Genomic DNA, 72,089 nt, shown 5'->3' on the forward strand with positions numbered 1-72,089 from the left:
TAAGGCCTATACTGCTACTGTCAATACTACACTCGTCAAAGAAGAGATAGTAGAAAACCATAAACCTGTGCTATCCTCTTTTGGTTAACATCTGCGTATGGAAATTATATCACAACTCATACGTTATATATTAAACGTGTCATAGCTTTCCTTTCCTCTTTCATCTACCCGGTACTTTACTTCTGATGAGCAATTCATCGGGTCTTTCTAGAAAAGCAGAGGACGCATACCCTAACGCTGCTCCTGGTCCATGTTCCAGTTTTAATGGAGTCCGAGATGCTCATTATATGTATTTATTTGGTTACTTTATGTTTTTTGTTGTGTTGTCTTTTTTTCATGTCATGTCTATGTTCCTGGATTACATTCTGTTTTATTCTGCTAGAATCTCGGTTCCCTTAATTACTCTTTCAAATTTATCTCCATCATTATGATTGACTTTTATGAATCCAGCTTTACAAAAAAGGTAATCATTGGTTTAAAAAGGAACAAGTTCATATTTGTAGCTTTCTCATACCACAAAGCAATCTGCTTCATACATCCACAACTTTATACAAACAAGTATATAGAGAAGTAAAACATAAGCTATTAGTCTTTGTAAGAATCATGCATATCATCCATTCTGTGATATGTGATACCCCCCAAATATGCCACACATTTTTATTTTTGTTATTAAGTTTCTTTATATGTCTATATGATGAAATGAATAACTACATTTTGTATGCATTCCAAACTGTCAGTTCGTAAGAGATAATCATATTGATAATCCAGCAGTTTCTATTGTATTTTAGTGTTATTTACAGAGTTATCTCCCTTAATTTTGAATTCTATATTACATTCTTTATAACTTTCATCTCCTAAGAACAAGGGTCATATAAAAATCCACATGTTTATTTCTGTTATACTGTCACTATAACATTTTAAACAAAATATAAAAATTAAAAATATGTAGGCTTTCCAACCATGAATCGCATTTTGCATCACTCTTGTCTGGGATGCTACCTTTACTTGATGGAACAGCAGGATTTCAAGTAACATAAGTCCAAACACTGATACTAAGATATGTTCTGAAAAATTATCAAGGATCAATATTATTTAAACTAATCACCAGTGTTTCTCATACCTCATGACCCTTACAACTAATGACAAATCTCGGACATCATTACATCACATCTCAAAGCCACTTCTGACATCACTCATCAACTAGATCTAACCAATCAGATCACTTGCTAGGAAAAACATTATACAATTTTATGTCACACCTAGCAGTAAAATTAAATCATAGATGGAATGACCCTAATTGAGTCACATGACCAATGCATGTTCATGCTATACCTGTACATATAGTAAAACCAATAAATCAAAAATATATTAAAGTTAGCTGAAGATCACTTCAATGGTTTAATCGGACAATGCATTGTACACATGTGAAAATCAATTTGTGAATTGATATAGCAATAACATTATAATTGCTTGTACTAATAAACAAAACCAACACTATCACAATTGTTATAGTGATAATAAATATTTTTTTTTTTTACTTCAACAACACTAAGCTGATTTCCAAATGTTTCCACTGTATCCATCATCCCACTTTATCTCTTAGTATGGAAAGGTTACCCAATACACAAGTAGTGAATTGTTTAAGTTGAAAAGTTGGATTGTATTATTATAGTCTGTCCTTGAAGTATCTCTCTCTCTCTCTCTCTCTCTCTCTCTCACACACACACACACACACATATATATATATAGGTCTGAAAAATTCCCAACGATGTTAGACCTGTCAAATTTGCGATGCAAATGTTTGGTCGTTCCCTCTGCGGGACTCGAACTCATACCGCTGTGACATCTATGGCAACACCGCCTGCACAAAGTCCAGCGCCCTAGATCACTCGGCCAGCTAGGCTATAAAATATAGCTTTCGCTGGCGGGGTCATTCCTCCTCGAAGGATTAATTTAGGGCTGTAACTTAGTACACGGTATATGGTAGTATGGAACAGTTCATTTAGGTGTTATTATGTAGGATAGAGGATCAAAGTAATGATGCCTGTCACACAAGTCAATATTATAAAAACGTCTCAGAATGTGACGACTCTATTCGCTACACTGCTCCATCGGAACTGTCAAATTTGCGATGCAATTTTTTGGTCATTCCCCCGCGGGACTCGAACACGTACCGCTGTGACATCTATGGCAACACCGCTTGCACAAAGTCCAGCGCCCTAGACCACTCGGTCATCTAGGCTATAAAATATAGCTTTCGCTGGCCGGTAACCAATATTAATATAATTAAAAAAAAATAAGGTAAACTATTTTCCATTTAAAACGTTTTAAATAGTTTTTTTATATATTTATATCTGTATATCTATAAATGAAACTGTTGCTCAATTATACATACTGTATTTCAATTAACTGTTTTTTTAATTGAACATTTGACAATTTTGAAAGTGTTGTAGAAGAGAATGAGTATGGATCAAAATAAATTATGACAAATATAATAAAATAAACATGAAATTTCATTGATATAAAAAGCTGCATTTCTTGTAATTTTTCACTGCTACATTTAGTGTACGTGTTTGTGTTCAGAATATAATATTTTAAAAGCATTTGATTGCCGTGTAAAACTGTTGAGTTACCTCTCTTTCACCTATTTCAAATTTGTATTTTCATATAAGTTATTCTATTTGATGTCAATATTACGGTCGTCTACTTAATAAACCTATTTTAATTAGCCGTTTGAGTATTTAATGTTTTTGGTCGGCCTTTCGGATTTAAGTTGTTTAGAATCTAATCACTGACAGAGAATGTCAGTTCCATCAGTGCAAATTATTGTCCTTTTTAAATAGGTGATAACAATTTATTATATAGATAACAAGATAACACTTATTTAACGAATGTTCCCAGTGTATTTTTTTTTCGATAATTCACATTGTGAAATAAATTCTGTAATTTCACTCTCGCGCTTTCTCCCGCCACAACGTCACAACACAGATATCAATCCGCCGTTCACAAAATTTTCAATTTATGTTGAAAATAACAATGAATAATGCGAAAACCTATATAAAAATAGGATAATCAGTTGGTAATCGTGAATAACCCAAAATATGATCACTCGTGCCAAGACCGCATTAAGATTTAACTCGTTAAATCTAGGCGTTCTTCGGCACTCGCGATCATATTTTGGTTATTCACTATCTCCAATTAATTATCCTATATTCATTTACATGAATACACACTCAAAATGACAGAATCAGACCATAACATGTAATCACAGCAAGCACAGTATTTCGTTTGTTTTTTTTTCTCATATTAGGTTCCACTATAATCAACAAAAAATGTAGGCACATGCAATGCAGCATGAGCATTACTTAGTGAACAGAAAACGTTGGTTATTCATATATGTTTGAAATAAAATTACCATCAATATATATTAATATCTATTAACATGTGTGCTTGTGTGTGTGTGTGTGTGTGTGTGTGTGATACACAGCATATGCAATTGTCCAATATTGATTGACCTCGAAACTGTGGTTGGGACGAAAATATAAAGGACGACTATAACAACAAAGTGATATCCTCATAGTGTACACATTATGTGTACTTTCAATCCTCTTTTGTTATTTAAGATTGGGATGATTTAACATTCGCTTCGCGACATATCACTTCCGGGCGAGGAATGTTCTCATCATTCTGAACCCCGCTAACTTGTACATGCATGTTCACTTGTCTATTAGCTCTCCATTATCGCTGTTTATCGATATTCATCTTTTTTTTTTTAACAGAGATCATTATTTAGGCGATAAATGATTATTTCTTTCATTTTCAATAATTATTTTATGCTCATCTTAAAAATTCAATTTGAAAAAAAAATGTGTTTTTCTTTATTCTTGCAACAAATAAAGACACGCCTAAATAATAAAACGAATGTTTGGAAATAAGAGATTTGTCGGCATATCTAATACATTATAAAAAAAAACATTAAGTACATTAAGTTATAAGTACGTGAACCGTTGCAATAAATATAAAATTCGAGTTACATCTATTGAATTTTCATTTGTTCCATATTTGCAGATACATTACTTTAAAGCGCAATATTTCTGTATGTATATAATATTTTAATGATTCTAGATTGAAAATATGACAAACTTAATGTTCGTACTTATCAGTGTTGATTTTACATTTAAAATTGCCCTTTTACTATGAAACTGTCTGGAATAAAATTTCCATGCGGTATGCAAATCGACTCAGCAAAGCATGATGTTCATACGTTTTTCAATAAACATTTCTCGATCAATATTTTTTTTATTGAAAATCTACAATGGATCGCCGCTTTTTATTGACAGAAAAGGGCATGGTTTACTTTCAAAATAAAACCTCCCTATGATAACCGGGAGTAAATCTGTAAATTTGAGGAAGCGTCAGTAAATTTTAGGGATAATTAAAATCAAGCCGACTGCTATGTGGCTTCAAGATTAACAATTTTGAGATAGTTAAGTTAGTAAATGTAAGTAATCATAACCAGAGAGCAAACAGATCAACGTTTAAAGGTAAAACGAACTTTAAGACGATCGTTGGTCACCCTTCTGCAAACTTCGACCTCCGTCAAGTTCCACCACTATCATCCGTTTGCAGATGTTCAAACGTTTTTAATATATGACAGGGGTAGTTTTATTAGGTATAATGTCATTCTTAGAATGTTGCTTTCCCAGCTACAAATTTCATAATTGAATGTTATTGAATGTCGTTCCTTTCAAAGCGCCCAACTTGATTCTTCTAATTCACTACAGGAAATTCCTCTCAGCTTTTTGTCGACACGGCATACGGCTGTGAATTAGATCGATTTATGGCCGTGATTTAGCAGTCCTTTCCTCTTTCTTGTATTAGTTTTATCAATTTCTGGTATATTTTTGATAAAAAAGAGAATTTGAAAATGTCTGCACACAAAAAATTTTGCTTTTTTGTACTATTCCTTAGGTAACAGCTTTGTTCATGCATGCCATAAAAATATCTTGATTTAGTAAAATATCACGATCCTACTTAAAATTCATATTTTTGTTTTCTGTTAAATTGATTCTGAAACATGAATGCTGTATGATCTAAATTGCATTCTGTACCAAATTGTGTTTTGACCACGAATCCTCTCCATAGTTTAACTACATGGAAATTGCAAAACGCTCGTTCCGCCGTTCTTTGAAACCGGCAGAATTATAGTAAATTATTTTCCATTTAAAACGTTTTAAATACGGTTTCTTTACCATCACACGGAACACTTTTACACTTGGAACAGAAACATAGACCTTAACATTTATAATTAAATTTAATTAATATCACAGATATATGACAGAATGTAAAAAAAATATACATGTAAACAATGATGATTCCTGAACGATAATCAGTGACTGGACCTACTCCAGCAATGCTAGAGGTTGTCTGACAAGCTATTTTCTGACCTGGTGCCATACTAACTTCTACCATCTGACATGTTGAAAGTCACCGCAAATGTGAATAAGCTAAACATGTGTTTTAAAATATAAATATATTAAGTCTTTTATTTACATAAAAGAAGTTTGACCTACCGGAAATTAAGCGATAAAAATCCTAAATATTTGTCAAATACCTCGGAAATATTTATAATGAAGACAGTTTTCAAAATGACCTGCCATTTTGAACTAGGTCACTTATTTTAAGGAATACAATATATTTTTGACAAAACGAACTTAAAGTTGGAAAAGGCAATTCGTTGGTTAATTTGATGTGTTTGTTTTGCATATTTTAAAATCCGTAATTTTATTAACCGGAATTACACAGTCAAAAAGCTTAAAGCCAAATATGAAGTTCATTTAACTGCTTTTACAAAGGACCGTGATCCACGTGCCGTGATCGACGAAAATTTTAACATGAACACCGAGCGAGTGATTGTGGAATGATGATCACGACGAGCTTTCTATATATAATTAAAAATTCAATGTAAATTTTGAAATCATGATTTTTTTTCCTAATCGGATTTGCTAATTTACATTAGTCATACAGTTTCATTTATTAATCGCAGACTTCCTGTTCTAAATTACCTCACACAAAATAGAAAGATTTAGTGTCAGGAACTGTTCAGGGGTATGACAAGTTAGAACAGCTTTTCGTATTTTCTTTGTCACGACCTAGGACAGTTTCTGTCAGGATCTGTCAGGGAATAGGGCAAAATGTGTCTTGGCCCAGGACAGCCTTTGCCAGACCCTGTTAGGATCTGTCAGGATTTCTGTTCTATCTGCTGTCGTAGAACAGAAATCCTGGCAGAATTTAAGAGAGGTTAGAAGTGATCGCAACTGAACATATATTCGATAACTATTCAAATTCTGATTTTATTTTTCATTTCCGACATTTCATAAGAGTACAAATGTAGGTCTGTCTGCCTAATGCCAGGGAATCCGAAGTACGAACACTAAGTTATACCGGTCTACCTTATTGGTGATAAGAAGTGTAATGAAGCGTCAAGAAGTGACCAAAAACTATCAAAATGTCTGGAAAAAGCGAGAAAAAAAAAAAGGAAAAATTGCGACAAGACATATTTTTAGATATATTCATAAATTCAACTTCGTTCTGTTACAGGTTACACCAGCCTCATATTATTTTAAAATCAAAAAAGATTTAATATCGCACTCTATTGAATTCTAATAAAAAAAATCTGAAATTTACATAAACCGACAATCCGTCATTTTACACAACAAAAACACGATAATACCTATCATTTTCGTGTATTGTTTATATTACCCACGATTGATTATTATTCGTCCACATTTTTGTTATTACCTGTATTATATCGTTCATGAGAGACCACAAATGGCAGCCAAGGGCGTTAACAAACCCCTCACTCCGTCATGTATTATAAATACCATATATATATGAGAGCGGACAGGGTCTAACAGTATTGAGTATATTTGTTGGCACGATAACGACAACTAAACCAAGTATAGAAATAAGTCAGCTGTCACTCGTATCGTACAAATGATTGGCTAACACTGTGTTACGAAAGATTTTTCGGATTTTAGTGGTTTATATCCACAAAGACAGTCGAATTATCTACTCGAAGCAACGTTGTCCTAGTTTTATAATGCACGAAATGAAGGGTGTAACGGATATACGGAAAGTGCTATCGTTTCTCAACTGTATTGCAATAGTGTTATTTGAATATGCGTGTGTGTTAACAGATAAGACATGTATTTTGTATTTCCGAAGCATCAGTAAACTTATTAGAAACAAAAAAAGTTACCTCTAGAATTACCTTGCTTATTAATTTCTATCAGGTTTTTTTAAGAAACAGGAAGTGGATAAAACATAGTATGAACTTACCTAGCACTTGGACAGTGTAAGGATTTAAGATGTTCAGACTTACAATACTATTTTGTAAATATAAGGTCTTACATGTAAATATAAGGTCTTACATGTATGTATAAAGTCAAGATTCAATTGAAGTTCACTGCCAATGTACACTTTCTTGTGCCTTGTACTTATATTATTGAACGTTTCCAAACTTGAATACTTCACTTTACCTATTTTTTACATCTACATGTGCTTCATTAATTAATTTCATGGTGTATGTTGAGCTTTTTCGAAGACATACTGCTGACCGAATTTCTAACAGATTTGGTTTATTAAAAAAACAAAAACAAAAGCAAAAAACAAAACAAAACAAAAAAAACAAAGAAACAAAAACAAAAAAAAAAACAAAAAAAAAACAACTGAATGAAAAAAATTAACTATCAAGTTTGCATTTACCTTAGTCTTACATCATTGAGCTATATTGGTAGACTCGTCAACCTTATTCAATTGATTATTTACATATTGTTAACTTGAGAACTTAAAAAGCCAATAGAATCGTTTTTTTATCTTATTTACACATATTCATTTAGTACCAAGGCCAGGTTGACCAATTTAAATCTTTTAACAGCAAAAGTTCACAAATTGAATTAAAAATATTTTCGCATTGTAATCTAAGGAGTTAATTTTCGGCTTGATATACTGTGTGCATTAACAAAAACTATTTGTTTAGTAGTTTACGTATAGCAACAAAGAGGTCATGCAAAAATGGGAAATTAAATGGTATTAAATTTCAAAAGATCACTTTTGATAGAGAGATTTTGTTAATGTCATGGGTTATCGCTTTTACGGTTTTTGATAATTTTACACTTCTATGGGGGGCGAAAGGATGACGCTGCACGAAATGGTGAGATTCTGGAACGCGGTCGTGACCTAGCTGTAGTGTGGGCTGGGAATATCAATTATCAATATCGTGAAACTAGGACAAAAAGTGGCATTCAGAAAAAAAAAAAGAAATGATGAAATGCATGTAAACCGCTGTTGTAAAACAATGATACATGTATACATGCATGTACATTTATGATAGATTGAAAAAAAAAACAAGTATGAATACTATTCGAAATTGAAGCGATGACACCTGTTTCGATTAAATTTTAATCTTTGTTCTTGTTTTCGGTTTGGTTATTGTTTGTTTGTTTATCTGTTGATCTGTAACTCAAATTTTACAGATCGATAAACCACCCTATTTTAGTAGTACTATCGTTGTTCTGCGGAAGCGTATTGAAGAGATAACAATTGATTTTAAAGGTTATTACAAAAATTGCAGAAAGTTACGTTTCAACCCATTTTCATTCAATTTGTACATTTGTGCATGTACATGTGTATGCATAACTTTCCTTATGGACGCGGGTCATTTGTGCATGCAAAACATATAATACGGAATCGTTGGTGCATCAATTAATTTAATTAAGACTACAAATCTATCAATTGTTTGCGATTGTCATGGTGTTGCCAGACAATATCACCAAAAGTGCATACAATTGTGAAATAAACATTGCATTTAATGAGAACGGATTTTGCTTCATTCAACGAAAATTACTTTTCGAACAAAAGTTATATCATTTAAATATTTGAATAATTCCTACTGCGGGCAGGCCAGGAACTAATCGTGATTAAGGAAATACTTTATTTGCATTAATGCTATGTCTCAAAAATAAATTCGTAGAGGTCTATGAGCAACCGTTTCGCACGTTTATTATTATTGTTATTACTATTATTATTATTATTATTATTATTATCATTTTTAATTATTAATTATTATTATTATTATTATTATTATTATTATTATTATTAATTATTATTATTATTATTATTATTATTTGCCGATTCATGAAGTCGTCATATTTTAAATACTGACGTTCAAATCTACAACAAAATATACAATACGAGGTATACTCTATACACTGTTATTGATAAAACTTACTTATTAGTGATAGGTGAATTTCATATTCTCATTTAAATAGAAATCCTTTGTTATATCTTTTAAAATTACAAAATAGTTAATGTACATTAACAAAGTGTGTATCATATACATTATGTTTGAAAATAGAGATGGTTTATAGCTTTGAATCAATACAATATTTATGTTTGTAAAAAAAAGTTAAGTTTTGAATTAAAAACTTTGTTAATGCTTTTAATTGGTACATTTGCTGTACAAAGTTGATATCCTACCAGTATTGAAAATGAAGAAAAACTTCAAAAAGAAAAGAGTCTTATATCTGAATGTAAGGGGGAGTGCGTATCCAATTGCAATTTGCTATTGGGGTACGCCCTCTTTACTAAATATGAGTGGGTGCTAAACTAATCTGTTGTTAAATTTGATCTAAAACAAATTAAATAGTCACAGGTTACATTATCAAATCGCTTAACAACATTTTTAAAGGGACTTTCTTTTTTAAAGCCTAATTTCACGCTGTATCATTTTTTTTGCGTGATGGAATAGATTAACACGAACAATACCAGAATATTTAAAAGTGAAGTCTTTATTCCTTCTTCTAACAAACCGGGTGTATTGTAGAAGTGGATTTAGGGGTGTTAGTTATATCCGAAAAAAACAAATTAAACTAGGTAGTCGTGCTTGCAGAAGTGGTTGCGAAAAAAAACTGGAAATTTTGAGGTTAGTGTTTCGATTCAAACCTAAGTGGTTATTAGAAACGTAAAGTCTTACTTTGCTTTGATAAAAAGACATCTTCTTGTGTCTTTTTTTCTTAAATTTTAATTGTTATAGAAGTACATATTAATAAGATAAATACTTGATAAAGTCATAAAAAAAATACAGACTACTAAGTTTTTTTTTTGTTTTTTTTTTCTGTTTGTTTGTTTGTTTGTTTGTTTGTTTGTTTTGTTTTTGTTTTTGATTGTTTTTGTTTTTGTTTTTGTTTTTGTGTTTGTTTTGTTTTGTTTAATTTTTTTTATTCCGGATAACTATTTTGGTTGAATAACAAAGACATGGTGTTCGTTTTGGATAGACATACAATCGGAAAGTACATGTGCTCATTGAATAAAGCAATTTGATTTAACATTTTCGGAACATACTGAAAACAGTGCAAGTTAATTTGTAAACTGTCTTGCTGTGAATTTCATCCCTTTAAAAAATTTGACGAGTTGACATCTTTTCCATTATGTCACTTCTGTGTTTTTTATACAATGTAGGTTGTAACCATGTCAACGGCAGCCACCATCCGGGTCTTTGTTAATATATTGCTTCTTGGTAAGTCAGTAGGTTTTTTCTTTAGTTTTATTTCTATGTACCATGATTTGATGATCTATGTCCGTGGATGTTTAACACGGTCATTGTTTTTATTCTCAATAAAACAAGAAGTAAAGCAATATGCTCATTCCCTTTTTAAACTGCGAAATTTTAAAACGTTCTTTTTACATCTCAAATGAAAATCAAGGAAATAAATATCATGCAAAAAAATATGTTATCCTGCGATAACAAAGATTAGTGAAATGTATATTTTAAATGTCCAAACTAATATACGGTTAACAAATGTACTTCAAAACTGAAACATCCTAATAATTTGGTATGATAACCAATGAGAAAGCATTCCACAAAATGCTACTAAATGAATAATTAAACTTCTGCTGTCACCAAACGGTCTACAATGATGGAAAAAAAACATACCAAAAAGAAAACTGTAAAAGGCCCCAGAATAAATGATGTGAACTTTCTCATAAAAGTCGAGAATCTATAGAATAAACGTATCTAAATATACATGTATTAGACAAAAATAAAACCTACATGTATTAAATCAATTCTTACTTTTCATTTGAAACAAATACCATTTCGATATGCTGTATACATGTTTCAAGGAGTAACATCTCATCGGCAGCAAAATCCTAAAAAAAATGTATATAAGGAGTTCTCAAAACCAAAATTATCGACAGAAGTCAAATCCATCACTAAGCGGTTCTACTATGTGCAAAAAAGTTTGATTTGAAAGTCGCAGCGAAATATGTATGCATGTGCATATATTACATGTACATGTATGCATTGATTTAACATTATGCTGTAAGCGTTACAGTTATCTAAACTTGTTTTTTCTCATATTAGTATATACACGCTCTCTTAGAATTGAAGAAGTAATACAATGTTTTTTATTACAGGATACATTTCAGGAGAATACAAGCGAGTGTGTTACTATACTAGCTGGGCCCAATACAGACCTGCGCCTTTTAAATACTTCCCGAAAGATATCGACCCTTTTCTCTGTACCCATATCATATACGCATTTGGAAAAGTTGTAGGCTTAGAGATAAAACCTTATGAGTGGAATGATGAAGGCACCTCAGGTACATTGTATCTCTTGCTAGTTCATATAGAAATACAGTGAATTATGTCGTCTCCGAACCTCTTTTTGGACTTTTTTCAATTACCTCGATGATTCAGGTTTGTCGTTCACTGCCTTATGTTTTATACACATACTACCTGTAATTTAGGGTTGTATACTGGATTACCACACGAAGGAAGAATATCGCCCGAGACGTAGTCGAGGGCTATATTCTTTCCTGAGTATGGTGATCCCGGCAGTATGTGTTATATTATACTGAATATCTTTTTAACCAGTATACCACCCTTCTATCGCTGGGTTTCTTTGGCGTCCTTGTTTGCTATAAGTTCATTAATTGCATCTTCATTAATATCGGCAAAAGCCATTGTAACTGTCGTCTGGTGTTCTTGTTTTGGGCGAAATGTACAGTAATACCGGACAGCGGAACAGTAAGGACAAGATACATTTCCGGTCGGAGCGGGTGGTATACTCGAAGGAAGGGCGGCATACTCAAAGGGAAGGTGATATACTGAAAAACCACTTATATTTTTATTCAATCAGAATTATAGAATTTAATATGAATTATAATATATGTTCATATCCCACTATCTGCAAGACTAGACTCTGCTTTTCTAGAAACATCCGCAGAATTGCTTATGAAATGTCACGTTCGAGGTAGACGAAGGAAAGGAAACATATGACATGGCAAACTAATTAAATTTAGTTCTCATCATGCACATTTCTAAGTTTTGTCTGCTTTCTATATACAGTGTAAATAAATACATTTGTAGTTAATTATACTCATAGCTTACCGCAAAGTCGATTGTGTTCTATATATTCCTTCGCTTCCGACGGCATTTACCTACTATGATATGTTCCCGACGCGAAGAAAATAGTTCTTATATGTACATGTATGATATGTTTTGTTCATCACCAACATGAACATTATTCTTCTTTCAGGAATGTTTCAGAAAACAATGGACCACAAACGTCAGAATCCAAATCTTAAAGTACTACTTGCAATAGGCGGTTGGACTCATGGTTCTGAACCATTTACAAAAATGGTAAAAACTGATGGCGACATCGACCAATTCGTTAAAAATTCAATTGAATATCTGAGGGGAAAAGGTTTTGATGGACTTGATTTGGACTGGGAGTATCCTGCAAACAGGGGGAGCCCGCCAGGCGACAAGAAGAGATTTACAGAACTAGTAAAAGTGAGTATACAAATATAAAAGGTGTCTACAGCCATTTAGGATTTGTGGTCGAAATTAAAAAATAAAATGATGCAAAAGTCGAAACAACAGATTAAGTACATGCACGGTTAACTTCAGAGTATTTCTTACATGAGTGAAATAACGATTTTGTTTATCCAATCTATGTAAACTCGAATCTAAATATAGTGGACCATTTACAAACTTTTTATTGAATGACATGTTATATTTGGGGGTTAGGGCTGCAATCAGTGTTAAGCAATATTGTCTTAATGCGAGCGTTATGGAATAATGCTTTTGATTTGAAGTAATTACCATCTTATACATATGCATGTACGTGCTACTTCATTATACATGTACGTGTAGGTACAACGACAATAGCGCATACTTTAAGTGTACAAGTATTTGCATTGTGAATTGACTCGCTTATGATCAGTTCAAGTCTATCTTTGTTAGTGTGGTATGTATTATATGTGATCTACATGTCTGCCCTTCTGTTAGGCCTCCCATACTCCAGCAAGTAGTACGACAGTTTTATAATAATGTAAAGGATTATAGATGCACATTTTGTACATGTTTAGGATTTCGATGGATGCTTGTATTGTACTAGACGACCTTTTTTCCAAAGAACGTTACTTTTCAAGTCTTATCGATCTTTTTTATCATTTTATTATTTATTTATTATTAACATGGGACGGGTGTAACATGTTACAGGACGAAGTTGAAATATAGATATTTTTAAAACATCTTGATGGTTCTTGTCATTTGTTGACGCTTCTTGGCACTTTGTCGATAATTAATGTTGATTGATTGATTGTTGGGGTTAAACGCCCGAGCAGTAAGATAATTAATGAGACCGGATTTATTTCAATGTTCGTACTTCGGACTTTCTGGATAAAGCCTTTAGTCAAAAAGGCCCACGTTTATCATGTCGGAAATTAAACGAAAAAAGAGGTGTCTGAATTTAAATATATATTGAAAACCACATTAAACACTTTTTAAATACCGAACTTCCTGTCAGATTGAAATCAGTCTCCAGATCAGTGCTTTTAAACTATGACTTTTTTTTAACATGAAATACTGATATGAGGACCTCGTCCTCTATCATTATTGAATGTGTATGTGTGTTATTTTATTGTTCTTTGTTTTGTTTGTTTTGTTTGTTTGTTTGTGTGTTTTTGTTTTTGTTTTTTTGTTTTGGCTGGGAGTTTATGCTCCGTTATTCAAATAAGAGGATACAAAAATGATGCATCATTGAACACAACTGTTCGTTTATTATATACTTCAAATTTACTTCTTTTAGAGGCTCCGTGAAGGATTTGAAAAAGAAGCTGGGACCTCTGGCAATGAGAGATTGTTATTGACTGCTGCTGTTGCTGCAGGAAAGAGTACTGTTGACACAGCATATGAGATAGCTGATATTGCAAGGTTGTATATCTACAGAAAAACCTTTTAAACCAAACCATTTTGGTTCAGTTTATACAGGTGTTCGGTATACCAAGGTTGAAAATACATTTACATTGACATAAAGGGACTTTTTATAGTAAGTGTTTATTTTGGACTTTTTTGTCAGGTTCGGTAATGACTGTTTCAGCTGTATGTTCATACTGAAAGATAAGTGTCATTAAGGCCTTGTTCAGATCCAATACCATATAATATTTCAGTTAAACCTGTTCTAAATACAAATAATCCGAACACTTATCTGAACCAGACATTTTTTAATATTGTTTTTTAACATTTGCAAACGTACGTATAGTTTAACCGGGCCAATTGTAATGCTAAATAGATATTCGGTTTAGAAAGGTTTCACTATATATTCTGAGTACATTTACATGCATCTCGAAATATACAAAGAAAATTAAATATATTTGTAATTTGATGCGGAAAACCGACTTATTTTACAAAAAAGGTCAGACGAAGAAGGTACTTGTACGTGTAATCTGTCGGACCTGCTCGGTTTCAGTGGGGTTCGTGCCGTTTGGTATTTTTTTACCACTTGTTTATGCAAAGTGTGTTATTTCAACCATCTCCGCAAAACTAGTATAATTATGGTGAGTAAGAAATACATTTTAAGAGTTCGACAGTTGCTGCAAAGAAATACTTCAAAATTATCCCTTTCTGCTTCTGAGTTATACATATAAACATTGTATATTTTCTATCTTGCTTCAAATTGTACAACTTAATTAAAATCATAGGGGCGTTAAGGGTGTACGTATGCAGCGCCGTTGAGTGCGAATCGAGCATCGGGTTGCCCCTTGTTGTACTATCCTCTAGTCATTGAAAAACTCACAAATCCCATTTTTTTTTTATTTCTTGAAAACAGGGATCTAGACTTTATCAACCTTATGGCCTACGATTTGCATGGGTCATGGGAGGATTTTACAGGTCATCAGAGCCCTTTATATGCCAGGAGTGACGAAGTTGGAAATCAACAATTTCTTAATCAGGTACCTTGTGTGAACTGTTTGTTTCATTATTAGGAATATCATGGGGAATGCGAGTCGGAACTACTCTGCATTTTTCGTTATACTCTGAAAAAGTATATACAGGCTATATCACTCAGATCATTTTATTTCATTAATATATGAAATAACGGAGAAATTAAAGCTATCCTCAGTATCATATATATTCCAATCGGAATTTTTATCTTAAACTTGAGAATTATACCTTCCAAATGGAAAGTATAATTACTTCCCATTGGAAATTAAAAAAAAACCCTTGCGAAAAATTATTTTCCCATTGGAAAAAATTCTCCAATTGGATTTATTTTCTCTAATTGGAAGTAGTTTTCGCCAATTGGAAAAAATGAATTTCCAATGGGAAAACTGGTTTCCCAATTGGAAAGTAGAAATTCCAATTGGAAATTAAGTTTTCCAATTAGAATAACTTTTCCCATTTTTTTTTTCAAAATTAAAAAAAATATGTTTACTATCTTCATAATGAAAACATTATATTATATTTGTTTTTTTCCAATTTAATTCCGTATAGTTTGGTGTATAATATAATATGTTTACTCTAAAAATACCGATTAGGGGATTTTCAAAAATTTGAATTGCAAATTTAAATTAGAATGAGTTATTAGTACTTTGCTGATTTTTTTCGCTCCCGTTTTTTTTTTTTTTTTCAATCTGACTACCTGTTTTTATTAATTTATTGCCTTCTTTGCGTCTCCCATATTATTTTGTAAGTGCAGTGGAAATAACCAAATAGTTTACTGTTTGCTGTTTTATACAAATTTGACAGCTCTGTCATACTTGTACTAAACTTCACCTTGTATGTAACATGAAAATTAAAAAAAAAACATCAGAGAGACTTTTATAAAGAATTAGTAGAAAGAAAAACGTGCTTAAATTAATAAGCACAGCTAATTTGAAAGCTGGGTGACTTGTTGTGAGTAATACATTATAAAATTTATTTCAGGACTGGGCAGCACGATATTGGATAGATAATGGAACCCCCAAGGAGAAGCTGATCTTGGGAATTGGAACGTATGGGCGGTCGTATAAGTTAACTAGCCAATCAAACCATGAGCTCGGTGCTCCAGCTTCTGGTGCTGGTTCTTCTGGAAAGTATACTAATGCTGCTGGTTTCCTGGCATATTACGAGGTAAAGACTAATGAATAACAGAAAAGTAAATAAACGGCAGGAGCGATTTAATTCAACTTACACATGTACAAGTATTGTTTATGGACATGCACATGTAAACACATGTGGGCAACAAATAAATGAATAAATATACCATTTGGTGTTTACTGCGGTGTGATCGTGGAGCATTTCCAAAATACTATTCCGCATGGAAAATTCTTTTATCATACCCAAGCCCATCGATCCTCGCTGAAGTAGTTCTCGTGCATACCCATCGACATTTCCTGTTGTCAACTCGAAAGAGTTTATTGGCAATGTTAAAATATGATCGAAGGTAAGTACTGTCAAGGTATATTTTGTAAAATCTATGAAACCCTGAGGTATGGGTAGTTGTCTGAAAACACCTTGTACACATGTGGGACTCGTACGCATAACGGTGTTGATATTTTGATTACAAGACCAGTTCCTAAACCAATTGGCCATTATGTCCACAAACGATTGGTATTTTAGGTATACCCATGACTCAAACGATTACTGTTTACATGCTTATTTTGATTCAACGCTAAATTTGAAAAATTAAGGAAAAGCTCGAGAGTTTTCCGTTTAAAAACATTGTTTACTTGTACAGGTCAAAGTGACCACGTAGAATGAGCAACCAATCAATTCAATTAGATAAATACGACAATACGTCAATTTTATTCCAATGTTATTATAAGTAGTTACATGTACAAGTGTTTGAATAGTTTTTGGTCATTTGGTCACGGAGACCTGATATATTTGTACGTCAAAACTCTAGTCATCTTGACCTGCTTAGTATGGGCCTTGCATGTAACAAACATATACGTATACATGTAAATGTTCAGATTTAGACATTATTTCTGGTTCCTCTACCTTTATATATTCATCATATTAAACATTCGCAGATATGTGCCAATGGTTGGACCACAGTATGGAGTGATGAACATAAAGTTCCATATGCCTACTACGGTGACCAATGGGTTGGATATGACAATGTAAAGAGCGTTGAAATTAAGGTAATGGTATTGTTGGAAACTAGCAAAGGGTACGATACAATAAAATGAATATATGAAAAGTACCAACAAAATTCCAAACTGGTAAAATCTAGGCAGTTGTCAAAAGGAAAAGTCTAAAAGGAGAGTTCGGTATAAAAAAAAATGGCAATGACAGGATAAAAACCGGAAAGTTGGAAACCACCGCTATTGTCCTGACTTGGTACAGGCATTTCAGAATGAAAGATGTGTTAAACCAGGTTTTGTAGCGCGCTAAACCATCCCCTTTCCATTACGGTTCAACAAAGGTACATGAATGAACGTGATTCAAATTATATAAAATACTCTCAACATTTGATACATGTAATACTACTTTTTATGCGTATTTGAACGAGAGAAAATCAAAGTACCAAAACAAAAGAGAAATTGAAACAGAAGCTTCCAACAATAGCATAGTAATATACACGTTGGGTACAAATGTACATGTACCACGCTTTGGTAGTTTCTATAGAAACTGCCAAAACGTTCTGTATAACACGTATCACACACTCAGTATGTATAATACACTCCTTGCAACATTAACGTTTCCCATTTTAGCGTTCGTGCAGGGATTATCGAGCGTTTACACATCGTTTTGCGTTCGAACAAATGCACGATAAAATTGTTCATTTATTTCTGTGCATTCATATTTCCTTTATTCAACTGTTATTTATATATTTTTTATATATTCTCGATTTTTTTCTTTCTTCTTCAAAATTTCCTGAGAGTGTTCGTTTATCTTCCGTTTGAACGCACGATAGAAATCTTTGAAGCGTTTGGTGAGCGTCTAGCGTATAGGTATTGTGTGTGGGGGAAACCTTCACGTCTCAAGAAGTATAACTGTGCATTTGAGTTTTTTTTGTACCGTGCTGAAATATACAGGCTTGTGCATTTGTAAGTGTAAGTGTAAGTACACATGTACTTTCTGTACCGTTCTGAAATTACAAGTTAGTACACTCGTCTGAGTACTACATGTATCTATACCGTACGGAAATGTACAAGTACATGTAAGTACACTCATATAAGTACTTTCTGTGTCGTATTGAAATACATAGGTAAGTACATTCATGTAAGTACTTTTTGTGTCGTACTGAAATATGTAGGTAAGTACATTCGTGTGAGTACTTTCTGAACGTACTGAATTGTACAAGTAAATTCACTCATATATGCACATTCTGTGACGTACTGAAATATACAGGCAAGTACATTCATGTAATTACTTTTTGTCCCGTACTGAAATACGTGTATACACATTTAGGCTGGGTACCCATTTTAGTATTTCAACAATTTAAATACAGAACCTTACTTTTTTCTTTATCGTGAAGGCACAATACATCGTCGACAATGGATTGGGCGGTGCCATGTTCTGGGCTCTTGATCTCGACGATTTTAATAACCAAGCATGCAGTGAAGGTCCATATCCTTTACTCTCTGCGGTTAAGAGGGTTCTGACAACAGCAAGTCCCCCGACAAATGCTCCAACGGTTGTACCTACAGGTAAGATTACAACGCGGTTTTATGTTGAGTTAGACACAATGTGTTTTAATGAATATTTTAAGCGTTGATTTGGTCAAAATATGACTCAGTATAACAACATTAGCGTTTACGTCGACGTAAATTGTTTGCCTCAGTTCAATTTTAACCGTTCATGGTCATTAAAGTCATCATTTCAGCCAGCGGTGTACATTTTGTATATTCGTACATTTTGTACAGCTACATGTTCAGTTATGTACATACACAAATCAAGAAGTTTTACAATGTAACTAGATGCCGTGGGTAAAAAATGAAATAAAATATCAGTCGTCGAGATTGATATGAGTCAATTTATATCTGAAAGAGGACAAAGACATACATATTTACAATTTAACCATAAATTCTTGAAACGGCACTTGATAAAAGGGCAAAATCTATGCCGCTCTTTTGCAACCATAATTACATTTGCTATTACAGGAATTCATCCAATCAACACATTTTATTACCCGTTTTTGTAATGAAAAGAGAGGGATTTGCAAGACTTTTTCTCCCCAATATTACATGTAGTATACATGCTTGAGACTTTTTTCTCAAAAGTTACATGTACATGTATGTCTGTCTTGCGTTTAATTTAAAACATTTCTTAAATCATATTCTAACATATATGTACAAGTGCTATATTCGTAATGACTGACTTAATACATGTATGTAACATTAGTTTGAACCAAAAAAATATTCTTACATGTACAAGTACTTCTAGGAGTAGTGGTGTTTTTCAGATACATCCTCTGATTACAAGATTGTCTGCTACTTCACAAGCTGGGCTCATTACAGAAAGCCGCCAGTTACGTATGAAACAACCAACATAGATCCATTTTTATGTACTCATATAATATATGCGTTTTCCAAAGTTGATGACACGGATATTGTCGAAATAGATCCGAGTGACGAAGGTAAAATACCCTATGAGAATCGAGCAAATCGAAACAAAAACTTATTTAGTATGTCAAAACTTATATGCGGATCCATTGGTGAAACGGAAGCTAATTTGTTTTTTTGCCAATTCTTAAAATTGTGATAATGGTATCATAGACCAACTAACTCGTATATAGATCGCCTGATTAGAAATAAAAGTTGTTGTTGTGTGGATTCAACCCTACAGTCTCCCCTTGTTCAAATGCTGACCCCTGTTTCTGATGATTATTGTAATCTTTTAGGCGGGATATAATTGTAAACTGTTACTGTTTGGCGTTGCCATCGATCTGTCTTTGATGTGTTTAATATTTTATCAGTGCATTTCATTAAAATTATTGCTCATTTCACGAAAATATTATTTTGATATTTTTTTTTTTGTATTATGTAAAAAGTAATGGTAGAATTTCGATGGTACAGCTACAGTAACAAGATCCTGAACAGCGTCTGACGTTCGAAATTCACTCACTCTAGACGCCATAGCTAGCCCTCTCAGAAAATGCAAGAATCTTGCAAAGTCGGGAAAAAAGTAAATGATTTTACGCTACGTTATCCGATTGTCAAACGACGTATGATTTGAATTACTCCCGAGAATTTCGAAAGGCCTGCCTGCAGCGGTTAGTAAGAGAGTAAAGTCTGCCGCTACTCGTAGCTTGGTAAAGTAAAATGTACACAGCAAGATCTGTTCGATTGCTTGATGTTTCCATATTGGAATGCATGCGTTATCTGTCAAAAGAAGTTAAACTACAATTAATCAATCAATTCATATTGTTTTCAGAAATGTATGCACAAATAATTGGGTTAAAGAAACAGAATCCATCACTAAACGTCTTGCTGTCAATTGGAGGAGGAAGACTTGGGTCCGCACTTTTCACCAAATTGGTTTCTAGTGATTCAAACATAGAAGTATTTGCTCATAACGCAATCAATTATCTACGTGCCAGAGGATTCGACGGTCTTGACTTGGATTGGGAATATCCAGCTAAACGTGGGAGTCCTCGGAGGGACAAGCAGAGATTCACAAAATGGATTCAGGTACAATTTATATAATTGTGTGCGTGGATTAATCTTTACTTGAATTTTTTTTCTTACGCACAATTGCTACTTGTACTATACTAACAATAGCATTGTCAATGCATTGGGCTCAGTTATGTATAAATTTACAAGTTATTTAATTTTTCCATCTGCAGTTTTCATTTACATGTACGTTCTGGTATCGTTAAGGAAATGCAAATATAATTCATTCAGACTGCGTATATTATTCGTTTTGCAGTCGTCCTTATTCATTGTTTTTCGTTTAGATCGTTGCTATTTATTCCGATGTTAAGCACTTGCACCTGTAGAAATGTGCAAACTAAACCGCCATTGTCAATTTCATTCAACACATTTAGTAAAAGTCATTGGATAATGCATGTAATTCTTATTACTAGAAAATGAAGAAGATGAGTCTCATCTGAGGTTTCTGGGTGTTTGTGTTTGTTTGTGTATACTACATGTATACTGCTACATATATGTAGTTAAGATTAGCATACCACACGATAATTGTGACAAAATTTATATTTAAATGAGTCTAGGCTACACAAACTTAAAATCTTGTCCACAGAAGGGACTTAAATTATAGTCAAGTGTATCAGTTTTGTGACCATTGTTGAAAAAGATAACGTTTTTCTTTAAAAAAAAAAAAAAGGTATTGAAAGAAAAATTTGTAGAGGAGGCTGCACAAACCGGTAATAAACAACTAATATTGACAGCTGCAGTCGGGGCTGGTATGTGGACTGCAAGAAGATCTTACGAGATAGGAGAAATATCAAAGTTTGTATTAGTCAGTTTCATAATCGAGTATGTATCACAATTTATGTTTCTTTGACTCAAGTTTTGAAAATACATCTTCCAGTTAAAATCCAGCAAATTTGTAGCGGGTGGTCCAGAAGTTATCATCTTTTGCAAAGAAATGACAAAAAACTAACCCATTGTTTTCCAAGAAGAGGGTAAAGAAGAAAAGGGGGTTCCAAATCATAAGGTTCCTTTAAAATCTTCCACCATGCATTTTGTTTTGAAGTCATTCATTTGCATACGTAGGAGGATCTCATAATTTGTAAAATGTATATATGGACAAAAATAATATGATTGTGAACAGGAAAAAACATTAAAACATTGTATGATTTCTTTTTTTATGATAAATGTACATGTACCAATGAGCACATAATTTGAACAAATGAAAACAAATGCGTACGATCTGAACCTACGTCGAGCTGATTGGCAAAGTAATATGCTAAAGCATTTTACATAAGAAGATATAGTTGTTCTTTACATGTATTTCATTTATTTTGTTTTATTTATCTATTTATAACCTTTTTTGTTGTTTTTTTAAATAACACATACAATAACAATATCATTACATCCATAAAATGCGAGGAATTCTTGAGGGTTTGTGTGGGTCCGGTAGTGGTGGATCCAAAATATTAGGTTAGAGGGGTTACGATTTGAACTGTTTGTTTTGTTTTATAGATACCTTGATTTCATCAATTTGATGTCATACAGTATGCATGGACAATGGGAAAGCTTTATTGGTCATCACAGTCCACTATTTCCCCGAAGTAATGAGATCGGCAACCAAAGAACAATTAATGCTGTACGTTTAACGTATATAAGACATATGGAACCCGTAAAACTATGAAGTTCTTGTCGAGAGAGGCGCTATTGGCGGACATGTCACTTATCTTAAGATGTGTGTCGATTTTTTGGGACGACTTGTCTGTTGGTCTAGTTATCCAATATTTTAATCTTCATATTGTACAGATCACTTCTGATAGTCTGAATCAGACCATCAGTTTATCTAAAGACATGAGCTAAACTCGTATAAATTGTTATTATTTTATTCAGACCTTGTCACATTGGTTATGGTATGAACAGATTACATGTACACTTGGTACACAATATAATTCATTTGAAGTGCTGAAGACGTGGTTTCTGAATGTCTTTGTTTTGTATACTCTGTCATGTTGTGTTAAGCGTTTAATTTTCCCCTCACTCTTGTTTTTATCAAACATTCATATTATCTACATGTATTTTTTTCTTCTTTCTAGAACTGGTCTGTTAATCATTGGATCGAGAACGGTACGCCGCCAGAAAAATTAATTCTCGGCGTTGGTACCTACGGAAAATCATTTACTCTTAGGGATGCAAACAACTACATGATGGGAGCTCCGAATTCAGGTGCTGGATTACCTGGTCCATACGTGAAAGTAAAAGGACTTCTTTCTTTTTATGAGGTTTGTATTATTGGCTACTACGCGTTTTCTAATCTGATTACGAATAAAACTAAAATATTTACTCGTTCATTTGAATAGCCAAATGTAAAATGTATACTCCATAAATTCAGGAACTATCTTATGTATTTTAGCTTTAATTTGTAGAGCTAAATGCAAAAATTTGCGATCATGTTGACCACAACTACAAAAATGTACACGTAATTGTATAGTCTGAAATACCTTTTGTGATATTGCATTGCGATCAAAACACACGTTGTTTTCAAAAATTTAGTATCGCGCAATAATTTCTCAACAAGTTAACTATACTTTTTTTTCTACTTAGATTCTACATGTAATGCCATGTAAAACCAATTTATTTTTTTTTATAAACAAATGAATGCCAATTGATGCTTGTACTTAAATGTAGCCGTATATGCATTGTAAATCGCAATATAAATGTGCTGTGACATACTTTTAAATTGTTGCATCGTCATTGATGATTATTTTTAGTTTTAAATATGTCTTATATGTGCTTAATATTTTGGAACTTGAACTTCGTATGTACATGCAACTGGATCTTAAATTGCTTATGAGATGTTACTTATATAAACACGTTTTCAGCACAGCGACATCTGCAATGTTTTTAAGTCTGGTTTGGTTTTGTATTTACATGTAAAATTTGATCTTATACCTACCAATAAATAATTATCGAGTGTGCTTTAATTTACCTTTGTGCCAATTACCGTATATCATACAGATCTGTGAAAAAATAGAGAAAGATGGATGGACAGAGGCATGGCAAGACGAACATAAAGTTCCTTATGCTTATAAAAACGACCAATGGGTCGGCTTTGATAACGAAAGAAGTGTAGAAATTAAGGTATGTAAAAGGGTATTGATGTTAAACTATATGCTTATGGATTGTCCTGCAAGTTGGTCCTATTTGAAGGTAATTTATGATTTTCTGGTTGCTAAGACGTTTATTACTTACATCGACAACCCGTCATACTGTCAAGTGAGGAAAATGGCCGTAAAAACCAGATCGATAATGGATGCACGTGATTTACGATGTCTGGATTCGTTAACAAAAAAAAAAAATCAAATATGTCTGCAAAAATGACAATCATAAAATTAAAGCTGCATTAGCTGTCATTTTCGTAAATTTTTGGTTCTGTTGTAATATGCCTTAACTTTGAATTATATCCACTTAATTGTACTTTTCCTGTATAATTTAGTTTGATATCCACAAATAATATGCATTAAATACACGAAATAAGTGTCTATATATATTTATTGTCTTGCAAGACAAAAAAATCGACCTAGATGAATTCGTACATGTGTGCATGTGACTTCTGGTGCCCTTAATCCGCGCATGTGCTGTAAGGGTCGCCTTTTTAATAACAAATCTGATTGCAAAGCGAAATGGGTTATTCAACGGCAAAGAAGACCGATGGACTCAAGCCGTAAAAGAAAAAAAAAATCGAATATAGCGCAAGGATCTTTTTGAAATTTACGTATTGTGATATACTGTGGCACAAATATGCTCATTGTCTATTTGAAAACTAATCAAGAAATAGATGAAATGAAATGAAAACAAGACACGTGCTATCAGTGTATCTGTTATTGTTATTTTTTACCAAGGTTAAAGTATTTTTAACCCAGGTGAATCTTCTGTCCGAAGTCTTTGGAAGTAATGGCGAAAAATAATTAGATCGGAGCTACATGTGTCGATCTTCTCTGATTAAAAAAACGTTGTTTTCACAATATTCTGTAGGTATTATTGACATGTACTGCTTCAATTGCGTAACTACTTATTTCATTGAATCAGCATAATTCAGTAGAATCAAAACTGAAAAAAATTGGCAGCTAATGCAGCGTTAAGCAAAATATACACCTTGATGCGTAATTGATTTTTATAATTTGAAATATTGTTTTTGGACATGACTTAATTATGGATCGGATTAGTGTTCGGTAATTATGTTGTTTCTGATTTTAGAAAAAGCATTATGCTTCATATATGTATTTGAACAGCTGAGTGGACACATTTTATTTCGATTGTTCTCAATTTGCGATCTAAAGATTCACAACTCATTATTTGTCCCCTCCCAAACCATTATATATGGATTTTTGATATTTTGATATTGGTATAAACAGATTATGGAGCATTTCCTGAATGAAATAATAGACCCTTACTCCGAACCAGTTAATCACGAAACTTCATTCACGACCCATTTGCAAATCTTCAAACCCGATATTGATATGTGTAATATTTGTGAGCATTTCTTTCGTTTGACAGCACGATGGGGCGGTCAAGTTGGCCCTAGGAGCATAATTAAGGAATGTTACTGGTATCTGAATATAGTATCCTGTATAAAGAACTTTGGTTTGATTTACGCAGAATAAACCTCGGAGTGATTTATGTTACAATGTATTTGTAAATTGAACCTAAGTCTTATACAAGTTAATGAATTTAAATATTAGTTACATGTACAACTTTATAATTTAATATTTTGGCAAAAACTATGATAGATTTATATTAATTTATTCCAATACACACGCCTTTTTTTTTCAGACCGGATTATTTCATTGAAAAAAAAAGTAGTCTGGTTAAAAGGGGCGTGGTTCAAAGTTCATGACCTTGTTTATTGATCAAGTGATGGAAAAGTTTGTATCCAAGATAAAATAAAAACGACGGCATCTTTTCTAACAGTAAAAATGGTCATATTAAATTATTTATAGAATGATCATAACAATCATAACAATCGAGTTGGCCTCATGAGCACTAAACATTTTACAGGCAAAATTTATAGAAGAAAAGAAATTAGGTGGTGCCATGTTCTGGGCGTTAGACCTTGATGACTTCACTGGAATGTGTGGATTAGGAAAATATCCTCTCATTACAAAGGTTAAGGATGTACTAAGAAAACCAGCAGTTCCAATTGGTCCTGATAATGCGGGCCCTTCTGTTGGTGGTAAGTTGTTATATTTTAGTATTCTAAACAATTGCTAACACTTTTATCAATGTTCTTACATCATTCGTATTGTCTTTGAGCTTGTAATCAAATTAGGCGCAACAGAACTCGCTTTCGTGTTATGACTATGAGGTAACTTTAATGTTGACTCTGTATATAGAATTGAGATTTGTATCTAGCCGATCGATCGCATCAGAGAAACTTTATTAGTAAGGAGATAAATGTGATGTATTCGAATATTAGCGTCATATCGTGATTGACATCTCATTCAATTTGTTAATTTCTAAATATAATACATGTATTTCTATTATAATACAATGAAAAACTGCATCTGAATATCGGTTGAAAAGAAATAAAATAAAAATCTTGAAAATAATGTCTAAGCATGCTTAAAAAAGGAGGGATATTTTGATTACAATTGCTTTATGAAATTCAAGATGTTTTTGAATATATCCTGCGCTATGACGAAAGCTGCATTTGAATATCAAATACACATATTAATAAGGAAACATCAGTCAACAAAAGTTATACAAAAAAACGTATGGACTGATCATGTGCAAATTAGATCGAGGATAGTCCAATGTTTTTTTTTCAATTATTTAAGCAATACTTTTAGTTACATCTGGTATTTTTTTTCAGATTTCCGGAAAGTCTGCTACGTTAGTAACAAAGCTCAATATATAAGTCAAAATATTTTCAAGGTGGACGACATTGATGGAGGTCTTTGTACCCATATCGTATACAAATCTGCAAAGATTGAAAATCGAAATATTTTTCCGACAGAAATAAATGACCTTGGAGATTCAGGTAAGATAACCTTATACAGAAGAAAACAATGGATAGAAATCTTACATTGAATATTTCGTTTGTAATTTTTTAATGAACTTTAGAAATATGCTTAATATTCTTCATATTTCTATTTTAAGTAAATAGCTGCTACAGTGAAATCCAACTAAACCGAACCTTTTTTGGTTGTAGAAAATGTTAAATTCAGGGAAGATGTCTGTTCATGAAGGTTTATAATCCATTTAAAATGATAGGAAGGAGCTAACAATAGTGTCTGCTTTGGACAGATTTTTCGGTTAACCCAGGGTTCAATTTAGACAGGTTTCACTGTACCCAGCAGGGGTACAAATTAGGAAATACAAGCCGGTAGCCCAGGCCATATTTTTGTTTTATAATTTCTGAAATTTAGCGACTTGGCGATTGTTAATGTTTATCCCTGCCCAAATAAGAAATACATGTAGTTATTTTCTGCTACTTTTCCAGTTTTCATTAAGCTTTTTCACTTGCAACTACAATGTACATGTAATATGATTAGAATCTTTTAATTTTGTCTGTATTTTTTTTATTAAATTAATGTTGGAATACGCATTACATCTTTGTTTTCCACTCAGGACTGTATTCACAACTTCGAGACCTTCGTAAGCGGAACCCAGGACTGAAGGTCCTTCTTGGTGTCGAAGAGAATGTTGTAGGATCATACATTCTTGACCAGATGCTTATATCTACAGAAGATATGGAAGAACTCGGAGTAAACATATTACTATATGTCAGAAAACATGGATTTGATGGTGTAGATATCATGTTGTCTCCGGGTTCATTTTCGAGAGAGATGCTGACTAATTTTATTAAGGTAACTAATTGTGATATTTAACATGAAACATGCTTAAGGTGTGTTGCAATGCGATTCTATGATTTTGCGTTATTTAACATAAAACATGCTTAACGTGTCATCAACTGGCAACGATTTTCACTTGTATGTGATATTGACTCCTTTCAATTGTATCAATTGCATGCATTTTAATCATAGTTGAGATATACTCAAAACTTAAATAATTTTTAGCGAACTTAAAATCTAGTTCAACATATCAAGGTTTAATTCTGATGCAATTGAATGATTGATTGATTGCTCGGACGTTAAACCCCAACAATCAATCAATCTTTCAATTGCATCAGAATTAAACCTTGATATGTTGAACTAGATTTTAAGTTCGCTAAAAATTATTTAAGTTTTGAGTATATCTCAACTATGATTAAAACAAGGACTTATCAATGACGTAAGATACTTAATTCCACTACTGAATGAGAAAACAAACGTAATTTTAACTTGTGTATTATGACGAAATCCTATTTAAGACAAGACATTTGTATATGTACGCACTTCGAACAGAACAAACAAATGAACAAATCATTCTATAAGTCACAAAATAAAATCCCAAAATAAAAATAAACACACAACTAAAACTTGTTCATGTCAAATAACACACGAGAAGATATATTGCTATCCCAATAAACTCGTAAAGTAAATAAAAAACAAAATAAAAACAAAACAAAACAAAACAAAACAAAGCAAAACAATGGAATTAAGTTTGCCCAAAAAAACTCAAATTAAAAAAATTCTATTATTGTTTTTGTTTTTAGTTCTTTCATGACCTTGTAACGTTAGAGGCAGATGCAAGAAGCCAAGAAAAACTAATTATATCTATACGTGTTTCCCCATTTGAATCAGATATCAGAGCCAGCTATGACGTACCAACCATGTCAAAGTAATTATCGTTTATGGTGATATCACGATAATGTCACGCCAAGTTAATCAGTTTACAATGACCATTTCTAAATTTTACAATTCCCTTCAAGAACTGGCAATCATCGAAATCAAAGAAACGCACTCGAGCACCAAATCAAGTAATAATTTGACCAGTCTAATCGCTTGAAATTTTCAAATTGCTAAAAAAGACAGTATATGAGGAAATTGTCAAATTAATATTTGTGTAGAAATCAGACCCTGAAATCATTTTTTTCGAACAGCTTTTTATATTAAAATTGTACATTGCAAGCTTGCTTTCTTTTGAAAATCATGAACAGTTCATCTTAGCAATCTTGGAACTATTATTAATGAATGTAACTATATAAAAAGTAAATAAAGTATATTTGTATTTAAATATTGTTTGTTTAATCATCATTTTTTAGATACGTTGATTTTGTCAATGTCGCTACATTTGGGTTTGACGACGACTATGAAACAACTATTTTTCATGGAAGTCCACTGACTGTAGGAGATAGTCGGACACCATCAAATCTCAACGTGGTGAGTCTTTATGTTTGTTTTTTTCTCTAGAAAATGTAATTTTAAATACTAAAATATGATAATATAATAATAATGTAATGTATTATAATAATATAACAAAAAACTCTCTGTATTGTATCCTGTATATTGTTAACATTGATATTTTGCAGAACCACACACTCGATATTCAATTGATAAGATTCTGGGAGGAAAAAATGTACAACTATGGTGTTAATATAAAATAGTTGATTGTGTCTTATTTTATATTCTAAATGAGCATATTTAAGGAGGTAGACCTAGTGTATGAGAAATAAGTCTTGAAATCAGTGATATGTTTGTATCATTTTCAATTTCATCAAAGTCTTTCAAGCTTTCATTTGAAACAGAATGAAATCGGTACAGGTTACTTTGATGCTCACATGAGATTAATGTAAAATGCTGAATAGAAATGTTCCAATGATGTGTAAGAGTTGTGTCCCTTACCTTAGGTCTACCCCTTTAAAGGAGCACAAGAAAACTGTTCAATAGTACTTAATAGAACCTCAATAAAGTCACAAAAAGGGTATGGTTGAAAAGCAAAATATTTATATTAAAACTAACAAGAAATCGTTCTTTAAATGTTACTTCATTATGAAAGAGTAATCAAGGAGGCCAAGAATCGTAAGGAAGGAAATCAAAAGAATTTAAGGATAACAACTAGATAGAGAAAACAGACATAAACAACAAAGATAATGCAAAAACCAAAATAACACATACAAAGAAACAAAAGTATATCAATAACTTGGACTCCACTAAAATGTGAGCATGCGACAGGTGCACCGGTAGGGTAAGTGTCCTCGGCTTTTCCAGAAATATCTATTGAGTTGCGCATAAGATGTCAAATCTGGGGTAGTAGAAATCGTAAATTAAACAATGATAATTTCTATATAGTTATTTAGGATTCGATATTATACAAAACTTATGCTGACCAACCACGGCACATTTTAAATCGTTTATCTTATAAACAAATTATTTGCAATGTGTCACTAATTATTCGAACTTGTTTGATATTTACCTAGGAAGCTGCCGTTATATCCTGGATAAATGCTGGACTTTCCAGACAGAAACTTGTTCTTGGAATTCCAGCATACGGTAACACATACAGTATTTCCTTAGGAAAGCACACAATTGGTTCACCAGCCTTCGGATTAGGTTCTCCTGGAACATACACTAGGACGAATGGACTCCTGGCCTATTATGAGGTGATTGAATAGTAAAAAATATCGGATCAATTTTAAGTAGTTCACCGACGTCTCGACAAATTCTTGATATAAAAGACCTATATGTACATGTACGTTCCTTTTCACAAGGAACATTACACGTTTTATTGTTAATGTTTCAATTTGGTAATAGGCTAATCAAATAGCATTGCCTTTTACATCGAAATGTCCCAATCATATTTTTTTATCATAATACTTGTGAGCAGAAAGATCATCAAAGCGTTATGGAAGTTGCGAACACTTCATTAGTGATCAGTTCTATTTCAAGTGCATTTATATTTTTTCCCAAAATAGGTATGCCAAAATATTGCCAACGGATGGGTTCGCGTATTTGACACAGAAACATTTGTGCCACACGCATACAGCTCCAATACATGGGTCGGATATGACGACACTACAAGTGTAGCCCTTAAGGTACATGTTAATACGTAGGAACAATATAATAAGTTCAAAACACTCAGAATCAAAACGAAGAATATTCAAAATGGAAAAAAAAGAACTGAATATGATTTATATAGAAATGCCTACTTATTATAAATTAAATTAGAGCTAAATGTCTTCCAATGCTCTATTTTGACTGTACATTGTATATACAATATTTATAAAATTAAAAGGTTATTTTGTTTAGTATCTTACTAAGTTTGAAATTCTGTTTGAGAAGTATTCCATCACTCATTGCAAAGCTAAGCTTTATAACCGTAGCTTTTTGCAATTGTATATCTTTCTTACAAACTAAAAATAATGACTATATCCTATATGTTTTGATCTACCACAACATACACATTTGACATGATTTGCAGACAAAATATGCTATAAATGAAGATTTGGGCGGTGTCATGCTAGATGATATAAGCATGGACGATTTTTACAATAATTGCGGAGAAGGAACATTCCCTCTTTTAAATTCGATCAACGATGAAGTGGCAAAGGCTCCAAAGAAAACAACTGCACAGCCACAGACGACAGTAAGACGTATAACAACGAAACCTGTTACATCACGAAGCACAACTTCCACAACGAGACGACCAACGACAACAAGAGCAACAACAACAACAACAACAACAAGACCAACTACAACTACTAGAAAACCAACCACGACAAACGCAGCTGCAGGATTTTGCAACGCCAGTAAGTCTTGCTAACTTTTGGAAACAAAATATAGTGAAACCAGTCTAAGCAAAAAACTTATCCAAATCTTATTACTAAATCCCTTATCTGTTTTGAATGTTGGTAACGGAACAACTTTCAGAGTTCAAAGGAGGTTTGGTTTAGACTGTTTTGAGTGTACTTTACGTCGTTTATCACATAGATGTAGGTATAAAGTCGTTTTAAAACGCTTACTGATTGAACGGTCGATAGTAGCACACAATAATCTTAATAGACACAATTTCCACCATGAAAAGTTTTCTGAAATTCCCAAAGTCCCCCCCTTTTTGTTTGTAAAAGAGAAAATATTTTATGTACTATTTTAAAATATCAATAGTCGATAATTTTGCCCGAAAGAGCCAGTCCATCTTCCATGCAACTAACTATGAAACTTGTGTGAATAAAATCCACTTTAGACTTTAATTTGGTTAAGATGGGCCTTCGAGTTACAAAGATAATTTGAATAACATGTTTTAACAATCGAAATACTTATAATTTTTGGACAAAAATAAATTTAGGTTAAAATTAAAAGCTTTCACGTTTTAGATGTACGAAACGTCATTTTTCTCTTCATCTACTTGATTATACCCCTCGTCAACTGAAATATTCTCGAAGTGAGTAATTTGGTTATACATCCATAAATTTAAACTGTATGCTTCAGCTAACATCAAGTACGTTTATTCAGTATAAACTTATGACCTAAATTATATGCATAATCCTTAGTTATGTTTTTGAGTAGGGGCACATTCTGATTTTTTTCTTTGTTTTTTGTTTTTTTTTTTGTTTTTTTTTGGGGGGGGGTTGTTATTTTTGTTTTGTTTTTTTTTTTTTGTTTTTTTTTTTTTTTGCTGTTTTTTTGTTTTTTATATGTGCCTTTTAAATATCTCCTACCTTATCCAATTCTCATAAATTCACAACACTTGATAACACCGACATCGATAATTTGTAAATCTACCAAAGGCCCTTGTAGCTTGCATAGCGTGGTCCGATTTGAGACATCTGTCTCATCAGACTAATTTAAATCGCTGAATTGATACCGATAAAATATTGCAAATTTCATACATTCACCTTTAAATAATTCCACATATGAATTTTGCAGATCTGTTTGGTATATCGTTCATACGTTTGACAAGAGTCATCTCTGTTCCATGTATTTACGATTAAACGTTTTTCTTACATATATTATATGAATTAATTTTTAAAATAGGTTTTGAAGCATTGGACTTTTTTTAAGCATGTAGCTTTATTAATTTAATTCCACACGTTAACAATATTGTAACTACCAAAACAACAATGACTAACACTGCTATATTTTAATACAGTTAAACAGTCTAAATCTCATCACTTTAAACTGTAGAACTTGTTCGGTTTAGACGGGTATTTGGTTTAATAAGGTTCAAAATATATTTCAACTTCAAAGTGTCTCATAGAGACAGTTTTGTTGTTCATACACTTAAGAATAGTTTGATAGAAGCACTGTGTCTTTCCATGATTTTAATATTGATCTTTTATATCGAAGTATTCTGTGTTATTTCGTTTTGTTAAAACGATGTGTATTTTTTTTTAATTTATTGCCTAGCTTCTATGTCTTTATCTTTTTAACACGATTTGTGTTTCGATTGTAATCAGCAACAATCTTGATGAAATTTATATTTGTTTTTTTTTAGATGGAAAACCATGTACTTACGCGGATGATTTTAGCCCGGATGTTTGTAACAGAAGGGTGTACTATAGATGTTTACATGGCAAACTTCTACAGAGGTTTTGTAATTCAGTTTTAGTCTGGAATCCCATCATAAAAGCATGTTCGTGGTCATGATTGATGAACGTCTATGTAATGAATACTTTACAAAGCTTTGAATATAAATAAGATAATTGAAAACTTTTACATTTGCATGAAAAACAGATACATATATTACATGATAAAAATAATTTATCAACTCTCTCATTGTTGGTCTGTGACACTATTAAACTCTAGCATAAGATTGTAGTTAATTATTATTACCCCAATCAATGGATGGAATAAATATCTTGGCCCCAAGTATTGGATTAATTATAAATTTCGCATGTTGCTTGATATAGATGAAGGTGGGTCACATATTAAAGATTATTTCGGTTTCATATTCAAATAATCTAATTTAATTTGGTCGTCAAGGGTTATTCATCGATCAATACACAATCCGATATACAACGATATAAAAAATACATTTAGAGTTATCCTTCTTGTTCACGCGTGCCTTGCGATAGAGGAGGGCGCTACTTTAGTATAAATATTTTGTGAGCGCACAACCGAAGCCTTTCCAACTGCAGGCGCCATACACTCATAAGCTACACCACGTGCATAATCTTTGAACAACTTCGTCAATATGCTAAAGCGGAAATCAACGTGCCCAGAAAGAGTGGAATGGAAAAAGAGGGAGGATCGATCAGAGTCGTGCAAACTGACCAAGAAAAGGCCGACGGAGAGGTGGGAGCCCGAGACTAGTTCGCTCACCCATGATATTGAATTCCCAATTTAAATGTCGATTGAAATCACCGTTAATTTATTCACGGACTTGACATAGAGGAGTTCACCCCATCCCAGCAACCAAGTTTTCTCGATAATGTAGGTTCCATTTAAAATTGAAGAAATTACGTGGCAGGTAAATACATATATATCGACTTGTCCATTCCTCTTAAGCCACGAAGAGTGGTCCATATGGAATCGGGGAAATATAAAAATAAATATTTCTAAACTAGTCCTTGAACAAACTAAAGAGAGAACTTTCAAGAAAATGAGGATTGGACCTTTGCATTCATGATATTCAGTGTAATGCTGGAAAAAATTTAGGAATATGACAGATTGCTGATAAAAGATCTAATCGGTTATGGATGGGGGTTATACGATGAACAGTGTCGTCTTAGGAAAGAGAGGGACCCAAATTCTTCATGGGGTAATATAAATAAGGAATATTCGTTCCTATTTCAACAGCCAATGGAGAAATGAACATTAGGGTCAAAATACATCTCATAAACCAGGATATTTTCCAACCAATACTTAGGTAACTCGCACAACATGTATTGTAAAAGTATCATAAATGAGTGTCAACACAATAGGAGTACATGTTAACATGCAGATTATTTGAAAATAATTTAATTAATCTTATAACTTAAAAGTTGAGTTTGGCCACCTGGGGGCACATTGTAAAATTCATGATGACGGTAGACTGGTGCTAGTAGATGAAGGCATGGTGCAGCACCATATGCATGCTAAATTGGTCTAGGGAAATCTCTATATGCCGCAGTAACATATCATATCATATACCAAAATGTTCCTCTCATTTAGCACAAGCTTTCTAAGCTATTTTTTTCAGTAACTCTAGTTCTTGAATCTCGGATACAAAGGTGCAAGACTGCCATTAATTACACATCTTTTGTAAGTCAATATTTTCCTATAAAAAGTAAACAAAATTATTTAATAAACATGTATCTTGTGCACGTTACCCTTGGTAACGGATTCTAAATTTTAAAGCTATACTTAATTATAACAATTAAAATGCTGAAAATGAATTTAGATGTCAGCCTCATATCCTGTCCTACAATTAGAAATCGAAGGTAAAACTTTTGACCAAACTTTACGACAAACGTGATGACTTTTCATTCAGAATGTGGCAAAATCCTTCCAGCACCTGCGTATGGAGTGTTCATATCACAACTCATACGTTATGCCAGAGCTTACCACAACTACGCAGACTTTTTGTATCGCGCTAGAATTCAAACAAATAGGCTTCTGGAGCAGGGTTATGTTGCTACAAATTGAAGCTATCACTACAGAAGTTTTATGGTCGTCATCATGAACTCATGGATCGCTACGGTGTATCCATCTGCGCCATGAAAGCGGATTTGTTAAATGTGTCATAGTTTTCCTTTCCTCTTTCGTCTACCCCGGACTTGACCTTTTATGAGCAACTCGGCGGATGTTTCTAGAAAAGCTGAGGACGCTTACAATACCGGTGCATCTGGTACATGCTCCCATTTTTTAGTGAACTCCGAGTTGATCTTTTGCTTTTGTTACTTTGTATACATGATCATCTTTAATAGCTATCAAAAGATGTAGAAAAATCACTTGACAACGGGACTCGTTAACCCGTCATGCTCTCCTAAAGTGGGAATACTTACCTTTTTTTTCGTTTTTTTTTTTCAGTAACGTCCAAATGTATTTCGGCGATGTCACATATCTTTACATTTATTCGGTTGTAAATGAAACGCTAGGCTTGCTGCGACACTTGTTTCATCTATAGTACGTGTAGCAAAATTAGTGAAACGGAAACGGAGTGAAACGGAAGGCCATGGACAGAGTTTTTTCTTCAGCTTCAAATGAATTCAAAGATGTTGGAAAAGGGAAATAGAATACCGGAAGGTTTTTCAAGAAGAAGGCGATTTACAAATATAGCATTGTTTAACAATTTTATTTCAGATTGCTATATTTTACGAATGCATTTTCTGTATATTCATTTATTTTATTACACGTATTTGTATCGAAAAAAAAGATGCCTTCAAAATTCAAAAACAAAAATGGATACATGACCGCTGCATTATTGTATGGCCTAAATGATAAAAAAGCATAATGAACAGATGTGATATTTGGTAGGCGTGATATTTAATGAAGTCATCGTATTTTTACTGAAGGAGACACCAGCTGACAGTGATAGGAAAGCTGGGAAATCCTCTGAAGTATTACACAATAGGTGCCTTAGAATTGAGATACTGATTTTATGGATTATATTACAGTGAATTTATTCCCCGTCATGAGGGGAAATGGGACATAGAAATACCGGTGAATTACCAATTACGTATAATTATGTCCTAATCCAATCAGTTTATTGTAGCACATACCAATTCTAATTATGTTCTACCGTCCACTATACGTATAGCTACATGTACTCGTAACAATCTTGATGGAAATACGTGATGATAACAGCTTTTCATTGCATGGTTTTCTGTCTCCTATTCTCGGAGATTCCAAACTCAATGATCGGCCTATGGCCGTTCATGTAATGTTTGGGAGTGGAGAGATCCGTTCATTTATGCTTTAACGACCGAAAATAACTGTTTAATCCTACAACATTTTGTAAACGGTACTTAATCTGGGATATTTCCTTTTGTATGGCTCTTTGGCAAGATATATCAGCGCAGCTGCTTTCAATCCTTTCCTCTTTCTTTTTCTCTTTGTTTTTTTTTATTATTATTTTTACGCGCATTTGTTGTATGTTCACACAAATGTAACGCACTCTTTCCATACAAATGATTTAACTTATCGTTCGTCTAACTTGTTTTCATGTATATTTTGTTCGTAGAAACATGACTGGTCATTTATTTTTAATTGGAGGAATTTTCCAAATTGCTTTTTTTTCATGAAGAGTGCTCCCAAAACCATATCTTTGCTCAGATTTGCAATTATGCCAGAATAGAGGAGAATCATATACAGTTTTTACACCCTTTCAGCATATCTGTCAGATGTCTACAACTCTTCTATCATGGCCTGTCTCCATTCCAAATTGTCGTTATTACACTCGTGTGCATTCATTTTTTCTTTCTCGTGAACATCTTTTGGTCTCTCTTTTCCCGTAGGTTATGTTATGTAGTATAATACAATTAACGAACGAAATATTCACGGGAATTTCGATTGCCGTTGAACATTTTTTAGTCTGTGGTCAAAGGGAAATAACTCGCATAGTAACGACAACAACGTTTTTCCCGTTATCCGCTAGGGGCGTTCATTTACGTAACTCCTACCTTAAGTATGATTACAGATTTTCTTTCAAATTACCGTTACAATAGAGTAAAACACATCACATATTAAGCCATATAGGAATTGTTTTCTTAGCAACTCCAGTAATCAATCCATAACACAGGCAAAACTTTTGTACGAAAAACAATAATTAAATATCTTGTTTTAATTAGGATTCACATCATTTGTAAAAACATATTTTTTTTATAGAGAATCAATGAAACCAAGATTCTAGCGGAAATCAAAAGAATGGAATCAAGGGACAAAGACCAGATATGGAAAAAAGAAAATTACGACAAAGAGCATAAAGTAACTAAAATAATACATGCAAAGTAACAAAAGCAAATGAGCAACCCGGACTCCACTAAAAAGTGAGCATAGACCAGGTGCACCGGTAGGTTAAGCGTCCTGTGCTATTTAAGAAATTCGAAAAGAATGTACAAATCAGTTTTCATGGTGTAGATAGATACACCGTAACGATCCACGAGTTCATGATGAGGGCCATAAAACTTCTGTATTGATGACTATAATCTTCTGCAACAGAAATCTATTTCAGAAGCCTTGTTGTAGGAAGTCTAGCGCAATACAAAAAGTCTTACACAAGTCTAGGTAAGACGAAAGAGGAAATAAAAACTGTCACATATTTGACAAATAGGTTCTCATCGTGCAGATGAATACACCGTAACGATCCGAGGGCTCAGGCATAATGCATGAGTTGTGATATAAAAAAAACTCCGTATGCAGGTGCTGAAGGGATGTTGCCACAAATGAAAGGAAAGTTGACAATTCTAATTGAAAAGTCAAGTTTGTTGTAATTTTAGATCAATAGTATTCCTGTAACATCGATCTCTGATGATGAGGCTGTATTTACACTGTCTGCAGTATCCATTATCTCAAGTTCTCTGAGATAGTAATCAATGTATCAAATCCCCGAAACCAGGATTCTTTAAAGATAATACATCATCTACATAGCGAAACTGAGATCAAAGGATTTAACTAAACGATATTCTTTCTTTCGGATCACATCAACTATAAAGTCAGCCTAATAAGAGTAAAGGAATAGATCTGCAAGTAAAGGAACACAATTTGTTCCCATTGAAATGCCGACGTTTTGTTGAAAAACGCGTCAATCACATTGGGCAATTATGTTGTCGATAAAAAATTCCATTATTTTGAGAAACAACGATGTATAATGTTTTTAAGTCGGGATTTTAACAACTAAGTATGGAGAATTGAAGTATTTTGAGTTGAAAAATCATAAGTTTTAATGCTATTATATTCTGATAATAATCTTGAATTAAGGGTCTCAAGAATATCTGACGATTTTTTTTAGGATCCACATTGAATTGAAACTACTACGGGAGTAGCAAGGACTAGGTAGCCTCTTTGGCAGCTGTGAGTATAGAAGTTAAAAGTTTTGAAAAATTTTTTAATACTCAGCAGCAAATTTTGTATTTGCAATATCTTGATACAGTCGAACGTATCTCGCTGGGACGGCTCAAACACCCGGGATTTCACGGACTAACAAACCTTCGTAGAAAGTGCGCAATTTCTAACAATGAAGTCGAACTCGGACAGGGACCGAAAACAAATCTTGAAATATACTAACTTCAGTTTCGTGAAACAACATAATGGTCCCTTGGAGTTCGAGCTACCAAGGTTGTCTGTATATTAAAAGATACTTATACAATTTTGCTTACAACAATCTTATTCTTACAAATTTAATTTTATCTAAGGGCATGATTTTGTTAAACCATGGCATTGCAATAGAGACAGTACGATGCACAGAATAGTAGTTTGCCGGTTGAGAAAGGAATATTGAATATTATCAATATTGCCTTAAAATCTGTAATCGCAGTACGTTTTATCGTAACACCCTGATAGTCATGTTGTAGCGTGCTTGTCTTGAGAGCGCGTGATCGAAGTCAAATCAGCCAAGTCTACTGCTTAAAAAATCAAAACCCTCAAAATAAGTGACAACTGGTTTAATTGATAGTCAGAACAATGGTTCACAATAGGTTGACCCATCAATAAGTAGGTATTTGCTGCTATTTGCAAAAATCGAAATGATTTAGATGTTTGGGCAAGTATAAAAATGTATGTTTAAAAACCACATTTTGGAAGTGTAAGATGTTACCACATTTTTTTCTTTTTTGCACCTTATCTTCTGTCATTTTTAAAAGGTTTACGAAAGCTGAAACAATTCGTTTTATTGAAAATATATGTAATCATAATGATTCGACTGAGGCAGATGTTTTCACTTTGCAATGCCATGTCATATTTGCGACATCTGGTGGTATTTTGTTCTCCACGAACTTTCTTTTATAATCAGCAGATGACGAACAATTTTGGATTGTAACTTGTTTTTTACTTGTATATACTTTTAAAAGTTAAGGGTTTTGAGTAAGTGCTCTTTTCTACAAAATATATAACGTTTTGTCAAGCAAACTAGCATAGTGCACTACTTCATTTAGCCTTATTTATATTTTTCTAATCCGTATCTGTATCTGTATCTGTTTTATGACTGAAATACCTGGACGACGTATTGCTTGTGAGGCTTTACCACAATGAGTTCCTACTTAACTGAATTCGCGCGTCAGATTTAAAATGAAATTTGTAGTTGTGTTAACTAGTTATGCTTCCAACCTGTTTCCGTAGTCAACACACCTAATCTCATTTGTTGTTTCTTTGAAACTAACTATTTCTTATTGTTCTCTGTACATTTCATTTCTGTCACAATCAAAACTAAACATTTTTTTTTGTTTAAACGCGACAATTTAATTGAACATTATAGATTATTTTGTGACAACTGATATAACACTTCTATGGTTTGAAGTGCCAATCTAACAAAAAAGCAATGTGTTTTTAATTACTAAAAACTCAAATACTGAAGCGTGTGCTGATAATTAATTCAAATAAATGTGACATCACAAAAGACTTAATGAATTTAAACACACAAACCTTCAAGGTGAATCGTTCAATGTACATACATATGTTATAACAAAAAGAAACGCTAATAAAATCGAAATATTAAAACATAGAATACAAAAATTATAACTGGTACATAAACTGGCATTGGAAGCTATCAATTTACAGGTTAAAGGCAATGATAAAGGCTTGATTATAAAATTTTTAAAAAATGATTTGTTTTAGAAAATTCACATGTCTGCAAACTAAATATCGATGTTAAGATTTTCAGACATAGATATCAAATCGAAATAGGCGAAGACTGTATTATATGTTTCTTGCTTTGAAATCATTTATGACCATTCTAATGTTTGAATGTACTAAGATTGACAGAATTGCTTTGAAGGATAAGTATAAAATAAACCCATTGAAGGTTGTATGCTTTCAACTTCTGCAAATAGTCGGCAAGAATCTTAAAAAGTTTAATGGTATCAACTTCTACAGGTTTGGCTTTTCCCATCCTTCCAAACTACGTGTTCTTGTGACTCAACACAAAATGAGCTCTTGGGTAATATAACAGTTTCTTTTACAAGACACAGATTAGATCTGACCGGTTGGTCTGTGATTTCTTCAAATTTGCTGATCAACTTCAAAATTTAAGTACCAGAATTCAAGTGACACATCTACCTTCTCCTGTAATGTTTATTCATTTATATTCATCCTTCATGTTTTTTTTTCTTTGTTGTATTTTTTCCTGATTGATCTTTTGCGTATACGTAGAGATTAAATCTCAATCTTCACAACAACCAAACACCGGTGATTTTTTTACTTATTTTCATTTTTTAGCATTATTAGTATCACTTTTTTGCAATATATAGAAATGAATGATATAAAATAATACATGTCTTACGCAAGTACAGAAAACACTGCGCAAATAACCAAAACCACGTTACCTATAGATAAGGAAGCTTCATCAACTAGAAAAAAAGTGGTTTAGTGATAAGTTTTATTAGGTGACGACTTCGAAAAGGAATCACAACATAAAAGGGGTTTAATATAACTCAATGATTTTTGCATACAAACGAACACAAACTTAACATTAACATATTTAGTACGATGAAGTATGATACCGACAAACAATTAAAAAAAATAAATGAAAACCTAAACAAGATATATTTAATGGTTTGAATGTATTTCTTCGTTCAACATAGCTTTAATCATAAAAAGCTTAATAGCCCATTTCATGAATACCCGATTACTACGGAAAAACAATACAACACATCGTTTGCGATATTGTAATCAACAGAACCACGATTCGAGCGCCAATATTAGAGAAAAAAAAACATTATTTAAGAATAACGACTATACACAGAAAGAAGACACACAAAATGGATGGAAATTTGACCAGGTGTATCGGTAGAGTAAGAGTACTTTTATTTTATAGATCATCCGTCGATTTAATCTTAAAAGAAAGCGATAGCAAACGTAAAGCAGATAGAAACTTATCATCTTAATTACTAATCATAATACCATACCTGCTACACATGAATTGCCATCTCCTGAGGTCTGATAGTTAGTATTACACTGGCAGTTAGTATTGCAGACGGCATTTGCCACACAATCATTACCAGTACAAGAGTTTCCCGGTGTTATCCCTATGGCAAAATGAAACATTTTACAAAAATATGATGTTATATTCAATGGTTGCGTATTTAGTGCATTTTGTCATGACAAATTGACTGCTCGGTCCATAGACGACGGTATTGGTATTTTCATCTTAATAAGCACATATTGTGTTTACAGAACCGGACATGGACATTGCTTTGTAATTGTAAAATTGAAATTGTTATTTGAAAGTGCTCTCTTCACCATTTAAAGTACACAAATGACTACCATATGACCATTTTTTAATAAAAATAAGAATATCTCACTCTGATAATCAGTTACAAATGATTTAAACACTATTCGTCCTGCATTATTAATGTGTGGATCAAATTCTATACATCAATCACAGGAGATGGACTGAACTATACAAATCAATTGCAATATATCAAATAAAATATGTTTGTTGATGTACATTGTGAGTGATAGATTACAAAAAAACTTTGAGACATTATTTGTTGACATTTATTTATTTACATATGGAGAATTATCAAAATACTTTGGTCAAAACGTAAAATTAACGATAAAATAATGCGTTTGTGGCTGAAATTATTTAACCAACACCTTCCTTCATCCTGGCCTGACAATTGCACTATACAATTGTAACATTACTCTTGCTATTTATGTCGTATACAGGTGTTTCCCAACCGACGCCGTTTTAGGCAAATTGAATTAAAAAAAAAAATTACATACCATTAAGACGGCCATTCCTTTGATCATTGGATTCTACGTAAACTAAATTACACAATTTGTTTTTATGATATATAGGACGGTCATGCTTTTGATCAGCTTTCACAGGAGCGGTAGATAAAGCATCAAAATTTATTTTCGATATAATTTCATGACATTAAAATGTTGCAATATGTCATCAATGTGATTTAGAACAAGCACGCACGGAATACGCGTAGAAGACAAACGTTAATAAGATTAAAATCATATCGTCGCCAAATTATCAAATATTGTATTAACATGTTATGCATACCATTTTTTATCGTAAAATTATGATTTTCCCTTAAAAATAAAAACCACTCTAACTGCACTGTTTTCAACTGGACGGTACATATTACAACAATTTCCAAATAAACACTAAAAACAATTATTACGTTTAATGCTTAATATAATTGAACTCCTTTTCCTATTCTAAATATTTCAATAATCTGAACCTGACTTCCGGTACCAAATATTATAACTAAAACTGATATCTGGGGTGTTAAATCAGATATTTGAAAGGCATGGGTTTCCTTGTATTACTCTGCAAGTAAATTGTATTGACATATCCTACTCATTTTGAATCTAGAAGAATAAAATGACAGTCGTAGTTTCAATATCCGCTTCGGACTCTGAGGGCATATTTATGACAATCTTTGTTTTAAAAATACGACTTTTTGAATGATGACATTGTCCCGTTAATATTACGCACGATTCTTCTTATACGAAAGAAGAAAGAAACAAAGACAAATCGCATACAAATCAACCTTATTCAATATGTATCGTATTTTAATTGGAGATTTTAATTTTAATCAATATTTTCGTTCATTTAAGATATAATATCATGTGGAAAATACTATTTAATATTCTTGTGCTATATGTGTTGTAACGTTGAATTTCATTGGACACTATTGCAAATTACAGGGCATCAATTTCACGATTAACGATTAAAGAGATAATTTGCAAGGTTGTAGAAAGTCATTTTTAAAAATTTAAATACCAGTCCATATAAGATTCAGACACTGCCCATTGTAGTCTTGATTCATAGTATAGAAGAACTCGCTGAATGATTAAGTTTTTTTAGGTCTACAGATGCTATTTTTTGCGTAACCGTGGTCTTTTCTGTATTCAGATCTGTACTTTTGAAAAATCCACACATTATTTTAACACTATACTCAACTTAATCAATACAAATTAAGAATTATAAGTGCTTATTTCATGTTCAATCTATTCCCTACTTGCGGAGCTCGGGATGCAGCCATATTTTATCCTGTTTTTTTGCAGAGTTACCTCCCGTAAGAGCAGGTATAATTTCGAAGTCTCTCTAATCGATGTTCGGATTCGGGTGCAGAAAGAAGAGGTAACTCGAATGAAAATGAAATTCCCAGCAGACAAACACAACGGTGTTTCTAAAATTTACAGGGTGTTCCGAATAGACACCTGCTCCAAAGGGAGATAAATGTTGACAAATGTTGGTCCGCATGTCGGGAATATGAATTTTATCTCAAAAGGAAAACCTACGACTTGTTTTGTTGTCTGTAACTGATTTTGAATAAGAAATATAAGTGATTTTGATGGGTTTTGCAGCATTTTCCCCCTGATTCTTATAAATAATGCTACTTAATATATGCGGGCAAATCTATTTGACAGTTCAGTAAGAATATAGATTTAGATTATCGTATTATTTTTAGATTAGTAATTGTCAATCTAGATTTAATGACTTTAAATCTAGATCTCCATATCCAATACAGAATCAATCTGCTAAATAAAATATATATTTACTTTGTTCACAATCTCCACCATTTATAAAATAGGTATTTTCACATGCACATGTATTAGCAATGCATTTTACATTATTTCCTGAGCATTCCCCGTCATTACCTGAGGAACATGACTCCCCTAAGGCCTGCACTGTAACATAAATAAATAATTTCAACGACCGTCAACAAACTAATTGTCTAGTTAAAAAAACACATACAAACACATTAATTGAGGCATTCTTTTAATATCAAAAGGATACATGGTTGTGATCCAGATTAATATTTGATCTTAATGTTGCGCATGAGAGAAATGATAAAATAGCCCATAATAATTTGTATTTGCTTTGATTGAGTTCAATTCAAGATTTTTATCAGTATGAAAATAGCATTAAAATCTATGATTTGTCAATTTTTATACTTTTATTCACCATTCTCAGTTAAAATTCCGACTTCAATACATTTTACATCGTTGTTATTCCAAAATAGGCAGTGTACCTAGACACAGACACGCAGTACGTAGTACTTGGTAGAGATTCACCATACTTTGTAAAAAATCGATTCTAATAATCTTCTAAATAGAAGTTGTTTTCAAAATCCTGAAATGTTTATTAGATAATTTATTTGTCAAGTGTGGTGGACGCATTTTCAATAAAAACAGTTGGCAATGCAATGGGAAAAATTGTGCTCCTCTTCTCGCTGACCTATTTCGTCTCACTAACAAGGCTAAATTTATAGCTAATCTGATCCAAAACAACTTACACTATTAAGCAATATATTTTGATATTAGTTTACTCTATGTTAAACAGTTCTACTTTCGGGGATTATATGTATCGCATCTACCCCAAAGAACTTGAGAAAAAGGATACTACTGACAATGTGTAGTCAGCTTCATATTTTGTGCCACACTATGAGATCGATAGTCAAGGAAAACAATTGACCAAACTATACGACAAACGCGATGACCTTTTATTCCATATTGTCAATTTTCAATTTATGTGAGGCACATGGGATTTTCATATCACCCCCTTACGTTAGGCAAGAGAGAGCCCTCGGATCGTTACGGTGTATCCATCAGCACCATGAGAACTTATTTGTTAGACATCAATGTTTTCATTTCCTCTTTCATCTTACCTGGACTTGAAGTTTTATAAGCAACTCGGTGGGTGATTTTAGAAAACCAGAGGACGATTACTCCCAGCTTTTATTGGAGTCTGAGTTTCTAATTTTGCTTTTGTTGTTTCATGTGCAATTATTTTGCTATTTGTTCTTTGTAATGTGTGTCTCTTTTCACTGTCTTGCCTTTGTCTCATGGTTACATTTTGTTCTGTTTCTGCATGAATTTTGGTTCCCTTGATTACTCTTTTATTATAGTTACCTTTTATTTCATGGATGGGATCGAAAACGCTAATAACTTTCAATATTATACCAATCTTATTGTTTTAAATACGCAGGTATAATCAGGGAGATGACCATGTTTTAAGCTGAAGTGACCTAATCTTTCGGTCACTTTTTTGCATTTCATCCATATAATTGATGGTTGCAACGTTCAGACTGAAATCAGCCTCTAATTGCTGTTAATGCTATATCTTCTATTATTTTCTATAACGTTATTAGAACTTCGACATTTATTACAAGAACTAATGTAAAAATGTTTGAATGATTAAGCGGGTTTTTTTTTTATTTTACGCTTTTAATTAGTCTTGATCAACTCGAAAAAAATGAGTTTGTTTTTTTTTTTTTTTTTTGAAAAATATTTGTGAACTTTATTGCAAACAAAATAAATGACCGGATATCGTCAAGAACTTATTCTACCACTCAAGGCCAGTTATACGTAAATTTATAATTACGGGGCGTTATTATATTCTGTGTTATAGGTTATTTTCCATTTTAATAAAAAAAAAACACATACGACGATCGCACAATTCTCAGGTAAATTCATACGGGAATACTTTTCCCGAATACATACAACCATTCATTTATTCATTCATTCATTCAACATATAAAAACAATATACAGAATAGAAATAACAAAAAAAAACATTACTTACGTTGGAGACATTCTTGTGGATTTGGTGCTGTGTTATGAAAATGGGTATCTGGGCATGTGCATTTATCACTTACACAAGTTGAAGGAGAATCGCAAGTTTCTCCGCCTGAACAGTCTCCTCCAGGAGCAACTAAAATTCATACATTAAAATCTCGGTCGATTTTGAATTTTGAAATTTAATATAATACTATTACTACTGCCTTTCTCATTACTTCTCACTACCATTATCAACCAAATATTATAGACGATAGAGTTTCATTATATCATTAAAATATCTGTAACTACTGATTAATTAAATTTTCCCCAGTAGCAATGTTCTGCAGCCTGTTTCTATTAATAACGGTAGTTGAGGAACGTGTTAAGCATGTATTGAAAGTCAAATACATTACACTTGTATCCGAATGTCTGTGATATTCAATTTGATATATTGACTTTCCTATTCTTTTTGAATATTGCCAAGTGTTTACCTGTCAGTTTGGTGTAGATGGTATAGAGTTTTTTCAATCAGTTTTAATCCAAATAGTAAAATATATATCTTCAACCATACAAATTATTATTTTTTTACTGAAAAATACAATCGAAAGCCTAAAAACTATTTCAAAAGACAAAAGTCTAAATAATAATAAAAAAAAAGAACCAGAATATTCCCACAGAAATGTTTTTCATACACCTTGAAAAAATCTCTTATACAGGGCCTATGCCTTCTTTCCTGGATTTTTTTCATATTGATAAATGCTCACAACGTAAAGGCTATAGTTAGACCATTTGACTAAAGTACATTAAAATATCATTACTATCATTATTTTTGGCAAATTTTGAAAAATAGGATATTTTGTGCAATAACGTGAAATTAAAGCAATACAAAACTGACCTTTAACAATGTTAGATTTTTTTGGTTTTATTTAATTAATGTCAATGTTCATGTCGGCACTTCTGTTCGGACATTGTCACGGCATATTAGCACAAACCAAATTGAGACTGTTTATAGTATGTGTCTCGTTGTGGCTATGATTTATTCTCGACATTTTCTTTTTTGCGTGAAGCTAACAGCAAACATTTAAGAAATGTTAGGTATAGTTACATATTTCGTTGTTATAAATGTTGTTGTAAAACTTCAAAATGAAAATGCAAAAAGCAAAATGTCACATATAAAAGTCGTTTTCATGGTTCATTGATTTTTTGTTATATGTCATGTTCAGATCTGGAAATTTAATAATTCAACATTGACGATTTTTTTTTAAATTTCTTTGAATATTTTCTCTTCAATATTAAATACGTGTGTGTTCAAATGGGTATATTTATAATTTTTTTATTTAAAACAAGGATTCGTAGCTTGTTTTCCAAAAAGTATAACTTCTGGTTTCCAAAGTCTGTACTATTCGTTTTAATACATTGTTGTATTTGATGTAAATGTTGCTGATGAGAAGGTACTCCCTGAAACACGTGAACACCATGTGCAAGTATCAATAATGTATAATTAGCACTTTTGTATTTGATAACCACTGGGTAGATGGTAATGCTTGTAGTTCCCAAAGTTTCCCAAAAAATATCCACCAACTCAGTGATTAAATTTGTCTGACCACGAAATATTTCATATACTAATCATCGATACTTGCAGTTATTCAATAAAAAAATACATCAAGGCTTCGTTACTTGTAATTAACATAATTGAACTTCATAGAGGTGGATTTAAGACCATCCGTTGTATTTGATTTTAATGCTGCTGATGAGAAGGTAGTCTTCACAACACGTGTACACCATTATGTAATTGCGCATTATTTGATTAATAGTACTCTTGTAAAGCAAAAGGATAAAAAAATGTTTCCAAGTCATATTTGAAATTTGGCTGATTTTATTTCAGTTTTAATAGAAAATGAAATTACAAGATAAAATTCAGCATAAACATCTGGAAATGTTTTAATATATGAATCCTGATGATCTGTACTGTATTCAACAATAATTATATCAAAAATGAACATACATCCGGAAATGTTTTAATATATGAATCCTAATGATCTGTACTGTATTCAGCAATAATTATATTAAAAATGAATATAGCATTCAATGAGACAACTCATACAATATAATTATTCAAAGAACTCTTTTTCATTTGTTTAGTAAGGGTGTCGTATAATGCAATTTACATTTTTCTGTATGTGTTTATTCTTCCTTGTAGGGACATTTTTAACTGGTCTCACTAATTACATACCACACTCTGCTCTTTTGGCGACGACGCACACCAAAACTATTACTAAATATCCTCGAGTCGTTGCCTAAAATGCATGAATGAATACAACTGTTTCATTTTTTGTAACACATTAAATTATGACAAGCAGTATATTATAGAAGCTTGCGTATAAATATAAAAAAAATAACAAACTATGTCCATTAAATTTATCTATGCAAATTCATCAATCTTCTTTATTTCCTTCATTCACTAAGATTTAAGTGTAGATCATGCTATAAAAAGGTTCTTAACAAGAAAATATATTTTAACAGATGTTGCGTTTTTTGTTTTCATATTGTCTAGGGTTTCACGTTATATGCGCAGCATGGCAAGCCTTTAAAAAACGGTATACATCTACAATATCCCAGTTATTTAAGAGGAAACCATCTTGTCATTTATCTTTTTCTTCCCTTATTTTAGATATAAAAATGAAATAGTGCAAGAACTAGAAAAAATCAAGAAAAGGCGAAACAATGTAAAAAAACGAAATAAAAAAACAAAACAAAACAAAACGAACAAAACTAAAACAAAAACAGAAAGTCGCTGGTTAAATTAGCATTGTAACTTTTACTATATTACTAAATAAAATAGTTTGCCTACCATTATTACTTCAAACTGCAAAATGTCTCGTATATATAACAATCTTTCTATCTTGCTTGTAAATGTATTTCTATCTGTTTAAATTTGTCTACTATAGACATGATGTCATTGGTGTTTACAAGATTTTTATCAAACTTGATCCATTTTGTGTCTAACCAATACAGGCCAATAGTCGTTTCAGTTAGAATGAATGCAAAATGTATTATATACTTTAAAATCGATTATTTGTTGGCGTCGTTGAATATTATTGGCACAAATACATGGTATATCAACTTATCATTTCAAATCAACTTTATATATTAAAAAAATGTGAACGTACATGTAAGTTTAATCCATGACATAATTTTATGATTTTGCAAAATATGCACGATTACAGAAGTGTGATTTATTATAATTACAAAGTATCAGAAATGTCAATGTTCAGTTACAATTCGGACTGTATGATGAATTTTTTCTCAATACTATTGATAAATCTTTGTAAAGGTAACTAAGATTAATTATATGATAAAACTTAACTTCGCAGAGGTTTAAACAGGTCTCGCTGTATTTGTTTGAGTCCAGAACGAATGTTTGACCTTTCCATCATTATCTTACTTGATTGCGCGGAATATGTTTTTACATGATTGATGAAATATAGAATGACCCCTGACCTGAATAGGAAAACACGAACCATTAAAAGATTTACTCTTTTAATACAGTACGCAATTACAATATATAATATGGAATAAATTTAACTTTTATACCATTTTTTTTAATTTGACGAAAATAATATTGAATAAACAACAACTGTAGAAAATTAATGAATTTTTTTGAGACTTTAAACGGTTTTTTAATTGCAATTTTAGCATCAGGTTTAATGTTTATTCAATTAATTTCGAATTATGTTTAGAAACAAATTTCACACTTTATTTCGATGGTCTTATTATATCAATTTCAATGTATATCCGAATATCTGTCCTAATTGAAAAAAAATGTCCAAAGTTCGGTGTAGTTAGATCTCCAATTACTACACGTATACACATGAAACTGTCTTATCTATTCAAAATGCATTCTGTTACTTCACTAACAACAAACGTTTATGTATTTTCCTAAAGTTCTATATATTGAATTATATGTTAATGGCTTTATTTCGAGGGAGTATTTTTGTGTTAATAGACACTCTATTATCAGGCTGTGTAAATCACACTTTATGTACTTAAAGTTTGGTATGAGGTTATAACGACCTCTTGAGAAGTCACCGTCCTTTACTTAAGTTTAAATTGGATCTTACATCTTTGAAAAGATAATATGGTTGTTTATAATAAGTATCATTGTTGACTTTTATAGTTTACCATCATCAGAACAAATGATTAGTCGCTGTTTTTTTCCAAATGTTTACCCATCATTAAGTTTGTTGTTGAAACCTTTATTGAATCATAAATGTCAGATTCAATATAAGTTTGTAAAATTTCAAAACAAGCAGTCAAATTCTTTTTTAAGATAAGTTTTGTTGAAATAACAATGAAAGAAGGATTCTAAATGTAACTTATTGAACATAATTTGTCGAAGCATGGGAAGCTAGAACCCTTGCGAAAATATTTGTGCCAATTTAATAGGCAATATTTATGACACGGTATATAAATCTCTTTAACACCCAAATTTTTTAAGACATAAAGGAGTTAGATCTACAGTAAGGGACACAACTCTTAGAAATCATCGGAACATTTGTTTTCATTATTTTACATCAATCTAATGTAAGCATCAAAATGACTTGGACTGATTTCATTCTTTTTCAGAGAAAAGCTTGAACGGTTTTGGTGAAATTGAATATGATACATACATATCACTGATTTCATTAGTTATGTCCTTTACCCTAGGTCTACCTCCTTAAGTATTAAAATATACATCAAACAACATGAAGGTACATTTTTAGATGGACAATATTAAAACACGTCAATAAGACCTAGAAAACCTCAAAATGAATTCATTTTTGCATACAGATATATATCTAAATCTGTTAATATTTTTTATGTATAATAAAATTAAAATGATCTATATTTTATTTGTTTTAACAGAAACCTAAAATCAGCATCAGTCATTTCTTATTTTACATTACAGAAAAGGTGATAAAATCGGCCAGTAGTCATGGATCTGCCAGTGAACACTCATTAAACATCGATTTGTCAAATATCTGACAGGAAAACAGACATACACAGCAAAGAACATAAAGTAACTAATATCATACATACAAAGTAACAAAAGCAAATGAGCACATCGGACTCCACTAAAAACTGTGAGCATGGACCAGGTGCACCGGTAGGGTAAGCGTCCTCTGCTTTTCTAGAAACACCCGCCGAGTTGCTCATAAAAAGTCAAGTCCGGGGTAGACAAACAAGGAAAGGAAAACTATGACCCGTTGAAAAAAAATCAGTTTTCATGGTGCTGATGGATACACCTCGGACTCGGACTCCACTAAAAACTGTGAGCATGGACCAGATGCGACGTTTATATTTTTTTCATTATTATCCTTTAAATATTATATACTTATTGACTGGGTATGAAGGAAATAGCAAGTTTAATGTTCCCCAAGACTGTGACTATTGACCGAGGCATAGCCGAGGGCAGTACTCTCAGTCGAGGGGAACAATAAACTCGCTTTTTCTCGAATACCCAGCCTATAAGTAGTTTATTATACCGAAAACATTAAACTTGTAATACATTTACTCCATATCCCTCCATTGTTCATAGTTGAATGATCATGTCAAAATGATAACCCAGAAAAACGTTTTTTACAATATTTTCAATTTGAATGTCACTGATATTTTCCCCTCATCACCTCAAAATGTTCAAAACCCAGAAAACCATGCATCTTTGGCAATATTTTAATCTAATTGTTGTTTCATTGACCTTTTCACCAGTAATTCATAGGAGTTTGAATTTGCAGAAAGTAGCCTCCAACATCAATTACATGGTGTCTGTAAGATAAAGAACAGCAACAATGTACACATTTGAATATTGTCTCGCAAACATTCAATTTAATCTGTGTTAAAGTGCAAGACTTGTTGAAGAGGGCGCCAGTATGCAGTATTGAGTAAAATAAAAACAATAAAGATTTAACAATTATTTAATAACAATCAAATGTAACAATTATGTGTTTTTAAAGTTATAACCAGTTACTTTTGAACATAAAAATTAACTGTCGAATTGTTAATTGTTATTTCGGGGTTTCCATTAGGAGAGGGTGAAGTCCGAGCGTTCCGAATGAATATAAAACTTTTGTCCAATCCGGTGATGGAACTAAAAATCCGCGAAAGCGGTTGACATTGCCAGTCAATAGTCTGAAAACTATGGACTGCTCAATAGTCAAACACTGAAAAAGGAGAAAAATAGCAATTTTACTGTAGAAAATTTTGTATTGATGTACATTTTTTGTAGATTTTTACTAAATCAATTTTCATGCTGTTTTATTATTATTATTATTATTATTATTATTATTTGTGTATTTATTTTTTTTTGTATCATTTACTGAAAGAAGTACTTGTTCAAGATGTGTATTTAAGATGCAAAATGTAATTACAAATTAAACATCAAACCATACACGAGTCCATTGACTTGCATATGATATTGACAACACTTTGTGCTATCCCATATATTGAAAAATCGATATTTTGACCTTTATCGATCGATTGTGTTAACTCATATCTTTCTGTCAAATGTCTGTAACTATCAAGACATGGACAAGTATTAGTAATTATATTACTGGGTCAAACATTTTACATACAATACAATATACTACTTGATCAAGTAACACGGGGATGGGGGACATGAAAAGGACTGTATATCCATTGTGTATTATTAGACATAATATGTAGTTAATATTTTTTTAACTGAGGGCCAAGGCAGCAATGCCTTGTCAATTACAGATTCATTTTTTATATTCAAATAAGACATAGACCTATATGCTGAATTGTAATTCCAACTTTCGAGATATGCCTTTCTTTCCTTTTACCTTGAGTTTTTGCCTATGAGTTGCCTTTTGAAAGGTTGTTTCAAATTAAAGTGGTATTTAATTAAAATTGTAATTGATTAATTTATAAAAAACAATTCACCCGTCTGTTCTCATCGTGTACGTTTTGTAAGTTACAACTCCAACTTTACATCAATATATATCATATTTTATTTCACATTCGATACTTTTCACTGTTTTTAATGGTCTATAAATCATAAAGTACTTAAGGAGTCTTTAATAAAAAAGTACGAAAACGTACAAAAGAAAAAAAACGAAAATCTTTCTCCGTTTCCCCTTAGAATACTCTCTACTTCTTATTCACAATTTACATTTTCAACTTTTCCCGGACTTGACTTTTTATGAGCAACTCGGTGGGTGTTTCTAGAAAAGCGGAGGACCTTTCCCTACAGATGCACCTGGTCCATGCTCCCAGTTTTTAGTGGAGTCCGAGTTGCTCATTTGCTTGTGTTACTTTGTATGTATGATTTTAGTTACTTTATGTTCTTTGTTGTGTGTGTCTGTTTTCCATGTCTGGTCTTTGTCCCTGGATTATATTCTTTTGATTACCGCTATAACCTTGGTTCCCTTGATTACTCTTTCACTTACACTTTTCATCTGATTACCTTTACAATTTTACTTACAAGGTATTAACAGAGTTATGTTGCTACAAGATTGAAGTCATCACTACAGAAGTTTTATGGTCGTCATCATGAACTCGTGGATCGTTATGGTGTATCTATTAGCACCATGAAAACTGATTTATTCAACTGGTCATAGTTTTCCTTTCCTCCTTTGTCTACCCCGGACTTGACTTTTTATGAGAAAATGGCGCGGTGTTTCTAGAAAAGCAGAGGACGCTTACCCTACCGGTGCACCTGGTCCATGCTCTCAGTTTTTAGTGGAGTCTGCGTTGTTCATTTGCTTTTGTTACTTTGTATGTATGATTTTTGTTACTTAATGTTCTTTGTTGTGTATGTCTGTTTTCCATGTCTTGTATTTGTCCATGGATTACATTCTTTTGATTACTGCTATAACCTTGGTTCCCTTGATTAATCTTACAGTACCTGTACGGGCTAAACTTCCAATTTTATGGGGCATGAGAAATGAAGCAATAGGGCATTGTGCAAGGGGTTTGGGGCATGGAAAATGAAGACTATGGATGGGACAATGAGGAATGGGACGAGGGAATATTTCTGATTGGTCAATCAAAAAATGTATTCTGCCTTATTCCGGAAGTAAAGTGTCTATTATATTTCTATGACAGCTATTGAAGAGTTGTGATAAAAAGTCAATTTGAATGAAACACATTTACGCAGTACATTAATTATTGATATTGTTTTTTTTTATATTTCGGACAATATTTAATTTTTGGTCATTATAAATTAAGAATGTTCGCGCTCATACGATTTATAAAAGAAATGTCATTTTTGAAAATTTGCTCTAGAAAAATTTGTATCACAGACACTCTTATGAATTTTAAATTGACATATTTAATATATTGAGCAATAATAATTAGACAAGTGTGAAATTGAAAATGTTGACTTTATTTCAACTGACAAAAAATATATGTCATTTGTTAATAAACCACCAACAATATAGCAATATTGACTATTCTAATCTTTTAAACAATAATCATGGACCTCTTTTTTTAATTTAAACTATTCGGATCCATACAATTTGCAAAACAAAATATGTCATTTTGAAAAATTGGACTGAAATATATGTTTGGCACCACACATCTGATACTTTTTAGACATTTTTTTTTATATATTTTTAGCAATACTATGGGACCAATAAGGACATTTCAGTTGTTCGCCTTCATTCGTTTTGCAGAAATATATTATTTTTAAGAATTTAAGTAGGACAAATATGTTTCACAGCAATCCACTTAATAGTTTTATTGACAATTTTAACAGTTTGTACAATTTCTCTTCAAAATTTTTACATACGCTCTGTATATATAAAAATTTGTATTTTGACTTTGATCGATCGATTGTGTTGGGTCATGTCTTTCTGTTAAATGTCTCTAACTATCACGGCAGGGAGCAATACTAGTTATTATATTACCGGGTTAAATATTTTACAAACAATTCAACATATTATCTGTTTAAATAACACGGGGAACATGGAAAGATTGTATACCTATTGTGTACTAGTAGATATAGTATGTAGTTAATAACTCTTAAAGGGCCAAGTCAACAATGACTTGTCAATTACGTTATTCATTTTGTCACACTCAAATAAGATGTAGACATTTATACTGAATTGCAATTCCAACTTTCTTGCAAATGCCTTGGTATAGACTTTCCTTCTTTTAACCTTGAGTTTTTGCCTATTAGTTGACTAAAATGTTTCAAGCTGCCTTTTTTGAACAGTTGGTAATTTGAATTGTAATTAGTTGATAAAAACAATCATTTACCCTATTATTCTCGTCGTGTTTGTTTGTTCCTTACAACTTTTCATTAATGTATTTCAAATTTCATTTCACATTCGACACTATCCTCTATCCTAAATTGTCAAACAACATGTACTACTTAAGTACCATTCTGTGTAAGAATCATGCAAAGACGCATCATAATTCTCATCTTTTGCCTCAAATACATTCAAATTCATCTAGAAAACATCTATTAAGCTATTTTAATTTCTTCTGACGCATTGGTGACGTAGATATTTTTTGACTGCTTATATAAGGAAAAACTTCAGGAAAATTTTCCCGCCACTTTTTTATAGTGTACTTTAACTAAGTTTGACCTATCAATATATTAAAAATGCAAATTTTTGACAGTAATTTATGATTTATAAGGTATAAATACTTGGATAATGCATTAAAATATCTGTGTTTTTTTTCTTCATGTGCCACACCAAATAAACATTTCGCCTAATTCTTAGACGGAGGAGTACTTAAGAACTCTTTAACAAGGCTTCACAATCCTAAACACATGAAGAAATTTTTGCCGTTTTCTCATAGAATACTCCCTACTTTTAATTCATGTGGAACCTCAATTTATTTTTTTTTTACATTTTCAACTTTAAATAAACGGTGTTTTACGATTTTAAAATCAAGCATTTGATATTAGAATATTAAACCGAATTCTTAATACTCCCCTTTCACATGCCACATTGTCGTATATAAAGTTTCGATACTGCCCTCTACACTTCCTAACCATAATGTTTATAATGCTTAATCTATTATATGTTTTTTCACCATAATGAACGAAATTTAAACAGGCATTTTATAGTATTCTCACTTGTTGTTACGTGTAAAAAATGGACATTTACGATCTTTTAACTTATATTTTTCTTCTCATTACCTTTAAAATCTTACATTTTTAAATTAAAGCACTACAAAGTGGATGTTCGTTTCAACATGTACGTGTATCTTTAAATTCACATTTTCTGACAAGCGCGCCGACATTTCGGTACATATATAAATGTAGACAATAAATTCATCATAATACAACATTTTTATCTAAATGACTGTAAACGGCCATTGATAAAAGAAAAATTCTACTGCATATGGGCTGGAAACAGGGGATGTGGAATACGGAAGCCATACGGGGATTTTGTATGGGAAATGAGATTCATTTTGACACTTATTTCACAAAATTGACATGAAATGATGTTTTATTTTTAATTTTTTGTTTTTTGTTTTTGTTTTTGTATTTTTGGCCACAAACAGTTAACTTGTTCATCGATATTGGTGATGTATCTTAATTGTTCATGTTATTGTAGACAATGTATTGTTGATTTCAACGCTTGCCCTACCGGTGCACCTGGTCCATGCTCCCTGTTTTTAGTGTAATCCGAGTTGCTCATTCATACTTTTATTACTTACTATGTATGATTTTAGTTACTTTATGTTCTTTGTTGTGTATGTCTGTTTTCCATGTCTGGTCTTTGTCCCTGGATTGCATTCTTTGGATTACCGCTATAAACTTGGTTCCCTTGATTATTCTTTCAATAAATTTGATATAATATTTGATATAACCATGATATAGCTTCTCTATAGTACACTTGGTAAAACGTCTTAGTGTTGGATTGGGCAGCCGTTTTCGATATTATGTTCTAAGAACTTTTTTTGTTTGCAAGTTATTTTTATATTTAAATCTTAATACATGTATATGTGTTCAGCTCAAATGCTTGTGATGAGAGGATAGGCCAAGCAAGACATTTCTTACAAAACGCAACAGAAACACCAATGCTTGTTTATTTGAAGTTGGAACTTGCTGCGAGTGGCAACACAGATAAAATTATAAAACAAAACAAGAAAAAAAGTTATGAATGCATTGTAATAATACTTCTCGATGTATCTCTAATGATATTAGATAAACAAGGATGAGTCTTATTATTTTACAATCTGGTAAACTTGTTATTGCCCTAATTGCTAAATATCACTTTCATTATCATTGCTTTTAACATCGGAATATTTATTATAACTATTATTATTATTATTATTATTATTATTATTATTGGGGGTGTTTTTATCTTGTGTCAAGGTGTCAAGTGGTCAATATCTTATTTCGAAGCCGACGATATTGAATCGTAGGTACATAGTTGACATTTTCATTATTTCGGATGGAAATGATTGTTTGTTTGAATCCGAAATAACAATAACGCACCACTAGATAAATTTTTAATAATGATATCAGATTACAAGGTTAAGGAGGAGGAAAATATATCTATTCTTTACTTTAATATTCTATTGATGTCAAGTTCTAACAAGATAAGTTGTCTGTCTTGTATGCTTTGAAATAGACACTGTATTATTAGGCTGTGTATATTACATTTCAAGTACTTTAAGATCTTTGGTATGCGTTTAAAACGACCTTTTAATTGTCACTGTCCTTTAGTTATTTTAATCTTACATCTTTGAAATGATTATCATGGTTGTATGCAATAAGTATCATTGTGGACCTTTATCGTTTACCATCACCATACCAATTGATTAGTCACTGTTTTGTTCGAAACGCATAAAGTTATTTTTTGAAACCTTTATTGAATGATATAGGTCAGATTCAATATAAGTTTAATTAAAATACAAACAGTCATATTCTTTTATATGAGTAGTTTTTTTTTTTAAATGAACAAATAAAAGGATTTTGAATTTATTAACTTGTTGAACAAAATCTCTCGTAGTATTGGAAACAAAAACCATCGCGAAAATACTTGTGCCTTTTTAATTGGCAACGTTTTATGACAAGGCATAATTCTCCTTTTTAACACCCTAGCCCTTTATAATAAGTTTAAATACTTTTCTGATACATCAACTATGGGCATGATATAAATTGATATCAATGCAATGAATTTTAAACCTCATCAAACCGGAACCGGACTGAAGTTGGAGTACAGTTCACTTTTCACTATTTACTGTTGAAAAGTGAATAGTAAACTTGAAAGTTTAATAAAATAATTGATCACTTAGTAGGAAAATTGTTAATAAGATGTGTAAACAAAATCAATTTCAAACTCAATCTTTTGTTCATTTAAGACACGTATTCGGTATTTGGTTTATACGGGAGAAAAAAGGATTCCAGAAGAGGGTTGTCTTTTTTCCTGTTTTCGCTGTCGGCAGGTTGCGTACTTTTACATGAAATTTGCCTTTTTTTATTTTTAAGAAATATTGAAAGGTAAATGAAAAAATCATTTTTTTTTATAATTCAATGGACAATGAAACAAGCATTTGACAAATAGATTTTCGATGGAAAACGATTTTACTGACCCTTGTCGTAGCTATGAGATCGTTATCTTTCCACATGGTACATGCCTGTATAATATAACTTTGACTTTTAAACGTAGTAAAAAAAAAAGATTCGGTAAACATAAGCCAATCTACGGAAAAATAGTCACAAAAGATGACAGAAGAAATAGTTACAAAAAATATGAATAACATGGTTGATACACTGAAGAAAGATATTTAAAAAAAATAAGGAAACAGATGGAGACAATGGAAAAATACAACGCCAACCTACTTGAAAAGTACACCATACTTCACAAAGAAATATGGCTGATGAAAGAAAATATGTTTTGTTTGTTTGTTTGTTGGAGTTAAACGTCCGAGCAGCAATATTTCAGCTATAATCAGACGATGAACATGAAATTGATGATAAAATGAACATGAAATGATAATGAAATGAAAAAGGGATGGGACACAAGGACAATGGGGTCGACAAATTTTGATTGCCACTGGAAATAGGGAGAGATGGGTAGGGTCGGGCAATTTAGCCTCCTGTGGCGGAGCCCAATGGTTCCTACTCCGGGAGAATACCACAGTAGGGTTCTTTAACGTGCGAAGAACGTGGCATCTTTCCCAACACGGTGCACCACTATGGTTTGCGGTCAGGTTTTCCGTATTATAGCCTGACAACCCCAGCATGTAACACGCCAGGGATACCCCATTCTTCCACCTGGGGCACACATCCCAGTTGTTCTGAGGGCAGAGCGCCCTTGCCCCCGGCTAGGGTTCTGAGCACTATTTAGTCGCCTTTTACAACAAGCTTAGCGCTGCTGCAGGCCTATTCTTTTCACACCCGGACCTGCACGGGGGAAAGAAAATATGTTCACAACAGAAAAAAATGGCATGTGAAAGCATAAGCATGGCAAATTGGAACGAAAAATATTTCAGAAAGAAAAATTTTACGATACATTTCTTATGGGAGAAAAAGTGGAAAACCTACAAGCTGAATTCTTAAAATTTTTAACAGAATCAAGGCCAATATAGAAATCAACGCTTCCGATATAGTTGCAATACACCGAATTCCAGGAAAACAAAACCGGAAAACCCACGACCATAAATGGTTAAATTCATGAGGATGGAATCAAAGATTGCCGTCTTTAAGAAACAGAAAGAACTAGTAGGAGAGTCGGAGATTAAACTAGGAGACGACATAACCACAAAAAATCAGGAGCTCTTAAACAGATTCAATAAACACGAGGACATTACGAGTGTCTGGTATTTTAACGGCCACATATATGGGACAGGCACGCCACAGATTCAACATATTTTACAATATACGACAGAGAATCAGAAATGGGCAGGAATGATTTTTTCCTGTCATGTGTTAAATGTATAAAGCTATTTCAGATTGAGGACATTATGCATATATATATAACTCTCCATTGTAGATTTCTGTTTTATTTTCGATGATTCACATACTATTAGTGAAGTTTAGATATTCCGAAATTCTCTCATTTCCGGACTAGAAATTGAAATGAAAACAAAAGTTTATATTTTTGAAAATCCAAAGTAACTAACAAATGGTGGGGTAAATGCGTTATACAAAGGTGCAAGTGATAAATATTGTCCAAAATACCCCTAATATAAGTACCCTACTGACCAGTTTATACATAAACCATGTGTACATATATATAGTGTATTTTAGATATGGGGATTTAAGGAACAGTAATATGTCCATTGAACATACAATGCACAAGTATATGTCAATATCGATAATGAAGTGGAAAAGGTAGATAGTTTAGGGTAAACCCCTTAGATAGTACCGTACATGCCTTATGATTCAAATACAATGTAAATATACAATGTACTGTATACACTGGTTTTATTTACTTAAAGTACTGATATCAATTTTGTAACACTGTATACACTGAGAAAAAGTACATACATAAATTCACCCTTGTTTGTCCACAAATATATATATGTCTGTCTATATATAGGATATGGTATGAATGTGTGCAAGTGTTGACCATCGTATTTATGCATCTGTCCATTGGTACACTTCCTACTCTCTACTTTAAGATATAAAGGTGATCATATACATCGCCATTACATTAAGGCACAATACACACCTTTTTGGCACTTTTGGGGCAAAATTCCACTTTAAGTAAAGAGTATTTTACTGTAAAGTGTATTTTGTTTTTACTTTCGATTTCAATTCCTTTTCCTATTTCGAAGTTTTGTTCAGATTTTTTTTGGTTATTACTCTTAAAAGGTTATTTTTTTCTTTTTGTATATTTTGTAAACTTGATAGAAACTTGATGGTAAAGTCAATATATTCAATTTGACATATTATTTTAAACATATATGTACCAATTGGTATTCGTTTTATTTGTTTTTATAAGCATATGTGTTAGAAAATGTCGCCTGTGGTTGGCTCTTTGAATTGCAGGGGATTAGCCAAAAAGGTTAATAGAGTTGATATTTTTACACTATATAAGGACAGGTATGATATTTCTGTATTAATTGACACACATAGTTGTACTGAATATGAAAATTTATGGTCAAATGAATGGGATTATGTTTGTAATTTTAGTAGTCATTCCAACAGGAGCAGAGGGGTAGCAGTTTTATTTAAAAGCTCTTTTGAATTTAAGATACATACGGAATCACTAGACATAAATGGCAACTATGTGATCTTGGATTAAATGTACAAGAACATCGTTTTACGTTGGTTGCCATATACGGTCCTAATAAGGACAACCCAAAATTTGTTAGTACGTTAGTAAGAAAAATTAGAATTTTTGAGAACACTTCAGTTATGATAGTAAGAGATCGGAGTGTTGTCCAAAAAATATAATTTAGATAACATTTAATTACAGGACACACAACGATCCTAAAGCACGTGTAAAGATACATGACATCGTGAATGAGTTAGATCGGTTAGATATGTAGAGGGTTCAACATCCTGATGCCAAAAGGTTTACTTGGCGGGGTCCACATAAGAAACTCGGCCGCTTAGATTATGTTTGTATTTCTTCTGATTTAGAGTCGTTTGTTATTACATCAGACATTGGCATAAATTACAGGTCATACCACTCGCCCGTGCATATTGAGCTTAAATTAATTAATCGGTCTCGTGGGCGTGGCACTTGAACATTTAGCAATAGCCTCTTGCAGGATATTAATTTTGTAAATAGAGCAAAGCAAGCTATTACCAATGTCGTCACAGATTATGAATGTGATGCTAACCAAGATCTTGAAGACCCTGATTAATGAGTTATAAGTTTTGAGGCAGGAAAAAGTAAATGGATACTAATTAGAGGAAAGGCAAAATGGGAAGTAGAAGGGGAGAGAAATGCCAGATATTGACTTTAAACTTCTATCGGAAACTATTTAAATGAAATTAGAGCTGTAGCTATTTTATTGCTCATCTTATAATAAGAGAGGAAAGAATAAAAAGGAGCAGGTGATAGAAAATAAATTAGCTAAATCATAAATTCAACTAATAGAAAAAGATACTGATGATATCAGAAATTTCATAGAATATAGAGAGAATGAGTTGAAAGTTTTGAGGCAGGAAAAAGTAAATGGATACTAATTAGAGCAAAATGGGAAGTAGAAGGGGAGAGAAATGCCAGATTCTTTTGTATATTGGAAAAGAAAAATAGATGAAATTATACCAAACTCAATGCTGGAAAATGGTCAGTTTATTCAAGAACCAAAATTGATTCTAAATGAGCATGAACTTTTTTTAGGAAAAAATTGTACAGAAGTTCTTGCCCAAAATTAAAAGAGTTGCATTGAAACATCTTCATAAATGATAACAACCCCTTTATTAGTAAACCTAGTGCAGATGATGTAGACTTATGTGAAGGAAAGCTTTCTGTTGATGAGTGTTTGAATGTATTAAAGAATATGAAGAATTTCAAATATTCAGGTATAGATGGTTTTATTCTAGAATTTAATAAATACTTTTGGAATGACATTAAGTGTCCCCTGTTTCATGGTTTGAACGAGGGTCTTCAAAAATAAAAAATGTCGGCAGGGTATAAATACATGCATTCCAAACGAAGGAAAAACAAAACATTTTATGAAAAAATGGTGACCAATTACACTACTTTTTGTTGACTATAAGAAACCATCAGCATGTATTGCAAACAGGCTTAAATCAGTCTTACAAAATATATATTATAAGTCAAACACAAAATGTTTTTTTAAAGGGAGATACATTGGAGAACGTGTGAGATTAGTATATAATTTACTGGAAAAATTGGAAGATAATGACATTTCTGGCTTATTATTACTCATTGACTTTGAAAAAGATTTTGACACTGTAGAGATGTCATTTGTAGGAAAAGCTTTAGAATTTTATGGATTTGGTCCATCTCGTAGTAAATGGACCAGAACATTCTACGCTGATAGCATCAATAATAATGGTCATAAATAATGGTCACCTCTCTACAAAGGGGTGTTATACAAGGTGACCCTTTTTCCACCTACTTTTTTTTTGTTTTTGGTGTTTGAGCTTCTAAGCGCTTCATTAAAAAATGACCCTGAAGTGTCTGGTGTTTCAATAGATGACTCTGAATATTTACTTAGTCAATATGCTGATGACTACCCTAATTCTAGATGATAACGAGAGTTGTCTTGAAAGATCTCTATATCGACTTGACTTCTTCTCTGCTGGTGCCGGATTTAAGGCAAATCTTGATAAGACTGGGCCATTTGGGTTGGCTAAAGAAAGGGAAATAATGAAAAGTTATTACCAGAAAAAAAATATTTCATGAAATAGTTCTGGGAAATTTAAACTTTTAGGCATTTCTTTCAACATCATAGAGGCTGGAAAGACTAGAGAAAATTTTATTGATAAATTAAAGAAGTTAAAAAGTATATTTGGTTGTTCGGGTTGTAGAGATTTGTCCCTGATTGGAAGAACAACTGTTATCAAAACATTAGCACTTCCTGTCATGATACAGTCTCTTACAACCCTATCAAACCCACCTACTTATATATTGAAAGAAATGCAAAACGCATTCTATCAATTCCTTTGGGACGGGGAACCTGACAAGGTGAGAAGAAGAGTAAGTATAAATGAATACGAAGAGGGTGGGCTAAAATTGATTCATATTGAATCTTTTTGTAAAGCCTTGAGGATGTCATGGCTTCATAAACTACTTGATCCATTCAATTTATCACCATGGAAAGTGTTATTGCTTAGCACATTATCCAAATATGGTGAAGATAAGGTATTTTACCTAAAGAAGGAGGGTCTGGAATATTGTTTTAGAAGGATGAATCCGTTTTGGAAGGACATTCTACTTAATTTATCGGATCTTATAAAACCAGGAATTGCTTTGGATGATGATTACACAACGAAGGAAAACATCTTGAGTTAACCATTTGGTAATTATTTTATAAAAAAAAATAAATGATTCTTATTTTATTAAACATAGATATACTGCAACAGATATCTATTTCATTAACGATTTGTTTTTTGATAACAATTTTTTTTAGATATGAACAATTTCAGAGAAAATACGAAGTAAACACTAATTATTTAGTGTTTTATTCTGTACTGAATGCCATTTCAAAGTCTAGAAGAAAGATTGATTATTGACCGAAACAAACTGGACCTAATTGATAATAATTTGATTGATAGATTATCTAGAGATAGAAAACCATGTAAATATTTCTTTAGACTCTATATTGACATTATTAAAGGTACGTCCTTTAAATATCCAACAAAAGTATTTTAGAACTAGAACAAGAAGAATGGTGTTCTATTTTTAGATTACCTTTTATAGTAACAAAAGATAAAAACTTCAGAATTTTCAGTTTGAATTATGCTATAGAATCCTAGCAGCAAACTCCTATTTATACAAATGTGGATTAAAGGAATCTGAGCTTTGTACTTTTTACAATGAAACAAAAGACAGTTTGGTCCATATTTTCTGTGAATGTGTGCACAGTAAAAAGGTATGGTTATATAAAAAAAATATCCTCCAATGCTGTGATTATGGCATTAAATATTGTATAAAGGTTGAAAAGCTTGGTGCACAATTTCTTTCCCCTGCACAGAAGAAATATGTTGTGACAAAATGGTTCCCATTAGAAACTGTCTTTGATGACTGATTTGTAAATATTTGAATACTTAAATTGAAATAATGTCACCGTTGATATGATTATGTACTCTTTTGTTTGTGTTCCATTTTTTGTCTATGTCATGCTTTTATCTTACAAAAATTAAGAATTACAAAAAAATAAGTCGCAAAACTCCGTTTTGGCCTCTTAACTATAATTATAGTAATGAGGGTAACAAAATCACTGAAGATACGTCCTTATGTTAATGTATACTGCTGAATAAAACACTATGTTCAACATGTGTAAGTCCATTTGGGTATGTGTCAATTTTTGTTCCAATAAAAGAATAAGTGAAGACGTCTAGGGCGCTGGAGTGCCGGTAGTTTTGCCATTCATGTCGAATCCTTACAGATAACAAGAACAAAAAATGCTTTGCGCTTTTCACAGGTCTTACAACTTTGGGAAGTTTTTACGCTATGTTTACACTTCATTATTTAAAAAAAAAAAACAAAAACAATCGAAACAAAAAAACAAAATAAAAAAAACAAAAAACAAAAAAAAAAACAAAACCAAAAAAAAAAGATCATCACATAGAAATCACATTTCTATATTCTGTAACAAGAATATACTGTGCATAGGTCGGATAATAGAATACCCAGAGTAATTACTCCTAAGCGTGACGGGCGGCGTTGTGGAGCTATTGATATTAGGGAGAGGAGGGTTAATAGACCTACATTCACTGCCGATGGCCCAAGGTAAAATCAATAATGAAATGGAGTATTTGTTTCTGAATTGCCAATAATTAAAACAACAAATGGGATAATCCCTAAAGTGTGTGGTGATATTGCATAATAACTAAAAAATGATAGTGTGTGCAGGCTGTACAGCAAACTCGATCGAAATACGAAATCTTTGCAACCAAATCCGCCCAAATGTGACGTTTGGTCTTTGAGTTAGTAGTTTCATATTCGCTTTCATAAACCCTATCTGTACATTATCCATTGTACTTCATCAGGTCAGATTAATTCAATGATTTGCCCTGACCAAGGCTGGCCTTTAAGAACAAGTCATAACTATATGGTGTCGTCTTGAAAAAAAATCCTATTACATAGTTTAGGTGTTTACATGTATACTACATTTTGTTTCGATTCAAAGAAGGTACACTTAAAGGTTAAGGACTTTACCGTAATCATCACCCACCAATTGCAAGGATTATTAATATCAGAACAAGTTCATTCCATAATAAAAGATGAGTTTAAATATGATGACAGTTTTCTGTCAAGACAATTAATTCAAGTGTTTACTTAAGTACCAGTCCACATAAAAGTCAGACACTGCCAATGGTAAAGTGATTCATGGTGTAGAAAAAAAAACAGCCAAACAAACACTGAAAGTCTACATATGCTATATTTTCACAAAACCATAATTATTTCTGTATACAGACCTGCACTTTTGAAATAAATTATACATTTATCTACCACTAAAACCAACTAAATAAAACAAAATCAGGAACGATAACTCTTGAAAAATGCCAATTTCCTGTACAATCTGTATATATATATTTTTTATCTCATAAACGCAACAACCAAATGAAAAACAGACTTGTTATGTGATCAGCAACTGTTTATGAGCAAGAAATAAAATTGAAATCAGTGGGTTTTTTACATGCATGAATCGCCTCCTGTCTGATTTTAGGTGGGTTTTGACATGCATGAATCGCCTCCTGTCTGATTTTAGGTGGGTTTTGACATGCATGAATTACCTCCTGTCTGTTTTTAGGTGGATTGTTGACATGCATGAATCGCCTCCTATCTGATTTTTTATGAACACTGGTTCTTAAATACTGAAGCGTGAAAATTATGTGTCCATTCTGATCTTAAAATAAGAAAAATAAAAAATGTCAAAGCCCACATTGGTGTATTATCGAAGTAATAAAACCTTTATGAAGCTACAAACAATCGTTGGAGCTGATGCATGTTTTATGGACAGTGTCATTACATGCCAATTAATTCAAAGTTATCATTCCATCATAATATTTAATACACGCATTTTTTTATATACTAAATGCTTTAATGTAATGTACTATGTCGAGGATTTAAAAATATGAATTAGTAACTACTCATGTTAAAAACACGATTACAGGCCAAGTAAATCGCTCAAATTTCGGGAATTTTTTGTTGTTGTAATTTTTGTATTTTTGACTTGGTTATATGATTGTTTTGGGAAGAATTCTGATAAAAATACAACGAATTCGGAAGATTGTAATGTTTTTATATACTTTTTATATGGTTTTAATGGTCTGGCCGGTTATTCATATATATGACAATTTGTCTTTTTTGTTTTTTTTTTAATAATATTCAGTTGTAATGATTTTAGCCTGCTCATTCGTGTACCTTGAATATAGTGCCTGATGAAATCAATATTATATCCTGTTATTTAGTTCTTAAACCTACTAAATTTATCAATTATCCACAAAACTACTATTACAGCAATCTTACAGAAATCGACCACCGTTTACTTTTCGGAGTTTTATCATCAAACAAGTATTTCAACGCTCTTTCCGGAAAGGATAAAAGGTGATAAAATACCCATTTAGGGCAACCATATTCACCTTAAATGTTTTTTTCTTACCAGTGCAATGGTTTACGTCCATAGATCCTATTATTGACACTTTGGGTCCCCCGTACATGTTATACCAACCGAGATGCCCGCAATCCACTTTACCTATTGTGTAGCCCCTTTGAAATGCAACATTGAAGATGAATATGGTTGTCCTAATTCGGAGATGACACTATGCGCAAAGTGTTCAAAGTCATAATAGTCTACCTCCATAGATCCCATTATTGACACTTTGGTAGAGTATGTCGCGACCTCAATTTCATTTCGAATTTCTTGAATTACAATTCAGCAGTAACAATGTCAAACATACATTTGCCACTGAATTGCATGATGGAATGCTACAAATGTATGTACTAACACAGTCTTTTAACTATTGTTATCGACAGGGTTAATTTCGTCAAACAGTATGCGGAAACGCACTATAAAGACAAGAACACAGCGAATGGCGAAAATGCATAGATTATGATTTTTCGATCTCCAAGGACATTCATGTATTTTAGGCCTTTGTTCTGTTAATTAGCTACCCTTTCTTTGTTTTGGATCTATTATGATATTTCTTTTACATTTCAAAACTCATGTAATAGATATTGATTTCCTATATAATTATTGTAACGCTAATATTACTATGATTGTCCATAGTTTTATCTTGCGTTTTCTCGGGGTGGGAGGTGGGGCAATTATAAGGTGATAAGACGTGCCGCTGGAATAGGTACCATTTTCCAGCTTGCAAATATGTGAAAAGGTTGGAATAAAAAACAAACATAATTATATGACACATGGTAACTCAATAAAGTTTACATCAGGAATTATATGAATAAATAGTCAAAAACATCCTTGTCCTATCATCTGTAATAATAATTTTCGTATTTGTAGAATAATGCGTAGAATACATGATGGGTATTTTTATCATATGTCCTAGTGTATCATAAATATAATCGAGGGAACACTCCTTATATAAACTGTCTACAATTGTTCAATTCAAAATATACGAATACATTGGGGTGATAGAATCCCCACGGCGCCCCTATCAAAGAAGTATTGGAGTGACCCCGAGCCCCCGAGTGTATTTTATCTGTAGTATGTGTGCCTTGTATCATGAGCATTTTAATTTGCCATTGGCATTATCAAATTGTGTCATTGATTTGTGAAAAAAAAGAAATCAATTTAAAAATCGAAATATACCTAGTATAACTACCTCCGAAAATTCTAATGTAGTAAATTGACAATTTCCCATTTTATCAGAAATAAGGAAAAGGTACAGTTCTTATAATATAATCCTTTAAAGAGGACCACAACGTAAAAACCTGGCAGTGGTGGCATGTGACATTTTGTGTTCAAATTTTTTTCATCTTTTTTGTATTGCAAATGCATCCTTTCTCAAAGTTTAGTGTTGGTTTTTGATATACTGCTACGGTTAGAAAGAAATGAATCGCACAGAATTGTGAAGCTTAGACATAATATTAATGTGCTGTATTACATAAAAGCTTGTTTAAACTACTGTATTCTGAAAAAAAGACAATAACGGATGATGTAGAAGAATATTCTGAAATTCTGAAATTTCCCATTTTTCCGATTTTATAGTAATTGTCACTCAAAAAGGAAAACAAACTAAGCGCCTGAATTGATCAGATATATTTCATTCATCTTTATCTTAATAATGAATGCTTAAAATATGAGTTCTACACTCTTGGTATGATGTGAATAAGAATTATGTTTGATACTGAGACCAGGTTTCGAGGGGTAGGGGTAATATTTTTACCTTTTTTTTATCCTTCTTGAAAACTAGTTTTTGTGGTTTATTTATGTTAAAAAATAAAATTATATATCGACTGATATCACATTTGAGACGTTTCAGTCGTGCAATAACTTGTAGAGTAGAATTTATCTGACTTTTATGGAAAATTCGAAAATCCCATTTTTTTGCATTTTTTGATAAATTTTGACTACGAAAATCGGACAAAAATTATCAAAAGAACCCCTGAAGTATAAATTGTGATAATACTAAACAGAAAATACCAAATAAACCGTTTTTTTTTTTTTTCTAGGGGTTTTGAAAAATCAAAAAGTCAATTTAAGCAATTTTTCTGGCGAGGTAAGGATATATTTTATTCATTTTACCCTAAAACCCTAAGTGTTACTGCTACAATATTGGTACCAGTGTAAAGCTGACACATTAGGCTACATGATGATACATACATATGTAAGTTTACTTCGTTATGAAGAAAGAAGAAGTTTGTAGAATCAAAATACTCAAAAATGTGATTTTTGCCTCAACGAGGTATAAAAAGTAGCCGAAAAATACAACGTTTCAGTGATTTTTTTGGCGACAAAAATATTCTGAAATTCTAAAATGGGAAGTACATGTATAAGGGTTACTGAAAATCATATTTTGGTTGATGAGTGGGGGAGGGGGGGTCATCGCAGCCCATGTACTATTTCCTTCTTATGTGTTTAGATGTTTACATTACGCTATAATCAAATTAACTGCAGATCGAACAGTTTGAAGAAATTCCATTTAGAATAATTTAATAGGAACAAAAACTAAAGCGAATAAAACAAAAATAACAAATAACAAACGCTACATATTTTCCAAGAGCTATAAAAAGGTGCATAAAGTTCTAGGGTACAGTTTTTGGTAGGTCTTCACTAAATAAAACGATCATAATGTGTTTATCACTTTTTGTATCACTTACGGAAAAATAGTAATTAATTTCAGATGCGTTTTACAGCACACGTAATTGCAAATTAAATGTATAATGATACTAAGGTACATTGACTTTTATATCACTTTGTCATCACATTGTGTTATCCAGTGAATTTATCTTTCAAGTATTAAAAAGTAACTTTCATGTATTCGCTGGAGAAATGAGACTTCTATCTTTATAGTGAAATAAAGGTTTTTGTTCAATATTTTCAAAGATATCAAGTTTTTTAGACTTCAAGTTAGGCACAGATTGTTTGTTGTATTCTCTTACTATTTGTACCACTTCTTCAATCGGTGGAACCACGATGGCAAATGCCGCAGAAATCATCAACCATATTTGACAGAAATAAACCCATGCTGAATACTGGTCAAATGATAACACACCAACTGATAAAACACTAGCAGGAAGAACAATGCAAAACATACATGCGCTGAGTGATCCACCTATTCCTGCAACAAACCAAGTCTTTCGGAAAATTGTATTCATTTGGGCTAATGTAACGGAAATGTCTTCAACTACATGTATTCGCTGTAATTCCTCTTCGTACGTACGTCTCCATGGACTTAGTGGATTATCAATTGCCATGGTGGTAGCCCACACACGCTTTGCGTCGTTTTCTGTATTAATTTTGTGAGTAAGAAGAGAAACTACGACAGTAAGTGATAAACTGACAACAAATCCTGAACAGATTCCAGCAAGCAAACTGTAATCCTGGCTTGTGTTAACCAAAAAGTTGTTAAGTCCATCTTCATATACAAGTTCAGCAACAATGAACAAACCAGTAAAATAAGACATGGCACCACTTACACTTCCTTAAAGAAAGTCATTTTTTTCTTACAAATTTAATTGTAGGTTATATTTGGCAAAATTGATAAACTGCGTACCTATATATAGCAACTTCAGTTCTTTGACTTGACTCGACGTTTTGAAACACTGAAGCATTTATTAACATAACAACTTGATATAAATTATAATAATACTATATATGAAAAAATGAATAGCAGTACTTTGCCCAATTTAATTTGCGACTGACAAAACTGAAAAAGAAATATAAGGAAAATACGGCTGCATTATCAAAAATGCTATTGGGGATGTAAATTCAAACAAACATCAATATATGTACACGATGTACGTACCTGCTACAACGCCTTCATTGGTACATTTTGTCCACAAAATAGTTAGTAACAGTGGCCATAGAAATGCACTCAGTAGCCCTTGCATTGTATAAACAGCCCAATTCAAGTCAACATCGCTGTTAATGATCACAAAACCGTAGGGTATTATGCAAATTGTTATCCATACCATACACCAACTTTTGTGACGCAGCAAGTGGTCTTCATATTCTCGATATCTGAAGAAAATAATATTAAAGTGATGTTGTTATATTTCTAATCATAATATACTGTGAACTGGAATCGTATGCAGTCAATAAAATTTCGCTACTTATCATTTTTCCGTCATTTATTCACTTTCATGTATTTTGTCTTTGTATTCTTACTAGTAAGTTGATAAATAAGGAATAATAATTCTTGATTAGAGAAAATGATACATATATTTTTTTTGTAAATTTAATATCAGATAAAGCATGTCGATAGGCTCTAAACACTAATATATTTTTTAAAAAAAAAGATTAAACAAAGTTAAAAAAATGATAGTTGAACAGCCCTAAATTCATTAAAGGGAAATCAAGAGAACCAGAATTCGAAAGA

General features: G+C 32.3%; 3 protein-coding genes across 8 annotated transcripts in view; 1 reads left to right on the plus strand and 2 right to left on the minus strand.

Moving 5' to 3' along the window:
- The first annotated feature begins 12,604 nt into the window (after window positions 1–12,604).
- On the plus strand, window positions 12,605–33,607 carry LOC148620008 (putative chitinase 10). Its single transcript, XM_088580492.1, has 14 exons — window positions 12,605–12,859; window positions 14,160–14,284; window positions 15,180–15,303; window positions 16,277–16,462; window positions 17,365–17,475; window positions 18,816–18,987; window positions 26,798–26,965; window positions 27,556–27,794; window positions 28,583–28,707; window positions 29,132–29,249; window positions 30,287–30,469; window positions 30,782–30,901; window positions 31,288–31,615; window positions 33,301–33,607. Exons 1-14 carry the CDS (start codon window positions 12,605–12,607, stop codon window positions 33,450–33,452), a joined length of 2,406 nt encoding a protein of 801 aa, XP_088436618.1. The 3' UTR covers window positions 33,453–33,607.
- A 1,068-nt stretch (window positions 33,608–34,675) lies between these two features.
- On the minus strand, window positions 34,676–49,481 carry LOC148620009 (uncharacterized). 6 transcript variants are annotated; one of them, XM_088580493.1, is made up of 7 exons: window positions 49,314–49,481; window positions 48,696–48,759; window positions 46,488–46,616; window positions 44,463–44,591; window positions 41,846–41,965; window positions 41,221–41,287; window positions 34,676–35,064 (listed from the first exon to the last, which is right to left on the minus strand). In XM_088580493.1, exons 1-7 carry the CDS (start codon window positions 49,314–49,316, stop codon window positions 34,992–34,994), a joined length of 585 nt encoding a protein of 194 aa, XP_088436619.1. In that variant the 5' UTR covers window positions 49,317–49,481; the 3' UTR covers window positions 34,676–34,991. The 6 variants fall into 6 exon arrangements, with proteins under 6 accessions (XP_088436619.1, XP_088436623.1, XP_088436621.1 ...); XM_088580497.1 differs by lacking the exon at window positions 34,676–35,064 and adding an exon at window positions 39,374–40,957 and having other exon boundaries at window positions 41,264–41,287; window positions 49,314–49,479; XM_088580495.1 differs by lacking the exon at window positions 34,676–35,064 and adding an exon at window positions 39,374–40,957 and having other exon boundaries at window positions 49,314–49,479.
- A 20,747-nt stretch (window positions 49,482–70,228) lies between these two features.
- LOC148620010 (uncharacterized) overlaps window positions 70,229–72,089 on the minus strand; it is a 9,065-nt gene continuing 7,204 nt past the window's right edge. The window contains exons 7-8 of the mRNA XM_088576977.1: window positions 71,517–71,731; window positions 70,229–71,192 (exon numbers count right to left, since the gene is read on the minus strand). Coding sequence (XP_088433103.1) covers window positions 70,522–71,192; window positions 71,517–71,731 — 886 coding nt within the window. The 3' untranslated portion in view covers window positions 70,229–70,521. The remainder of the gene's footprint in view (window positions 71,193–71,516; window positions 71,732–72,089) is intronic.

The sequence above is a fragment of the Perna viridis genome, chromosome 4 (assembly GCF_037379345.1).
Source record: "Perna viridis isolate PV_CMFRI_1.1 ecotype Kerala chromosome 4, ASM3737934v1, whole genome shotgun sequence".
Lineage (NCBI taxonomy): Eukaryota > Metazoa > Mollusca > Bivalvia > Mytilida > Mytilidae > Perna > Perna viridis.

What these genes read in the sequence shown, in the direction of transcription:
- LOC148620008 (XM_088580492.1), top strand. Translation starts at nt 12,605, where the DNA reads ATGTTTCAGAAAACAATGGACCACAAACGTCAGAATCCAAATCTTAAA. An exon ending in GATTTACAGAACTAGTAAAA is followed by an intron (nt 12,860 to 14,159) that starts GTGAGTATACAA and finishes TACTTCTTTTAG; the next exon opens with AGGCTCCGTGAAGGATTTGA. An exon ending in TGCTGACTAATTTTATTAAG is followed by an intron (nt 27,795 to 28,582) that starts GTAACTAATTGT and finishes TTTTGTTTTTAG; the next exon opens with TTCTTTCATGACCTTGTAAC.
- LOC148620009 (XM_088580493.1), bottom strand. An exon ending in TGGTGGAGATTGTGAACAAA is followed by an intron (nt 41,966 to 44,462) that starts GTAAATATATAT and finishes ATTTTGCCATAG; the next exon opens with GGATAACACCGGGAAACTCT. An exon ending in GCAGTGTTTTCTGTACTTGC is followed by an intron (nt 35,065 to 41,220) that starts GTAAGACATGTA and finishes TACTTTTTATAG; the next exon opens with GAAAATATTGACTTACAAAA.